The sequence below is a fragment of the Triticum urartu genome, chromosome 5A, assembly GCF_056163025.1.
Source record: "Triticum urartu cultivar PI428250 chromosome 5A, HENAU_Tu73, whole genome shotgun sequence".
Taxonomy (NCBI): Eukaryota; Viridiplantae; Streptophyta; class Magnoliopsida; order Poales; family Poaceae; genus Triticum; species Triticum urartu.
The window spans coordinates 646,950,246-647,021,520 of NC_141877.1; the positions used below are offsets into that span (position 1 = coordinate 646,950,246).

The 71,275-nt window shown below is 48.7% G+C and overlaps 4 protein-coding genes and 1 pseudogene across 4 annotated transcripts; 2 read left to right on the forward strand and 3 right to left on the reverse strand.

Moving 5' to 3' along the window:
- Nucleotides 1-25,950: 25,950 nt before the first annotated feature.
- LOC125511370 (methionine-S-oxide reductase) lies at nucleotides 25,951-26,636 on the forward strand. Its single transcript, XM_048676721.2, has one exon. The coding sequence runs from the start codon at nucleotides 26,059-26,061 to the stop codon at nucleotides 26,479-26,481; it is 423 nt and encodes a 140-aa protein (XP_048532678.1). The 5' UTR covers nucleotides 25,951-26,058; the 3' UTR covers nucleotides 26,482-26,636.
- Nucleotides 26,637-26,694: 58 nt separating this feature from the next.
- On the forward strand, nucleotides 26,695-27,563 carry EMB1793 (LYR family of Fe/S cluster biogenesis protein). Its single transcript, XM_048676720.2, has one exon. It carries the CDS (start codon nucleotides 26,855-26,857, stop codon nucleotides 27,335-27,337), a length of 483 nt encoding a protein of 160 aa, XP_048532677.1. The 5' UTR covers nucleotides 26,695-26,854; the 3' UTR covers nucleotides 27,338-27,563.
- Nucleotides 27,537-30,576, reverse strand: LOC125511368 (Tetratricopeptide repeat (TPR)-like superfamily protein). Its single transcript, XM_048676719.2, has 2 exons — nucleotides 27,903-30,576; nucleotides 27,537-27,817 (listed from the first exon to the last, which is right to left on the reverse strand). Exon 1 carries the CDS (start codon nucleotides 30,369-30,371, stop codon nucleotides 27,999-28,001), a length of 2,373 nt encoding a protein of 790 aa, XP_048532676.1. The 5' UTR covers nucleotides 30,372-30,576; the 3' UTR covers nucleotides 27,537-27,817; nucleotides 27,903-27,998.
- A 16,826-nt stretch (nucleotides 30,577-47,402) lies between these two features.
- LOC125506353 (pre-mRNA-splicing factor cwf23-like) lies at nucleotides 47,403-48,739 on the reverse strand (annotated as a pseudogene).
- A 981-nt stretch (nucleotides 48,740-49,720) lies between these two features.
- On the reverse strand, nucleotides 49,721-51,995 carry LOC125507566 (pre-mRNA-splicing factor cwf23-like). The gene is made up of 3 exons (XM_048672107.2): nucleotides 51,154-51,995; nucleotides 50,471-50,677; nucleotides 49,721-50,130 (listed from the first exon to the last, which is right to left on the reverse strand). The coding sequence occupies exons 1-3, from the start codon at nucleotides 51,634-51,636 to the stop codon at nucleotides 50,038-50,040; spliced, it is 783 nt and encodes a 260-aa protein (XP_048528064.2). The 5' UTR covers nucleotides 51,637-51,995; the 3' UTR covers nucleotides 49,721-50,037.
- Between the last annotated feature and the right edge of the window lie 19,280 nt (nucleotides 51,996-71,275).

Consider the following 71,275-nt stretch of genomic DNA (forward strand, 5'->3'; position numbering starts at 1 on the left):
GTTCGGGAGTATTGCCATAACTTGTATAACGGATGCTTTTCAAAGGTTGAGGTAGACGATTTCGAAGGTTTCTTGGTTATGTGTTGAAGGATGGATACAGCTGGACGTAGGATTTGCTAGTTTTGGGTGAGATATTATGCTTCCCCTGTATCCCCAACACCTGATTGCATAACTGGGAAAATTTCGGGAGTTTATAAGTGGGAATTCAAGTAGTTCTTAGGATATCTTTCCGACAGATGTATGATTAGAAATTGGGGTTCGACGTCTAGTGGTCCGCCCATTCACGGTTGGTTTTACAGTGGTCTCGTTGTGTCTTAAAGAGTCCTTGGCTATGCTGACTCGGGGACACTTCGTATGTTATGTGCACTGCCTTGTACATGATGGTGCTGTACGATCGACCCGTGTAGGCCCCACCACGAAAACTTCGGACGAAATCTCTATCATATGTTTGTTCCGGCTTATCTCGCAAGCCAATCCTTTGTTTTGTTTTGAGTTGTGGTATTCGAGTTGCTTCGAAGTCAAATGTTGATTCCATACCTTCCCCAAGCAGTGTTCTCATACTCCTATGTGGATACTAATTCCTCTTGATCATTGAGGTTGTCATGTTAATTCTTTTTTCAACCAGCGTGTTTCTCTTCAAGTGAATCCAATCATTTCAACATCCGCTTGATTAAGTATCAGTTCTTCTCAACGGTGTTTGTTTCATCCGTCTCTAAGTTGCCTTTGTTTTCCCACCCACCCACCCTGGTTTCTTCAAGGACTCATATGTCTTAATCAAGTATCCTTTTATTCTTGTGAAGTCTCTCCATCCTTTTCCGTCAATGTTCTTATCCGGTGATTCTCATGAAGATTCTAATGGAGCTTCAAGTTCGTCATTCTTCATTCTTTTCTTCTCCGGTGGAACCAAGTCAAGCTTTGTGGATCATATCCTTTGTTCCTTGTTACAATGCCTTCTCATGCCGGTGCACCTCATATTCATTCACTTCTCGCTATTTAATTGTTCCGGAGTGCTCAAGATATCTCGAAGATTCGTGTTTTTCCACTCTGCATTCATTCAAGATTTTTCGAGGTTGTTATCTCATTCAAGTCATTTAATTCAACCGGTGCAATCTCAGTTTCTAGCAATCATTCTGCGGTGTATCTTTTGAGTGGGCCCTAACCCACAGGTCTTTTCCCAGGATCTTACCTGACTCTTCTAATTCTACCGGAGCTATTCTAAAAAATTCTTTTTCAAAGTTTGACGTAAGTATGAATTGTCATCAGTCATATGTATTTCTTCAAGATCGGTCAAATTCTTTTCATCTTTGGCATAACCTCTCATCTTTTAATCATTCCGGAGTATCTCAACAATTCATGGTAGTGTTTCTCGTCGAAATTCTCAGATTTTGAAGACCGAAGAAGAATTTTTCCTCCATATCTTGCTCCATTCTCTTCAAGATTCATGATCCTAGCTTGTTGCCATCCTCTCATAATTATTTGCGATTGTGAGATATTCTTTTCATCCTTCCGGAGCAATTCAAGAGTGTTCTCAATTTGTTTTTCGGAGTCCATCAATTCAGGTTTATTCATTCTCAGCTTTCAGTTATCATTCTCCAATCTTACAGGTGCTTCGTTCAAGTTTTCTCTAATCAATTCACGATCTCTTCGTTCTCATGTATCTAGTTTGTCTCAAGTATCTTCGTTCATTTCATAATTCTTCCCCGTGATTCGTTATCTTTTATTCATTATTTTTCAATCCTTACGGTGGTTCGTTTAAGATTTCTCTTCTTTTTTTATCATACCAATTTATTCGTTGTTTTCAATCCTACCGGTGGTTCGTTGAAGACCTTTTCCAAGTTGACTCTATATCTATCTTAATTTTTTCTACAAGAATAAGTAGTATGCTAAAGCCATTGATTGTCATCAATTTAAATTGGTGAAGGATAAGCATAATGTAATTCTTATTATTGTTTCATCCAAGTGATTTAATTCCTTATTCCGGAGGCTCACCAAATTCTCGGTTTCAATTGTTTCATCTTTTCTTTTCCGGAGTTCCAAGCTATCTCAATTTGTTTCATCGTGAAGATCCATCTAATCATTGCAAGTCTTCACCTTGTGTTTTCAACTTGTCTTTTCTCTCGCTTGATCATTCCTTTACTACCGGAGTTCTTCATGAAGGTTCTACAGGATGGTTCATCAAGGATTCAATTTCTTCTCGAAGTGTTCATCAAGATTCTTTTCAGAGGAGTTCAAGCATTCTTCTTCTTGTAATCCGGAGTGCAATTGTTTTCCCCTCTTATCTTTTAAGGTGGTGTTATGTCATTCTTGATAATTTGAGTTCAGGTTTCATGATTCACATGTTGTTAAGAATAAGATATTTTAAATCCATCAATCTCTTCGTTGGAGTTACCTTGGGTTATATTTCACCTAAAGCCTTCCCTAAGGTTTGTTACTATTATGGTGCTTATAAAGGACCCAAGTTCTTCATTTATCCTCCCGGTGAAATTAGTTTCTTGTCTCCTTGTTGATATCAATCCAATCCATTATTTTTCGTCAGTGGCAGAATTTCACCTCATAATTTGAGATGTACTCCATAAGACCATATTAAGCTTATTCTTTTTCGTTGTTGGTGTTCCAACAACTCCGTTCGACCCTTCTCCTAAGGATGCCTTTTCAAACTCTTTTGTGACAGAAGTTGGCATTTTCTTCTCCATTCTTTTATTTCAATTATCTATATTCTATTCTTTCATTCCGGAGGCTTTGTGATGTTGCTCTTCTCAACCCATCATCTCATTCGTCAAAGATCATGTTCTTTTCATGATTGTCCATTTAACCGGAGTGTCGTGCCCTCTTTTCAAGTTATATCACCTTATCAAGTTCTTATTCAATTCCTTTCTTTTTAATCGAAGTGCTGCCCGAAGTTGTTCTTCTTTGTTCCTCTTTCTTAACGGAGTGCTTTCAACTTCGTTCATCTCCGTTGTATTATTCTCTCGAAGTGGCTTAACCTTTTCAAGGTTCTTTGGTTTCACTTGTTTGTCAAAGGAGCAACTTAGTTTTACCTCTTCTCTTTCTCTTCCGTTGTCCCTCCGGTGCCATTCTAGATCTCGGGACGAGATCCTCTCGTAGTGGTGGAGTGTTGTAACGCCCCGAGACCGATGTGCCAGGTGTCCTCTGCTTATTCGCTGTTGTTGCATTGTCATTGCTTGTGTGTCATGCATTGCATATCATGTCATCATGTGCATTTCATTTGCATACATGTTCATCTCATGCATCCGAACATTTTTCCAGTTGTCCGTTTTGCAATCCGGCGCTCCTATCTCCTCCGGTGTCCCTTTCTACCTCTTTTCGTGTGTGGGTATTAAACATTTCCGGATTGGACTGAGACTTGACAAGCGGCCTTGGTTTACTACCGGTAGACCGCCTGTCAAGTTTCGTGACATTTGGACTTCATTTGATGCTCCAACGGTTAACCGAGGGACCGAAAAGGCCTCGTGCGTGTTGCAGCCCAACACCCCTCCAATTTGGCCCAAAACCCACCTAAACCTCCTCCATCATCTCGGTCGTTCGATCACGATCGCGTGGCCGAAAACCGCACCTCATTTGGACTCTCCTAGCTCCCTCTACCTATATATATGTGCTCCCCTCCCAAAAATCGCGGATGAAACCCTAACTTCTTCCTCCTCCCGCAGTCGGACATGTTCGTCCCGCCGCCGGACATGTCCACCGCCGCCGCCACGTCGCCCGGACCAATCAGGGGCCGACACCTCAGCTCCGTCGCCGCCTCCTACCAATCCGCCGCCGCCACGTGTCACACCGCGCCTCCTCTCTCTCCCCCGCGCCGCCGCGGCCCTGCGGGCCCACGGCCGGCCCGCCCGGCCCGACCGGCCCCGTGCCTGGGCCGTTCCCTCGCCGCCGCCCGCGTGCCTCGCGCCGCCGCCCGAGCATCCGGATCACCAGCGCCGCCGCCTGCAGTGCGCCGCCCCGCCGCCGTGTGCTCCTCGCCGGCGCCCCGCGGGACGCGCCGCCCGCCGCCGACATGCTCCGCCGCCGCCGCGCCCGGTTCTCCTCCGGCCCTGCCGCCGTTCGCCGAGCCGGCCATCTCCTCCGCCGCCCTCAGCGCCGCCCCTCGTCGCTGGACATCGCCGGAATGCGCCACCTCGCTAGCGTCTTCCTCCACTCCGGCGAGATCCTGGAGGTGGACCAGATCCACCACTCCCCCCAACCAAACAGCCTCCTCGCGTCCTGATCCGCTCCGTCCCGGATCCCTCCGTCCTGCGTTGACTTTCGCGGAGGTAAAATTCCACTAAGTCCCCGAGATTTCCAGTTTCAAATGCCCATGTTCATCATGTCATAACTCATAATTCATGGCTCCGTTTTGGGCGTGTAGCATATCAAATTGTTCGTCTCAGAGAGCACATCATTTCATCTCATTGCATCATTTTCATTTGAGCTCATCTTGATGCCCAAAATGCTGTTGGAAGAGAGCTATTTGAGTTAATTGTCAGATCTGCTGCACCAAATAGCTATTTGTCATTTTTGTCATGATTATTGTGTGCATGATATGCTCCTGAGCTCTACATGTGTTTTGTTATATGCCATGCCATCTTTCTAGAGGTGCTATCCATGTATTTTTGTGATGTGTGTGGTGACTAGCACAAGCTTGCAAAGTGGTGCATTCGTTAATGCTGATTTCAGGGACTTAGAATTTCACTAAGTCCTTGATCTGTTTTTATCAATATGCCATATGTTCATGTTGTTTCCTAGTGATCCGTGCCTCTTTTGAGGATGATCAGTAAGGAAGATTTGTTAATATTGTGGTTCTCGATCCATCCATGTCTTTGTTTGCATTATGGAGCACCCTAGCTTGAGTCAATCGAGCTCTACTTTTGCTATTTCGTGAATCTGGGCAGATTGTCTACTTGTTAGCGATTTTGCCGAGGATGTTGTAGTTGATCCATGCATGCTATGTTGTTGTTCTTGCCATGTCTAGCTTGTTTAATGTGTATTCTTGATGGGTGTGTGCTTAGATTGTCATGCCTTGCTCTGTAGTGAGTGCATCGAGCTCGTAAACATGCCTACTTGATATCTGATTTGCATGCTCCAGTTTTTCACAAAGTCCGAGATCTGATTATGTTTTTGCCATGTTCACATGCTTGCAATTGTATTTTCTGATCCCTTTTGGCTCAAGGTCACTAAGGGACTTTTGTTAAGCTCTTTGAGTAGCTCCATGCCATGCCTTTCTTTGCCATGTTAGGTTCCTGTAGCATATAGTTTTCATGCTCCAAAGTGTGCTGCCTGATCTGAAATTCCAGGCTTGTGTTAATTTCACTAAGTCTGAAACCTGTTTATCAATTGCACTTTTGCCATGATTGTTTGAACCTGTTAATGGATAAATTGGCCGTAGCTCAGTGTTCATCTTTTGTCAAGCATCATGAATGGATCCCTGCCATGTATTTTGTTGCCATGTTTGAGTGCTGTAGCATGTTTAACTTGTTGCATTTAGATGGCTACTTGTTGTTTATCACAGACCGGTGCCATATTTGTTTTGCTTGCCATTTCCAAACCGTGTCTCCGATTCCGGTGTTCTTTATATTGATTTCAACCTAAATCACCTCACCTTTCCAGTGGCACTCTTGGATTTCCATGTTGATGTCAGGTTCAACCATTCCTTTGCAAATCATGCATATGCATTGCATACCGCATCCCGCATATCATACCATGTTCATGTGTGGTTTGTTTACTATGTTGTGTGCTTCTTTCCGGTGTTTGCTTCTTCGGGTTGGTTCCGGTAACGTCGCGTTTGTGAGGACCCGTTCGTCTACGTCCGTTTGTCTTCTTCATGGACTCATTCTTCTTCCTTGCGGGATTTCAGGCAAGATGACCATACCCTCGAAATCACTTCTATCTTTGCTTGCTAGTTGCTCGCTCTTTTGTTATGCCTATGTTGCGATACCTACCACTTACTTATCATGCCTCCCATATTGTTGAACCAAGCCTCTAATCCACCTTGTCCTAGCAAACCGTTGTTTGGCTATGTTACCGCTTTGCTCAGCCCCTCTTATAGCGTTGTTAGTTGAAGGTGAAGATTGAAGTTTGTTCCTTGTTGGAACATGGAGATGTTGTTCCTTGTTGGAACATGTTTACTTGTTGGGGTATCACATATATCTTATTTAATTAATGCATCTATACACTTGGTAAAGGGTGGAAGGCTCGGCCTTATGCCTGGTGTTTTGTTCCACTCTTGCCGCCCTAGTTTCCGTCATATCGGTGTTATGTTCCCGGATTTTGCGTTCCTTACACGGTTGGGTTATAATGGGAACCCCTTGACAGTTCGCCTTAAGTAAAACTCCTCCAGCAATGCCCAACATTGGTTTTACCATTCGCCACCTAGCCTTTTCTTTCCCTTGGGTTCTGCAGACTCAAGGGTCATCTTTATTTTAACCCCCCCCCCCCTGGCCAGTGCTCCTCTGAGTGTTGGTCCAACCTGTCAGCTGCCGGTGGCCACCAGGGGCAACTCTGGGCTGGCCTACCCATACCTAAGACAATCTGAGTGTGCCCTGAGAAAGAGATATGTGCAGCTCCTATCGGGATTTGTTGGCACACTCGGGCGGTGTTGCTGGTTTAGTTTTACCTTGTCGAAATGTCTTGTAACCGGGATTCCGAGTCTGATCGGGTCTTCCCGCTAGAAGGAATTTCCTTCGTTGACCATGAGAGCTTGTTATGGGCTAAGTTGGGACACCCCTGCAGGGATTTGAACTTTCGAAAGCCGTGCCCGCGGTTATGGGCAGATGGGAATTTGTTAATGTCCGGTTGTAGAAAACCTGAAGTTGACCTTAATCAAAATACATCAACCGCGTGTGTAACCATGATGGTCTCTTTCCGGCGGAGTCCGGGAAGTGAACAGGGTGTTGGAGTTATGCTTGACGTAGGTTGTTTTAGGATCACTTCTTGATCATAGTTGTTATCGATCGTGCTTTGCCTTCTCTTCTCACTCTCATTTGCGTATGTTTAGCCACCATATATGCTAGTCGCTTGCTGCAGCTCCACCTCATACCTTTACCTTACCCATAAGCTTACATAGTCTTGATCGCGAGGGTGCGAGATTGCTGAGTCCCCGTGACTCACAGATACTTCCAAAACCAGTTTGCAGGTGACGATGTTACCGAGCAGAGGACGCAACCAAGCTCAGGAGGAGCTTGATGAAGATCTTGTCCTTTGTGTCGTTTCGTCCTTGTTGATCAATAGTGGAGCCCAGTTGTGGTCGATCGGGGATCTGTGTAGCATTTGGGGTAGTCTTCTTTCATTTTGGTTCCGTAGTCGGACCTTGATTGTATTTGGATGATGTAATGCTTTATTCATGTAATTGTGTGAAGTGGCGATTGTAAGCCAACTATGTATCTCTTTCCCTTATGTATTACATGGGTTGTGTGAAGATTACCTCACTTGCGACATTGCTTTCAATGCGGTTATGCCTCTAAGTCGTGCTTCGACACGTGGGAGATATAGCCGCATCGAGGGTGTTACAGCACGACACCTCTGAGTTCAGCACACGTTCAGCACGATGACGTCCGTCGAACTCCAATCCAGCCGAGTGTTGAGGGAGAGTTTCGTTGGCACGACGGCGTGGTGATGATGATGATGTTCTACCGACGCGGGGCTTCTCTTAAGCACCGCTACAGTATTATCAAGGTGGGCTATGGTGGAGGGGGGCACCGCACACGGCTAAAAGATCAACTGATCAATTATTGTGTCTCTGGGGTGCCCCCCTGCCCCCGTATATAAAGGAGCAATGGGGGTGCCGCCGGCCTAGCTAGAGAGGGGCGCGCCAGGAGGAGTCCTACTCCTACCAGGAGTAGGACTCCCCCCTTTTCCTTGTTGGACTAGGAGAGAGAGGGGAAAGATGTGGAGGAGAAGAAGGAAAGGGGGGCGCCGCCCCCCTCTCCTTGTCCTATTCGGACTAGGGGGGAGGGGCCGCGACCCTTGCCCTGGCCGCCTCTCCTCTCTTCCACCAAGGCCCACTAAGGCCCATTAAGTTCCTGGGGGGTTCCGGTAACCTCCCGGTACTTCGGTAAAATCCCGATTTCACCCGGAAAACTTCCGATATCCAAACATAGGCTTCCAATATATCAATCTTCATGTCTCGACCATTTCGAGACTCCTCGTCATGTCCGTGATCACATCCGGGACTCCGAACAACCTTCGGTACATCAAAACATATAAACTCATAATATAACTGTCATCGAAACATTAAGCGTGCGGACCCTACGGGTTCGAGAACTATGTAGACATGACCGAGACACGTCTCCGGTCAATAACCAATAGCGGAACTTGGATGCTCATATTGGCTCCCACATATTCTACAAAGATCTTTATCGGTCAAACCACATAACAACATACGTTGTTCCCTTTGTCATCGATATGTTACTTGCCTGAGATTCGATCGTCGGTATCTCAATACCTAGTTCAATCTCGTTACCGGCAAGTCTCTTTACTCGTTCCGTAATACATCATCTCGCAACTAACTCATTAGTTGCAATGCTTGCAAGTGATGTGCATTATCGAGAGGGCCCGGAGATACCTCTCCGACAATCGGAGTGACAAATCCTAATCTCGAAATACGCCAACCCAACAAGTGCCTTTGGAGACACCTGTAGAGCACCTTTATAATCACCGAGTTACGTTGTGACGTTTGGTAGCGCACAAAGTGTTCCTTCGGTAAACGGGAGTTGCATAATTTCATAGTCATAGGAACATGTATAAGTCATGAAGAAAGCAATAGCAACATACTAAACGATCGGGTGCTAAGCTAACGGAATGGGTCATGTCAATAACATCATTCTCCTAATGATGTGATCCCGTTAATCAAATGACAAATCATGTCAATGGCTAGGAAACTTAACCATCTTTGATCAACGAGCTAGTCAAGTAGAGGCATACTAGTGACACTCTGTTTGTCTATGTATTCACACATGTACTCCCTCCATTCCTGAATATAGGGTGTATAGTTTTTGGCACGGAAATTAAAGAACGCATATGGAGGGAAATTTTCACAAGTTTTGGGTGATATAACTCCTGACTAATTGACATGAGTAAATAGAGGAGCTTGCCTGATATAAGGAAATGTAATCAAATCCCTATGAAATATATCCAAACTAGTGGTGCAATGCAATGCACCTTATATTCTAGGATTTTTCTCAAAAATCTATACACCTTATATCAAGGAACGGAGGGAGTATTATGTTTCCGGTTAATACAATTCTAGCATGAATAATAAACATTTATCATGATATAAGGAAATAAATAATAACTTTATTATTGCCTCTAGGGCATATTTCCTTCAGTCGCCCATAGGAAATACCTTCTCGTCGATATGAGATGAGTGGTTGGGCCACAACGACATCATCGCCCAACACACCCAACACAACACTGATATAACCTCCCAACGCTTGGGTCTCAACATCACAAACAAAACACCATCGACTAGCTACAAGTTTAGAAGAACACTTGGCGAAGACAACAAACACAACCGAGCCCACACTTGTAGTCCATAAAATTTCACCACGGAACTACCTGCATCATCCCCTTTATCACCATCCTTCTTGTTCTTGCACTTGCTCGATTTCCCTCTGTGAATGCCGAATCTAGGGAGAGCTTTTTTCCTCATGAGGCATCCGATTGCCTTGCTCATGCTAGGGTTCAGGTTACCAAGGAAATCATTAAGCTTGATGCGAACATGTCCTAGAGGTCAAGCACCGAGCGTCCGGCCACAACAACATTGTCGCCCATAGGAAAGACCTACCCGTCGAGCTCAAATGAGTGGTTAGGCTCTAGGGGTGGTGAAGAGGGCGCCAAATCCATGAGTGGAGGCGCAGGTGAGACTATCCGCAGAGGTGTTTCCGACAGAGTCAAAACCGCATCCTCATTCAATTTATGAAAAGCTCGGGTGTGATCCGTAACACCGGTGTTGGACTCACGCCAGAGGTCTCGCCCACATAGGGTAAGGCAGGTGACGACGACGAGGCGACCAAAGCACGAGGGGAGAAGCATCCATAGAGCTCCACCTCTCCGACATCCACAAAGGCAACATCAAGCTCAGACGAAGGAGGCGGTGTATTAGGGGGTGGCGCCTCAGCCGGTGCAGGAGAGAGCTTGCCCAGAGCAGTCTCCACACGCTCTAGAAGGCTCCTAGCACATAATATCCATTCGTGCAAGGAATCTACCACGTCAAGTAGAAGTTGGATCGCCTCCACCAGTCGTGATGAAACCATGTCTTGCAGCTAAGAGCGCAACAGCTCGGCCTGGTTCGAGGCGATCAGATTGTCTATGGGTTTATGAGTCTGTGCATAACATGTACTCCCTCCATTCCTATAAGTATTTTTAGATATTCCAATGCGGACCACATATGAAGAAAAAATGAGTGGACGTATGTTCTAAAATAGGTCTACATACATCCGTCTGTACTTTCTTCGTCTGGGTTTATTGTGCCTAGAGGTCACTTCTTTTGGACCAAAGCACATAATAATTTTCTCACATTAATCCTTTCATCCCACTTTCAATGTACTCTCTCAAATGCGAGCTCTTAGGTGCAAGCAATGAAAAAGCATGCACGCAACATAATTACTTATTCAGCCATGAAACTAGCAACGATGCCTCTTGCTACAACCAATGAAATGGTTGCATGCATGTAGGTTTTCAACGCAAGGCCTAATAAACCCAGATGAAGGGAGTAGATCTTATTTAAATCTCTAGAAAGGAACGAAGAGAGTAGTAGTAGTAGTAGTAGCAGCAGTAGCAGCAGGAGTAGCAGTAGTAGCAGCAGGAGTAGCAGGAGTAGCAGCAACAGGAGGAGCAGCAGCAGTAGTAGCAGTAGTAGTAGCAGTAGTAGCAGCAGTAGTAGCAGCAGTAGTAGAAGCAGTAGTAGCAGCAGTAGTAGCAGCAGTAGTAGCAGGAGTAGTAGTAGGAGTAGTAGTAGCAGTAGTAGTAGCAGTAGTAGTAGTAGTAGTAGTAGTAGTAGTAGTAGCAGCAGCAGTAGTAGCAGCAGCAGTAGGAGCAGCAGTAGGAGTAGCAGTAGGAGTAGCAGTAGCAGTAGTAGTAGCAGTAGTAGTAGCAGTAGCAGTAGCAGTAGCAGCAGCAGCAGTAGTAGTAGTAGTAGTAGTAGTAGTAGTAGTAGTAGTAGTAGTAGTAGCAGTAGTAGTAGTAGTAGCAGTAGTAGTAGTAGCAGTAGTAGCAGTAGTAGTAGCAGTAGTAGTAGTAGCAGTAGCAGTAGTAGTAGTAGTATGAAAGTTTATTTGAGACTGCTGACCAGATAAACACGATCAGGTGGAACATGAATCTTCTCCGACAATACTTCTCACCCCTAGATGTCCAAGCAATCATCCAGATCAAGGCATCCCCATGTCGGCTCGTCGACGACGTCCTGGCATGGGCCCCGGACGCCAAGGGCAACTTCTCCGTGCGCAATGCCTATCGGTTAGCCCATGATGACAAGCATCGCATATCTTCATGCACCACGAGCAGGGCACCGAACGGCACCCGTGCTGTCTGGGAAGCATTGTGGGGCTGCCCTGCTCCCCCTAAGGTACGAGTCTTTGCTTGGCGGTTGGCTACAAACTCACTTGCCACCATGGTTAATTTGAAACGGCGTAATATTGAGGTCATTGACACCTGTGTCATTTGTGGGATGGAACGTGAGGACACATTCCACGCCATGTGTAGATGCCCGCTTGCGCAAGGCCTGTGGAGAGCCATGCGGAAACAATGGAGCATGCCGAGACTAGAAGATATCCAGAATATGGGAACAGAATGGCAGCTCCAACTACTGCACCAATGTTCGCCAGAAGAAAGGCTGCAAATCTTGATGACATTCTGGAGATCTTGGCATGTCCGAAATGAGCTAAAACATGACAAACCGGCGCCCCCAATTGTTGCTTCTACGAGGTATTTGTCGAGCTACATTCATACTCTTCTCTCACTACCGGAAAACGGGCAATACGCTGACGGCCAAACCTATGCCTACGGCTGCCGTCGGCCTAGTTTGAGATATGCCGACAGCCTAGTCTTGGCCATTGGCTTACACTGGCTGTCGGGTTACATGGATCTATACCGACGGCTGCCGTCGGCATAGAACGGCCGTCGACCTAGGCGCAGACATGCCGACAGCAGCCGTTGGCATAAATCAGCTGTCGGTATAACGGCGGGCCCGGCGACCCCGCCCGTGACGAGCGGCTAACGCCGTCAAACCTATGTCGATGGTCGGGATGGGCGGCCGTCGGCATATCTTCGCATGCCACGTCACCGATCCGCGGCGTAGGTATGCCGACGGCAGCCGTCGGCATAGTTGCCACGTCACCGATCCGCGACACGGCGCCCACCAGAACCCTGCCGTATCTATGCCGACGACTTTGCCGTCGGCATAGCTATTTTTTTTACATAATTTTTTTGCATATGTTTTAATGCTTTTTTTACATACGTTTTTTTGCATATGTTTTTATGCTTTTAAAAAAATATGTTTTCATGCTTTTTTATGTATTATATGAATATATATGTAGTTTGTAATTTTTTCCATAGATTATGAATATATATATATATAGTTTGTATTTTTTTGAGCACATTAATAATATGATGTCATGTTCTTTTGAATATAGGTCCTTAAATTTTATTAAAATAAAAAATAGCTATGCGACAGAAGTTGAGTGGCGGTTGCAAACGCCCGGCACCCGTCTCCGAAGTGTGACCCCCTCACGTCCGCGGTGTGCCTCCCTCACGGACGGCGCCGCCGCCAGCATCTGGAGGGCGGAAACAGCCGCATTGGGTCTATACGGAGGGGACGTTGCCCTCAAGTGTTTCTATGGGATGACCTACCACAACCGGGTGGTGTTGTGGCATGTTCGAAGAGGCGGTACGCATCTCCGGGGCGTGGCCCCCCTAACGGACGGCGCCGCCGCCGGCACCTGGAGGGGGAAAACAGACGCATCGGGTCTACACGGAGGGGATGTAGCTGTCGGTTTGGCCCGGATGTTGCTCCCAGGTGTCCCTCTGAGCTGACCTGACACAACCGGGTGGAGAGGTCCACTGTTCAAAGCCCGTCCGTGAAAAGTCAAAGGGCTAGATCTCGTGGTCAACCGCTCCAGGGTTAGGCGGGACGGGGCCCTGAGGGGGTAGCAATGCCACCGGAGCATCGCACTGGCCCCTCATACATGCGGGGTGGTGTGGTGGCATGTTCGAAGAGGCGGCACGCGTCTCCGGGGTTTGGCCCCCCTCACGGACGGCACCACCGCCGGCACCTGGAGTGGGGAAACGGACGCGTCGGGTCTACACGGAGGGGATCTTGCTGTGGGTCTGGCCCGGGTGTTGCTCCAAAGTGTTCCTATGGGCTGACCTAACACAACCGGGTGGGGAGGTCTACTGGTCAAAGCCCGTCCGTGCAAAGTCAAAGGGCTAGATCCCGTGGTCAAACGCTACAGGGTTAGGCGGGACGGGGGCCCTGGGGGTAGCAATTCCACCGAAGCATCGCACCGGGCCCTCATACATGTGGGGTGGTGTGGTGGCATGTCCGAAGAGGCGGCACGCATCTCCGGGGCATGGCCCCCCTCACGGACGGTGATGACACGGTAGTAGACGTTCTGCGATAACGATGCGGCGTGAATATTATTAAATACTCAGAGCGCGATAAAATCATGACTTTTTTTGAAAGACGTGGGCACATGTGCTATAGGAACGATGGTATTTTTTCATAATTTTTGGTGATGGAGAAGTATCCGAAAAATTCCCTCTACGCGGATTGCCCTTCACGCATCTACGGCTGTGGCCGGCGGCCTCCGGGGGCTAGCATATCGCCAAATCTTGCGTAGGCGGCATCTCACAAGTCTGGAAGTGTTGTGGCGGTTGCAAACGCCCGGCACGCGTGTCCGGGGTATGCCCCCCTCACGGACGGCGCCGCCGCCGGCACCTGGAGGGGGGAAACGGACGCGTCGGGTCTACACGGAGGGGATCTTGCTATGGGTCTGGCCCGATTGTTGCTCCAAAGTGTTCCTATGGGCTGACCTAGCACAATCGGGCGGGGAGGTCCGCTGGTCAAAGCCCGTCCGTGCAAAGTCAAAGGGCTAGATCCCGTGGTCAAACGCTACAGGGTTAGGCGGGACGGGGGCCCTGGGGGGTAGCAATGCCACCAAAGCGTCGCACCGGGCCCTCATACATGCGGGGTGGTGTGGTGGCATGTCCGAAGAGGCGGCACGCGTCTCCGGGGCGTGGCCCCCCCTCGCGGACGGCGATGACACGGTAGTAGACGTTCTGCGATAACGATGCGGCATGAATATTATTAAATACTCGGAGCATGATAAAATCATGAGTTTTTTTGAACGACGTGGGAACATGTGCTATAGGAACGATGGTATTTTTCATAATTTTTGGTGATGGAGAAGTATCCGAAAAATTCCCTCTACACGGATTGCCCTTCGCGCGTCTACGGTTGTGGCCGGCGGCCTCTGGGGGCTGGCATGCCGCCAAATCTTGCGTAGGCGGCCTCTCACAAGTCTGGAAGTGTTGTGGCGGTTGCAAACGCCCGGCACGCGTGTCCGGGGTGTGCCCCCCTCATGGACGGCGCTGCCGCCGGCACCTGGTGGGGGGAAACGGACGCGTCGAGTCTACACGGAGGGGATCTTGCTGTGGGTCTGGCCCGGATGTTGCTCCAAAGTGTTCCTATGGGATGACCTAACACAACCGGGTGGGAGGTCCGCTGGTCAAAGCCCGTCCGTGCAAAGTCAAAGGGCTAGATCCCGTGGTCAAACGCTATAGGGTTAGGTGGGACGGGGGCCCTGGGGGGTAGCAATGCCACCGGAGCGTCGCACCGGGCCCTCATACATGCGGGGTGGTGTGGTGGCATGTCCGAAGAGGCGGCACGCGTCTCCGGGGCGTGGCCCCCCTCACGGACGGCGATGACACGGTAGTAGACGTTCTGCGGTAACGATGCGGCGTGAATATTATTAAATACTCGGAGCGCGATAAAATCATGAGTTTTTTTGCACGACATGGGCACATGTGCTATAGGAACGATGGTGTTTTTTCATAATTTTTGGTGATGGAGAAGTATCTGAAAAATTCCCTCTGCGCGGATTGCCCTTCGCGCGTCTATGGCTGTGGCCGGCGGCCTCCGGGGGCTAGCAGGCCGCCAAGTCTTGCGTAGGCGGCCTCTCACAAGTCTGGAAGTGTTATGGCGGTTGCAAACGCCCGACACGCGTGTCCGGGGTGTGCCCCCCTCACGGACGGCGCAGCCGCCGGCACCTGGAGGGGGGAAACGGACGCGTCAGGTCTACACGGAGGGGATCTTGCTGTGGGTCTGGCCCGGATGTTGCTCCAAAGTGTTCCTATGGGCTGACCTAACACAACCGGGGGGGAGGTCCGCTGGTCAAAGCCCGTCCGTGCATAGTCAAAGGGCTAGATCCCGTGGTCAAACGCTACAGGGTTAGGCGGGACGGGGGCCCTGGGGGGGTAGCAATGCCACCGGAGCATCGCACCGGGCCCTCATACATGCGGGGTGGTGTGGTGGCATGTCCGAAGAGGCGGCACGCGTCTCTGGGGTGTGGCTCCCCCTCACGGACGGCGATGACATGGTACCTAGAAGGGGGAAACGGACGCGTCGGGTCTACACGGAGGGGATGTAGCTGCAGGTTTGGCCCGGATGTTGCTCCCAGGTGTCCCTCTGTCGACGACCCCCTCCCCCTTCACTCACCTGATGAACTAAGCTACCCCCGCCCCACCCCCACCCCCACCATCGACGACCCCCTCCCCCTTCACTCACCTGACAAACTAAGCTCCACATCGAGCACGCGAGGCGGCAACCATGGCGCTCCCATACCCACGACCAGGCCACGGCCTTGGCGAACGAAGCTGCTCGAGTTCGGCGCCTCCCCTCCCCTCCCCTGTGTGTGGTTTCGGGAGAGGAGAGGGCCGAGCGGTTAAAAAAATAAAAAATCTATATGTAATTATAATACATAAAAATATAAAAAAGGAAAAATATAACTTTAAAAAATAAAAACTCTATATGAAATTAAAAAGGATAGATATAAGTATAAGAAGACATTAAAAAATTTATATAAAATAAGAAAAGTAAAAATAAAAATATGCCGACGGCAAAGCCGTCGGCATAGCTGCGGCCATACGAAAGCTTCTACGCAGATCGGTGACGTGGATAATAAAAAAGAAAAAAAAATGCCTACGGCTAAGCCGTCGGCATAGGTGCCACGTGGCGCCCTCACCTATGCCGACGGCTTAGCCATCGGCATAGTTCACCTTATCCATTCGCTTGGCGACCCCGATCCACTCATTCTCTCCCCCACACCCCGACCTGCGCCGCCGCCGCACCCCGACCCCGACCTGCGCCGCCGCCGCACCCCCCACCCTGACCTGCCGCCGCCGCCGCACACCCCTCCCCTGCCACCGCACCTCCCACTCCACCACGCGCCCTGCCGCCGCCGCACACCCCACCCCTGCCGCCGCCCTTCCCCGCCTCCACACCCGCGTCGCCGCCCCCGCCTCCACACCCGCCGGCGCCGCCGTCTCCACCCGCCGTCGCCCTGGCCTCCCCCGACTGCGCGCTGTCCCGGCCTCCCCTGACTGCGCGCTGCCCCGGGCTCCCCCGACCCCGCCGCTGCCCCGTCCTCTCCCGACCCCGCCGGTGCTCCTGCAGCCGGCCGCGGCTCCTTGAGCCGGTCGCGGCTCCGTCCGGCCCCGTCCCTCCCGTCCCCGACCGCCCCTGCCTCACCATCCCCTCCACCGCCGCGCCCCCTGCCACGCCCCTCTCGGTGAGCTACATTTTTTTTCATTTTTTTGCATTTTTTTCTACTGTTGGATGGATGAATGAATGCATGGATGAATGTTGGATGTTAGATTGTTAGGTTAGATGTTAGATGTTAGGTTGTTAGGTTGATATATATATAGGTGAATGTTGGATTTTAGGATGTTAGATTGTTAGGTTGCATTATTTTTATCATGATGATCTTGTCATTTGAGATGTGCTCTAAAATTGGTATAAGACGAGTGATTATTTTTATCATGATGATCTTGTCAAAAAAATTGAACCGGACAAAATTTGACACTTGACAAAATATGATTTTTTTTTTCATAGTTTTAAGTGTCAGTGCTTAATGTTAAGTAGCTATGTGAGATGTGCTGCAAAATTATGATATGATGAGTGGTTATTTAATCATGATGATCTTTCTAAAAAAATTGAAGGACAAAATTTGACACTTGACGAAACATGATTTTTTTCATAGTTAAAAGTATCAATGCTTAATGTGAGGTGATGACCTAATTTTTTTTCACTCGGTGTAATTAACAGGATTTGTGGTGTTCCATCTTCGTGGAGTGATTGTCGACGTTGGAGGTGTTGGTCCACGATCTCCCTCTCCTTTGATCGACTACATCGGAGGGTGAGCAACAATTCCATGACCTCGTCCACTTTTTTTACATGTCACTAGATTAAATTTTCACATCAAGTCACGTAACCTAGGTCTCCCGTCCGAAAGGGTTGCATCAATAAATATGCATTCAATTGCATATTTATCACCGCAGCTCTTTCGGATTGTCCAGCGCTTTCCACGGACAGCCCGAGGATGTGTAGATTGGGTACGTTGTCCATGCTCTACCCCGTTCCGAGACAGGATTTCGGCGGCGCCTCCCTGTTGTTCTCCGGATGCACATTCTCTCGGCATTTTGCTGAGACGTGTATTTGGAGAACAGCGGGGAGGTGCTGCCGAAATTTTGTCTCGGAATGGGGTAGAGCATGGACAACGTACTCAATCTACACATTCTCGGGTGGGATTAGGACCCATCTTTACCTATTAGAGATGTAGGTGGATTAAATGTCGTTTCTCGTCAACCTTGTAAAAAATAAAATATTGATGTGAGTAATTTAAATGAATCCTTAATTTTGTTGTGTGGCTTCCAATAAAGCAAAGATGGCAGATAATCAGTGGATGTATAGTGGGTTTTTCCGTCGGAATCAAGTAACAACAGAGTGGGTCGAGAAAACTGATGTGTTTTTGAAAGAGATATTCCGTAGTCCAATGAGGATGGTGCCAGAATGCCCGTGTGCCAGATGTAAGAGACGTATCCGCAGAGATAAGAGTGAGATGACTAAGCACCTTCACACGCATGGATTTATGCCCAACTTTAATATGCCGATAAACTTTGCCCAGCGGGACCGTGGTAGAGAGGATGTGATACGACAACACGTCGCTGGTTATGAGGACGATGGGGTTAGAGACATGCTAGATGATGTCTTTGCTGCACAGCCGACACATCCGTCACATTCAGCGAATGAACCGGAGGAACCGGAGGAAACCGCAAAGGCCTTCCTGGAAATCTTGGCCTCGTCAAAGAAACCTCTCTATGAGGGTGCCAAGCTGTCTGTGCTGGATGCCATCTCGCAACTGATGGCAGTCAAGGCTGAGTACGGCTGTAGCCGAGGTTGCTTCGAAGCATTTCTAAGAGTATGGGCTAACAGCCTGCCTGAGGGCCATGATCTGCCGAAAACCATGTACGCTACGAAGAAAATCATGAAGGCGCTCTCCATGGACTATGAGAAAATACATGTTTGTCCAAAGAATTGCCTTTTGTTTAGGCATGAGTATGCGGATGACAAGTACTGTAGGAAGTGCGGTTCCTCTCGGTATATTGAGGTGGTCGATAAGCATGGTCAGAAGCAGCAGCTAAAAATCCCTGTGAAGGTTCTTCAGTATCTTGATTTTATAAAAAGACTGCAGCGCCTTTTCATCACCGAGGAGTCTGCCAAAATGATGAAGTGGCACAAGGAAGGGAAAAGGTACAATCCAAAAAAAATTGTACATCCATCAGGAGGTGAAGCATGGAAGTCATTCGATATAGAGTACCCGGAGGAAGCAGCCGAGGCTGGGAATGTCAGAATTGCTATAACAGGTGATGGGTTCAATCCATATGGTATGTCGTCTAATCCATACAGCTGTTGGCCTGTATTTGTTATTCCGCTCAATCTCCCTCCCAGCGCCATAATGCAACGCAAGACCATGTTCCTGTCGCTTATAATTTTGGGGCCTGAATATCCGGGGAAGAATTTGAGTGTGTTTATGCAGCCGTTGGTGGATGATTTGCACCATTCTTGGTACTTCCCGAGGTTGACATACGACCGACATCTGCAGAAAATTTTCTTGATGGAAGTTTGGCTACAATATTGCATGCATGACTTTCCCGGTTATGCCCTGTTCTGCGGATGGTGTACAAGTGGAAAGATGCCTTGCCCAGTGTGCATGCAGGCCTTGATTTTCATTTGGCTGAAGAAGGGTGGCAAGTATGTTGCATTTGACCTGCATCGACAGTTCCTCCCTCCAGACCATCCTGATAGGGAAGACAAGAAGAACTTCACAAAAGGCAAAGTTGTCCATGAAGTAAACGAGATTCCAACGTTTTCTGGTGCGGATGTGCTTGCTCAGCTGAAAGCTCTTAAGCCTGCCGGTGAAGGGAAAGGCAAAGGCAAAGGCAAAGGCAAAGGCAAAGCCACGGGCGAAGACGAGGGCGAGGGCAAAGGAAAAGGTAAATGGAAATTTTTTTGAAGGATATGGTGAGACGCACAACTGGACTCACATTACCCCCTTCACGCAGCTTTCCTATTTTAAGGACCTCAAACTTCCATACAACATAGACGTGATGCACACCGAAAAGAATGTCGCAGAGTCCCTTTTTCGCATGATCCTCAACATTCCTGATAAGACAAAGGATAATGTTAATGCTAGAGTTGATCAACAGAATATTTCTGATAGACCACGTCTACACATGCAACCTCCCACAGGCAGTCGAAAATCTTGGTTCAAGCCAGATGCTGACTTCGTACTTACAAAGGATCATAAGATGGAGGCATTCAAGTGGCTGAAACACGTCGTGAAGTTCACTGATGGTTATGCGTCGAATATAAGTAAGGGGGTCAATCTTTCAACGGGCAGAGTGACCGGGCTCAAGAGTCATGACTATCATGCATGGATTGAGCGGATTATGCCGGTGATGGTTCGGGGCTATGTTCCCGAGCGTGTCTGGCGTGTGCTTGCGGAGTTAAGCCATTTCTTCCGCACGCTTTGTGCTAAAGAAGTATGTCCTGAGAAGATAAAAGAAATGCATAAGAAGGCGCCGGAGTTGATATGCAAGCTAGAGAAGATCTTCCCGCCAGGCTTCTTTACTCCGATGACACATCTCATTTTGCACCTCCCGAACGAGGTATTGTTGGGGGGCCCTGTGCAGAATCATTGGCAGTACGGCCCTGAGAGACAGAACAAGCATCTGAGACAGAAATGTGGAAACAAAGCTAAGATTGAAGCTTCCATAGCTGAGGCAGTTATCCTAGAGGAGGTGGCAGACCTCAGGACAGCCTACTATCCGGACCATGTTCCCACGTTGCACAATAAGATGTCTCGATACAATACAGAAGAACCCAAGTATAAACCCAAGTTGCCTCTATTCATCGGGCAAGGTGGTAGGGCTGGATGCTCGAAACCTTATCTCATGCCACGAGATGAGTGGGAGGATGTCATGTTCTATATCTTGCACAACATCAAGGAAGTTGAGGATGAGTGGATAAGGTAATACCTTTGCACCATTCTTTTAGTCAATTCGTTATGTTCACTTTGCCTAGTTCTTATACCGCTTTTCTTATTGTAGTCGATTCGTTGAAGAAGAATGGACGGGAATGCTGCCTCCTACTGAAGCGGAGGCACTTGCTCTTCTCCGAAAGGGTGCTGATGGAAGGAAAAATTTCGTTGTGTGGTTCATGGAGAAAGTAATTTTTCACACTTCCCTATTACCTATTTCAATTAAACTCATGCACCCTATAATTTCAATTAAACTCATGCACCCTATAATTTCAATTAAACTTGTAGGGAAATGATCCGAACACATCAATGGATGAAGAATTGAGATGGGTTTCCATGGGTTTTGACCCTGTCGTCATGACATGCCAAAAGTATGATGTGAATGGGTATCGCTTCCATACAGAGGAGCACCAGAACAGTCGGCCTGATCCCAAAACCATAAATACCGGAGTCTTCACTGAAGGAGATAATAAAGTAGATTACTACGGAAGGGTAGGAAAAATATACGAGCTTACATTCAAATGTGGCCGCGAACACCTAAGTCTCACTGTGTTCAAATGCCGATGGTTCGACCCCAAAAAGGGTCTGAGACATACGCCTTCTGTTGGTTTAGTTGAAGTTAAACCATCAACCGTCTATGCCGGAGCTGATCTCTTTATCGCCGCTACACAGGCCACACAAGTATATTATCTGCCTTACCCAAGCCAGAAAGAGTACCTAAAGGGTTGGGAAGTTGTGTTCAAGGTGTCGCCGCATGGTAAGCTACCGGACCCGAACGATGATGATTACTACAACATAAACCCCATGACATACGAGGGAGTGTTCTATCAATAGGAACATGATGACGTGGTCCGAAACAACGAGGATGATGACTTGGGTTACGTTGACCTGGACCCAAACGACGACGACGCACGGATTGATGGTGAGGCAGTTGTGAATCAAAGAGACATAATTATGCTTGAAAAGTTAAATGAAGACGCTGATGATGAGGAAGAGCCTCCACCTCCGTCAGACAACGAAGAAGATATGCGTGATAGTGATGATGAGACCGGTCCACAAATAGATTACAATAGTGATGATTCATATGGGTTCTAGAAAATGTAAGTTCTTTTAATGATCATTACAATAGTATGCTTAATGTGCTCTTCTGGTATTAATGTTTTTCCTGTATGCTTATTTAATTGGTATCCTTACTAATTGTTTATTCACTTCTCTCAATGCAGGTTTGCTAATCATGGGCAAGTCCAGCGGCGCCAGTTTCCTCAGTAAATTCAAAGGACTTACTCGGAGTGGACGAGCCCACAAGGTTCCCGCCCGACTACGCGAGGATGACACCTCACAGGGAGGTGGAGGGGTCGGGGAGGAGACCCTAGAGGAGGAGGCGGTGGGGGGAGAGCCCCTAGAGGAGGAGGAGGTGGGGGAGAGGCAGCCGGGGCAAAAAACTCCGGGCCGTGTCTGAAATAGGAGGGTCTTCTTCGATGCCCTCCTATACAGAGGCACCTTCTGAGTCTGAGGAGGAGGAGTATGTTCCTGATGGCGAGGAGGAGGAGGGTGAGGAGGAGGAGGGCGAGGAGGAGGAGGTCGAGGAGGAGGGTGAGGAGGAGGGCGAGGAGGGTGGAGGGGAGGTTGATCCCGAGTTGTGGGGTGACTTGCCACCGGGTGCTTCGCAGGGGTGGCTGCATGGTAATGCCGGACTACCTACACCACCTTCTATCGAGGAGCACAAGTGGCTCATTGAACCTGTGGGGACAGAGTAAGTGCCTCTCAATCATATTTTCAACACATCACAACATTTTCTTATTGTACACATGGCAATCATTTGATTCTTTTGCAGAAACTGGATCCTTCGCAGAAAGGGCCGTAAACTGAACAGCCTTATCACTGTCCTGTTGAAGGAGTTTTGGCCTGGCCTATTCTGCCCGCGGCTAGACAGGGACCCGCAGCTGCGGGTTTTGGCCACGAGCTGGGCCCACTACGAGGCTTGCAGCAACGCGGAGTACGGGACGGCCGCTAAGGCCGTGATCACCAAATTTTGGGTAAGTTCTCTTCTGAATCACTTGTCTTCAGTTTCGTTCATAGTTTATCATTGAATCACTCAACTCATGCCTTGTTTGCTTCTGGTTTATGCATGATTGCAGCAACTCTATAGAGTTCTTGACGAGCACAAGGCCAGAGCCGACGTGGTCTTGCTTGCGGCTGCGAAGAAGAAAGCTCGTCAGTTGCAGTACGAGGTGCGCTGGGTTGCCGTCTCGCAGTACTACCACATCTACCTGCAACAAAAGATGACCAAAACTCAAGCGCAGAGGCAACGACTTACCTTGAACAGGGAGCAGTTCTTGATGGTAACTATTACTAACTTATCATTGTTTCAAGCAGTCAACTATATGTTTCGTGCTCACATGTCATGCTTCCAAAATTTGCATAGGTTGTTCCCCGTTGGTGCTATGGAAGGCATGATGGATGGGCGCGTTTGGTGGATAGGTGGCTCGGCGACGATGCAGAGTTTGCTGCCAAGAGCATCAAGGCCCGGGCTAACCGTGGAAAAGACGGGACACGCGGCTAAGGAAACAGGAACCACTAGGGCTTCAAGGCCATGAAGGTATATCTATATACATGATGCATTTTTGTTCTTCTTTACCGTCATGTTCTTATGTATGGCTAACTTCTGTTTGACGTTGCAGGAGGACAAGCTGAAGAGGCCGCTCTCAGACATTGAGTCATGGAAGCTGGCCCGCGAGCGGAGTCATCCCAAGGAGGGCGAGAGCCAGTACTACGGCAAGACCGAGGAGCACCTGGAGTCTTACACTTAGCACTATCAGAAGTTGCATCTGGATGTTCCTGTTCCTGAGGTCACCCAGTCTCAGATCGACGACACGGCGGTGGTGGCCATCCAGGGGAAGTCACATGGCCGGTATCCGTGTTTCGATGGCTTGATAACTCCTTCGATCTTGTACACACGGCTTCGGTCTACCAACCCGAGCCAGTTAGAGAGTACGGGGCGTTCACAGACTCCCTTAGCCCGCCAGCATGCTGTAAGTACTTCCCCTTTATCTTTTTCTCTCTAGCATTCTCAGTTCATTTTCAGCATTGCTCACTTAGAAACAACCTAAATTATGTAGGCATATAAGGCCTTTGTCGAGCATAGGAATCTCGAGGTGCGAGAGTACTTGCAACGAGTGAAGGCAAATGATGATTACAACCGTCAGATGATGGCGGTTAGTTTTGCCCTCTTAAAACCAAGCTAAATTTTTGCACTTTCATTCCTTCTGACCTTCTAGTTTGCTTGTTTAACTAACATCCAGGCTATGTTGGCGTCTTGGAGTAACCGCACGGATCCACCACAAATGGGACCCCCACCACCACCTGTGGGAGAACCCCCACACGTGCCCACGTTTGATGAATGGGTGGCACTAGGCAGTGATGGTCCGGTTAGTACATTTGCCTACCTACTGGCAAACTAGTTCTCGTTCATTCAACACTATCATATCATATTTACCGTTAGAATCTTTTCTGAAACATGTAGGGGACCGGTGGCTCGACTACTGCTCCGTCGACCCCAGTCACTCCGATCTGGCAGAGTGATGGTGGTCGCGGTGGCGGTTTTGGCGGAGGTGGTCTTGGTGGTGGTGGTTTTGGCGGAGGTGGTCTTGGTGGTGGTGGTTTTGGCGGAGGTGGTCTTGCTTGATGTCGATGATGATTCCATGCATGTGGCCGTCGTGCCATGCCTTTCATGTTGCTACTTTTATGATGTTCCATGTCTTGCACTACTTTTATGTTCATGAACTTCCGCCGGTGATGATCTTTAGATGATGATGATGAACTTGACTATGTTTAGATGATGATGATGAACTTGACTATGTTTAGATGATGAACTGTCATATTTCTGCATAATTCCATATTATTCTGCTTTGAAATGCTGTCAAATGAATTGAAAAAGAGAAAACAGGGAAAATAAAAAAAAACTATGCCTACGGCAAAGCCGTCGGCATATATAAGCCCAGGAGTTACCAGGGCTTGCCACGTGGCAGATCTATGCCTACGGCAATGCCGTCGGCATATATTTTCATCTATACCGACGGCTTTGCCGTAGGCATAGCCCTGCTGCCAGGAGAAACCAGGGAAAGACACGTGGCAGTGCTATGCCTACGGCAAAGCCGTCGGCATAGATTCCATCTATGCCTCCGTAGGCATAGCACTGCCACCAGGAGCACCACGGGACGCCACGTGGCGGAGGTACGCCGACGGCTAGGCCGTCGGCATAGATTTTTACCTATGCCGACGGCCAAGCCGTCGGCGTACCACTGCCACGTGGCGTCCCATGACTCGTCAGCGCTTTTGACGGCGCCGTCCGTTGCCGTCAGACGGAAAAACACTGCCGACGGCTAAACTATGCCGACGGCTGACCCCAGCCGTCGGCATAGGGCCCTATGCCGACGGCTATACTACGCCGACGGTCTGACAAGACTACGCTGACGATATCTACGCCGACGGGTCTATGCCGACGGCAAAGGACCTATGCCGACGGCCCCTGGCCGTAGGCATAGACCGCGAGTCCGGTAGTGTCTCCATCAAGCAACATCCAGAGGCGGACATAGTCAAAGGGAAAATGTCTATCTCATATGACAGTAAGAATACTGTTGGTCGGGGCAAAGAAAGTCAGGAGGTGGCCGGCTGGCCGAATGCTCGCTGGTGCAAACCTCCTCAGGGGTGGCATAAGTTGAATGTGGATGGAGCCTTCGATGAGGAGCTTGGTGTTGGTGGAGCAGGGATGGTCCTACGCGATGATACGGGTGGTGTCATATACTCTTCTTGCCGCTACCTTAGAGCCTGCTCATCGGCTTTGGAGGCAGAGCTGGCAGCCTGCTTGGAGGGTATCAACATCGCAAGCGCATGGACTACAGCCCCAATGATCCTTGAGACTGGCAGTCTGGTTTTTGCCAACATGCTTAGAGAAAGAGAGATAAATAGATCGCCATGTGCGTCCTTTGTAGGGCAAATAAAGAATCTTCTTGCGGAGATGAGTGAGAATGGTATATCTCATGTAGGTAGGAAGGGGAACATTGTAGCATATGAGCTAGCCAGGATGGGGAGAATAGAGCAGCGCACTGCGGTTTGGTTGAGCGGGGGGCCGGATAATATTGGCAACTTATGCCAAGCAGACTGTAATGATCCTTCTTAATTAATGAAAACCTTTCATTCGCAAAAAAAAAAGATAAACACGATCAGGTTGTCTGTGGTTTTATGGGTTCGTGATGTGACGTCTGAATCTGTGTTTGCGCGTCCACGTTGACTTTAACCAGTCGCCGAACACAAGCTTCTCAACGCCCGGTCCAACGCGGCGGCCGCAGCAGCAAAACCGTCCTTCAGCCGCAAGGAACCACCCCCTCCAAATCCCCCGCAGGCCCACACCACCCCTCCAAAAAACAAAACCCACACCAACGCATCCAAACCACACGGCCACGACCGACCGATGGCCCAGCCACCGGCGGCGACGACTCCGGCAGCGGCGTACGGGTGCGCGGCGTGCGGCGCGGACCTGAACCTGTCGGCCTCCCACCTGTACCCGGCGGGGACCTACTTCGAGGCCGGGAACAAGGGCACGCTGTCCTTCAGCTGGGTGGACGAGTCGCGGCTGCGGTTCGCGGCGGAGGACCGGATCCGCCCCTTCTTCGAGACGCTCGACTACTGGGGCATCCAGCGGAAGCGCACCCGCGTCAGCTGCGACGCCTGCGGCAAGCTCCTCGGCCACGTCTACGATGACGGGCCCCCGCTCATGGACGGCACCGGCCAACTCGGAATGGGCCCTAGCCAGGTCGTCCCCCGCCGGCCCAGGTACCGGTTCAAGGTCAAGGCCGTCACCGCCGCCGGTTCCTCCGCCGCCGCCGCGCGCTGACCGCTGAGTTGAGAAGCTTGATTCGTCCCGTGGCGATGCTTGCTTACAGTTACAGATGTGTTTCCTTCCTGCTGTAAATCAGTACTACTACTACTAGATGTAAAAAATGTGGAATTTACTGTGGATTGTGTGTGAAATCGAAGATGTTGTGATCATCAAGCTCCTGATCCGATTTGCTGTGAAAATCGAAGTAGGAGTAGTTCTGAATCATCGTGCTCCCGATCTGAAATTCTGAACAGTTCGCTGCTCTTTGGTGGCTTGGTGCCTTCGCCGCGAGTCGCAACCCAACCAGGTCAAGTCGCCACTCAGCCCGACCCGACCCCGACCCACAAAAGGAACCCAACCGACGACCCGACCCACACGACGCACCACCATGGCCGTGGCCGCACGCGCACGGGGCTCGCCGCTCCTCCGCGCCCTCGCCGGCACGAGGGCGCGGCCGCCGCTGGCCCGATCCATCCACGAGGGGCCCGACACCATCGACGAGCTCCTCGACCGCCACCTCTCCAAGAAGGGGCCCACCCCCTCCGCCATCCTCGACGACGACGCGGCGGAGGCCCTGGCGCGGCGGAGGCTGACGAGCTCGCGGCGGGAGGCGCTGGGGCTGTACCGGGACATCCTGCGCGCGACGCGCCTGTTCGAGTGGCCCGACGAGCGCGGCGTGCCGTGGCGCGACACGCTGCGCGCCAACGCGCGCCGCGAGTTCGAGGAGGCCCGCGGCGAGCGCGACCCGGAGGTGGTCGCGCGGCTCCTCATCGGCGGCCGCGATGCCGTCGACCAGGCCCTCGAGCGCGTCGCCGACGCCTCCCGCCGCATGGTCCAGGCCGAGGAGGCCAAGCGCCGCGGCGGGCCGTAGATCCCCCCACCCCCACCCCGACTCGATGCGCCCCATGCTTCCTCTTCTTCTTCAGCTGCTGCTGCTGCTTATATTTGTTAATTTGGTTGTAAAATTCCCTATGTGCGAATATTTATGTGATGTGACACAAAATGAATTGCTTATGAAGCATTTCATCCTTGTCAATTGTCATGCCCTGTTCTATCTTTGCCAAGAAATGTGACAGGAAATCAACTTCCATTTTGCATTTGATCCATGTATGATGTATGTGTGTTATACAACTATACACTGAGTTACCAGTAATTTCAAAATTTTCAGTTGAGAAAAATTGACTTTGTACATCACATCATCGTCAGTTACAAAAGTCAAAAGGCGATGCTTCTTCCAATCCGTGAGTAATCTCCATTGCCAGCAGCAAGACAAACCCTTGCTCTTCGAGCCGATGCGACGAGTACATGAGAGTTGATCCCTTATGTATGTTCCCTGAAGATTGTACTGGTGCTGGCACCAGAATTCAGAAGCTTTTTTTTAGAGCAAAGGAGGATCAGAATTCAGAAGCTGTGTGATGTCTGAATCTGTGACATACCAGCTGCAGCTTGTCATGAAACCATATCTGCGTCCTGGCGCTCTCTTGCTTTTGCTGAAATGCATTCAGGCTTGCCATCAACGATAACCATTCTGTTCACCAGTAGTCACCGCAGCAGCAAGACCCATCCGAGAATTGGTGATAGATATTTGTGTCGCCGACAACAATCCTCCGTCCCGAATATTTCGATATCAACTTCAGCGCATGATGGCAGTCGTTGCATATGCGCACGTTCTTCTTGACAAGAATTGGGGTTCTGGCCTCGGATGATATCAGACCAAAGACGACAGCCAGCCTCACACTATGCTTGTTGGGCTCTGTTGTTCTCCTCGACTCCAGAGAGGTTGGATCAGATTGATTTGTTGGGTCAACCATTTCTCCAATCTTTCCTGACAGAAAGTTGGACACTTCCTGAATCATCTTGCTCTGAGGGTGCGTCGTGTCCCCGTTGACAAAACTGCAGGAGATGCCATGAAGCTCAACTATGCTTGTTGGTTCTGTCCTTCGCAGCCCCTTCTCCTCCATCAGTGATCTTATTCTCTCGACATCGTTCCATCTCCCTGCATCGGCATACATGGAAGAAATAAGAACATAGCAACCTGTGTTGTCATGTTCCAGTTGGTCATGTTCGAGTTGAAATATCCTCTCTGCTGCGTATTCTGCTATATCCATGTCATTCCTATTCCTGCTTGCAGTCAGTAGGGAGCCCCAAACCCTGAATGTTGGATCTATTGGCATTTTTTCAATAAATTGCATAGCCTCTCTAAGATCACCTGCCCGACCAAGCAGATCTGTCATGCATCCGTAGTGCTCAATCTGTGGGATCATACCATAGTCACGTTGCATTGAGTTGAACTGCGTCCAGCCTTCATCTGTCAAGCCAGAAACACTGCAAGCAGTCAACACGGAGACAAAGGTACTCTCATTTGGTTGCAGACCATTACATCTCATCTCGGAGAACATCTCCAGTGCAGTTCTCCCCTGACCATGAATCGCATAGCCCATTATCATTGTGTTCCAAGAGATGACATCCTTACCTGCCATTTTGTCAAATATCTCTCTCGAGGACAAAACATCACCACACCTCGCATACATATGCATAACTGCGTTCATGATGAGAGTGCTCTCCCCGTAACCTAGCCTGACAATGTAGCCGTGCATTTGCCTGCATTGTCTCAGCAATCCCAGCAAAACAAACGCCGGTACTACTGCCGACATGGTGAAATAATCAGGGTAAAGCGGCTGATTCAGTAATTCAAGGAACAATGTGATCGCTTCAATATACATCTCCTTGTACATGTAGGCGGCGATCATATTGTTCCATGATACCAGAGTTTTGGTCGTCATCTGACCAAATACCTTCTCCGATGATTTCACTTTGCCAACTTTGCTGTACATCTCGAGAAGCGCGGTCTCGAGCACCACATGAGGAAGAAACTGTCTTCTGGTTATGTAACTGTGAACACTCCTTCCATACAGCGAGCTCTCAGTTTGAGCACAGGCAGCCAGCAAATTGATAGCGGTAACCACTTCCACCTGGTGGCCCTCTTCCTTCATTTGCACGAAGCAATCAAATGCCTCCTCGGGCCGTTCGTTCAGGGCATACCCACCTATCATACAATTCCATGTCACCACGGTCCTCAGTGGCATCGTCGCAAACACGCCCTCGGCAGAAGCAATGTCGCCACACTTGCAGTACATGTCAAGGATAGAAGTGCCAACCTTGACGTCATGCTCCATCCCGTGCCTGATCACATAGGCGTGCACCTCCCGCCCTTGCATCAGCGCAGATTCCAAGCAGCACGCGGCGAGCGCGGCTATGATCCCGACGCAGTCATGCTGCACCTCCAGCGCCTCGTGCATCTCCCTGAAGCAGCCCAGGGCCAGCGCCCCGAGGCCGTTGGACACGTAGCCGTCGACCATGGAGTTCCAGGTGACGATGTCCCTGGCCGGCATTCCGTCGAACACTCTCTCGGCGTCGCCCACCATGCCGAGCCTGGCGTAGAAGGCGAGGAGCGAGTTGCCCGTGTACACGTCGGCGGCCACCACGCCGAGCCTGATCGCCGCCGAGTGCGCCGCGCGGCCGTCCTCGAGCGCCCCGAGCCGCGCGCAGCACTTGAGGACGACGGGGAAGGTGAAGCGGTCGGGGCGCGCGCCGGCCGCCAGCATGGCGCGGTAGGCGGCCAGCGCGGCGCCCGGGAGGCCCGCGTCGGCGAGGCCCCGGATGACGACGTTGTGGAGGAACGCGTCGCGGCTGCCGGCGGCCGCCAGGGCCTCCAGGGCGGCGTCCATGCGGCCGGCGGCGGCGTGGGAGAGGACGAGCGACTTGGTGGCGCCGCGCTTGGGCCGCACGCGCGGCGGGGGCTCCTTGGAGGTGGCCGCGGCGAGGTGCTGGGAGGCGCAGGTGGAGGTGGTGGTGGCGGCGGCGGCGTGGGCGCCGCGGGAGGCGAGGACCAGCGGCGTGGCCATGGGTGGAGCACGGGGCCTATCCGGGAGGAGCCGAGCCAACCAAGCGAAGCAACGGGACAAGAAAGAGGGTGGTGACGTGTCGCCTGGATTGCACTGTCGTAACGGCGCTGTGAAGTGAAAATTACCTTCTCCAACTTCACCCAAGCTTCGGTTTGCATTCACATCATTTCTTTGGCTTCTTTGTCCGCGGCAAAGTCGAAGTCGCTTGCTCAAGAAAATGAGAAAGATGACTACAAATGTGATGTCTCGACGTGACTTCTCGTAAAGGTGTGAGTGGGATATCTTGTTTACCGCTCGGTTAATTATGACATTTTTTACATGATTTTCTCCTAATTAACCAACAACTCTTTTCTGTCTAATTAGTCGATGAGGCAAATTTCTTTTTTTGGCTTAGTTTAAAACTAAATAAAATTCTTGGGCCTCTTCTGAATCACAACTAAGCTTATGAGTTATCCAGTGTATTTTATCCTCAACAATGTGGATATGGTTGGTTTTAGCCTACGGTTGCCTTACCAAAATAGTTGGCTATTCAAAACTTTAGTGGAGCTTTTATTTGCCCATGAATTGGCTCCAAGCACACCTGCTCCCTCCTTTTTCGGCTTATAGGGTCCACCTATTTTGATTTAAAGTCAAAACCTTTTATGTTTGATTTAGCATTTTGTCCATGTGTCACGCCATGAGCTCGTGGCATGGCAAAGCCTACCGAAATAGGTTTTGATTGTCCAGCATCAGCTAGGAATGACAAGTGCGTGAAAAATACAACTGCACCGGAGGTTTGGAGGGGTTTTGTTTGCTTTAAACTTCCTATAAAATATTGCCTCTAATATCTGAAGTAGTACAAGCTACTCCAGAAAATACTTGTGAGAAAACAGAGTTACGAGAACAAGCATGCATCACTGTAGCTGGATACAGATTGGGAAAAATGTATCAGCAGCAGATACTACAAAAATGTTTTGAATTTGCGACGAATTGTTCTGATGATCATCAGGTGTGATGATAGCAGATGTCCTCCGTAAGTTGCTAGCCCATGTTTCAAGACGCATGAATTATACACATTGCTTCCTTTTCAGGATCTGCAAAAAACACGTTTATTAGTTCATCGCTTTGACACGTCGTACAATGCACATTCCTCGAGTATATCTATATATCACACAGCTAAAAGGATAGATATGGTTGACTAGATGGGGGGTGAATAGGCAACTACCAAATTTTAGCTTTTCTTTACCAAATTAAACTCTGCATCAAAGTAGGTTGTCTAGATGTGCAACTAGGTGAGCAACCTATATGATGCAATAACAACAAGCATACAAGCAAGCAAGGGTAGAAACAATAAAGAGTTTGCACAAGTAAAGGTAAGAGATAACCAAGAGTGGATCCGGTGGAGACGAGGATGTGTTACCGAAGTTCCTTCTTTTGAGGGGAAGTACGTCTCCGTTGGAGCGGTGTGGAGGCACAATGCTCCCCAAGAAGCCACTAGGGCCACCGTATTCTCCTCACGCCCTCACACAATGCGAGATGCCGTGATTCCACTATTGGTGCCCTTGAAGGCGGCGACCGAACCTTTACAAACAAGGTTGGGGCAATCTCCACAACTTAATCGAAGGCTCCCAACAAGACCACGAAGCTTCACCACAATGGAATATGGCTCCGAGGTGACCTCAACCGTCTAGGGTGCTCAAACACCCAAAAGTAACAAGATCCGGGATGAGTGGGGGAATCGAAAATCCCTTGATGGAAGTGTAGATCGGGGCCTTCTCAACCACTCCCGAGCAAATCAACAAATTTGATTGGCTAGAGAGATAGTTCGGGCGGAAATGAAGCTTGGAGTATTTAATGGAGCTTGAGCAATAAATGGAGCTTGGGGGAGGAAGAGGTGGGTGAGAAGGAGGAAGGGGACTCCCTTTTATAGTGGGGGCAACAATCCCGTTGCCCCCCACCAACCAGCCCCGCACAGGGCGGTACTACCGCTGAGAGGGGGCGGTACTACCGCCAGGCGACGGTACTGCCGCGCCAACCAGCGGTACTGCCGCGCCGAGGAGACTTAGTAGGGAACGGACCCAAATGCGGTACTACCGCGGTGGTAGGGCGGTACTACCGCTCCTGGAACGGTACTACCGCCACTACAACCGTGACTAGTGTCGCAAAACCCGACACGAGAAAAAGACCTCTCGAATCGAGGTGGTAGGAGCCAAACTACCCAGCGGTACTACGGTAGTGGGGTCAAGGGCGGTAGTACCGCTGTGGAGCGGTACTGCCGCTTGTGACCCTTCGGCCATAGTACCGCAGGCAGTGCGGTACTACCGCTGGGGCGAGAGAGAGAGAAGGGATCTCTCAAATAAGCTGAGGACCAGCGGAGGAGCCAGGCCCCCAGCGGTACTACTGCTGTGGAGCCACGGCGGTACTACCGCTGCGAAGCGGTACTGCCGCTTGTGGCTTCTCAGCGGTACTACCGCTGGGTGAGCGGTACTGCCGCTTAGACCTAGACAGAATAAGGAAGAGAGGAGAGATCTCTTCAATGGACAGGAAAAGCTCGGAGGGTGAGAAGATGATGTGTACGTGATGATTCCACCCAAGCAAAACCCCAGCGGACCCCCTCTTGATAGTACGGTGCCCTCTACGCAACTAGTCCACCTAGAAAGAAACGAAAGAGCTACACCGTCTTGAAATACACTCCGAGGGGAAGAAAGCGTCTCGTGCTAGGGGAGAATCTGAGAATAATTCAACGCACAAGATTAGTCCGCAAACATGTTGTCATCAATCACCAAAACTACCTTGAGAGAGATATGCCGTAACAATCTCCCCCTTTTTGGTGGATTGATGACAACAAGGGATTTGCGCAAGGAAAAGAATTAAAACGAATAAAACTAAGAACTACAAAATATAGACGGGCTCCCCCAAAATGTGTGCACCAAGATAAGGCACGACACACACATTCGGATCAACACTCCCCCTATATTTTATAGTCCAACAACACTAAGCACAAGATATATGAGAGAAGAGAATAAACAGGACAAGCATGCATCTCAAATATAAACTACAGTACTCTGAAGAGACATAAGTAATAAGGTAGCGATAGGGAACATATGTCTTACACCATATGACTAGGACTAAGGTCTCACACCAAACCAAACCAAAGAAGGAACACACAAGAAAACACAAGACGACTCAAAGCACGACACAAGAAGCAAATCCCTACACACTCTTCCCCTTTGGCAGCGAGACACCAAAAAGGGCATAGAGTGACACTACGAATCCAGGTGATGGGAGGGGAAGGTCTCAAACATCACATCTCTGCATCTTCATCGTGGGTCGAAAACTGCTCGGCATCGGAGTCGGTCCAGTGGCAATTCTGATGAATCCAGTCCTCCTCTTCAGTGATATGACCCTCAGACCCACTGACAACAGTTGCTCCCATCTGACGCATGAGCTCCTTGTGGTGCGTCCTGGCATGCTTCTCCGCCACATGAGTCATGTACTGACCATGAGACTCCATGCAGAAAAGCTTCTTCATCTTGCGCTTAAGCTTCTGTGCCCACGACGGTTCTGCACTAGAGGGGCCAAAGTTCTCCTCATGATCATCAGTAGCAGCCTCACCCTCGGTCCCCATGGCAGCAGCAGCAACAGCAGCAGACGGACCCCCTATGGCAGCAGTAGCAGATGGACCCCCTGTGTGAGGCGCTGTCCAGTTGTCCTTCTTCCTCAGACGCTTGATCTCATGAGACACCAAGTCTCCAGTCTCTAGCAGCACTCTGGGATAAGTCTGTGCCCAGGCCCTCTCAATGAGCCTCATGATGAATGGACCATAGATAGGACACTTGCGCTCAGACACGGCAGATAGAAGTTCAGACCACATGACATGAGAGATATCCAGGCTCTCTCCAGTGCTTGCTTCCTTCTCATGCTGACAGAAAAGGAGCATGTCCACGAGGTAAGAGTGGACCATATCCAGATTCCCGATCCGAGGGAAGAGAGTCTCACGGAATATGCGATGAAGAATGTCCAGATACGGAGACAGCTCATAGGTCTTCTTCTGAGTGACTGGGTGAACCTTCACAGTGCAGTAGGGCCAAAGGGCTTGCTTGTGGGTGGATGTAGCATTGCGGTGAGGACGGAAACCGACAAGAGTCTCAAGCCCGGTATCCACCACATCAAATAACTCCATGAAAGCCTTCCACTTGATAGAAAGCAGCTTGCCATTGGTCATCCATGTCAGAGTCCTGTCGACATCCGTCCCAAGGTGGACGGTGGCATATAATTGAGCCACCAAATCCGCATCGAAATCCTTATTGAATTGCATGATCCTGAGAATGTTTAGCTGAGTGCACATCTGAAGAGCTTCGCCAAAGTACTCCGGATCCTTCTCCATGGCATCAGTGTCAATGGAGTGAACATCAACAAAAAGATTCTTCTTGGCCTTGATCACATCAAAGTAGATGGCAAACTGAAAACGGTTCCAGAACGGGCGGTTGACCAAAGTGGGTTCTTGGTCCACCGCATAGGGGTTGCGGCGACGCTTCTCCCAAAACTCTTTGTTGGTCATCTCAGTCACAGTCTTCCCTTTTGGCTTGTTGGCGGCTCGCTTCGATTGCTGAGGAGGTGGAGGAACACTTGCAGAAGCACTTACTGGAGGCGGTTGGGTGCTCGAGGAACCACCGGCAGGCTCTGAGGTGCGGTAGCGTTTTGATGTGGCACGCCCGGGGTTGATACGGCGACCTTGCTGCTTGGAACGGTCATCACCTGGAGCCAAACACAAGAACAACGCGAAACAACCAGAAGGAACGAGCATAAGCCAACAAACACAACAAAAAGATCAAGGTAAGGCAGGAGAATGATGGAAATTGGCATGCAGCGGTAGTACCATGACCTGCCCGCGGTAGTACCGCCCCAAGCGGTAGTACCGCTCCAAAGGGAGCGGTAGTACCGCTCTAGGTCAAGCGGTAGTACCGCTCCAAAGGGAGCGGTAGTACGGCTTGAGGCGGACAAACAGCAGTTTCATAGCACGAGGCGGTGAAACAGTGGTTTCCTACTACCATGGTCAGATCCAGCACTACCGGCCTACCAAATTCAAAAATAATCCTACCAAACTCTAATCTAGAAAGTCTAGTTGCCTTCTCCAACCAACTCATGCCTAGATTTCGCCAAAAATCTAGAGATACAACCACCATTGCCCCTAAGAAACAAGAACTAAAAGGAGACAAAACGAAAGAAGGAACGGGGGCAATACCGACATCCATGACAAGAGGACGAGGTGGGGATCGACACCACCAAAGGAAATGGAGAGGGACGCCCCGGAAACGGAGATCCGCCGGAGCCCTCCCGCGGCAAGAGGAGGCTGGAGAGAGGAAGAGACAAGAGGGGCGAAGTGAATGGGTATGGGGGAGAAGAAACCTCCCCCTGCCTCGACTTAACCCTCAGGTCCCGTCCCTCAGCGGTAGTACCGCGCTGGGGGGCGGTAGTACCGCTTATAAGTGGTAGTACCACGCACCACCAGCGGTAGTACCGCCCAACACGCCACGGCAACTAAACAGACACGGCTTTAGCTCGACGAAACGACAAAAACGGCAAGAGAGAAACAACAAAGCACAACAGCAAACGACCAAGACACACCTCTTCAAAAGAGGGTGGTGGCCGAGGCCACCTATGTTTGAGTCAAAAGGTATGGCACCGCGAAGATTTTAACCTTGGGCCCATGACCAAAACTCGTCTTTGAAGCACAAGTGCCATCAACAATGGCTAAGGTGAAAGACTTGATCAATTTATGCATAATGGGGGGAGGGAGAGTTCATTGAGCGAACAACACTCCCCCTATGTCCATGCCTACACCTAAACTAGACAACAAGTTGAGCGTGATAGGGTGTGCGCGAGTTCAAGCAACATTGCTCGAATCAATGATATTTAGCTCATGCCTTAACTCGCGAAATCTTGCTTCATCCAAGGGCTTCGTGAAGATATCTGCAAGGTTATCATGAGTGTTGACGTAGTTGAGCTTGATCTCTCCTTGCCTAATGTGACCCCGGATGAAGTGATACCGGATCTCAATATGCTTCGTCTTGAAGTGTTGCACCGGGTTGAGAGAGATCTTGATGGCACTTTCATTGTCACACCAAAGAGGCACTTTGTCACAAGTGACACAGTAATCCTTTAAAGTTTGCCTCATCCATAAGAGTTGTGCACAACAACTACCGGCCGCCACATACTCCGCTTCGGTGGACGAGAGAGACACACAACTTTGCTTTTTGGAAGACCAACTTACCAAAGAGCAACCAAGGAATTGGCACCCTCCGGAAGTGGACTTCCTATCCACTTTGTCTCCCGCCCAATCGGAATCCGAGTACCCTACAAGCTTGAAGTTTGATCCTCTTGGGTACCATAAGCCAAAGTTTGGGGTATGAGCCAAATATCGAAAGATTCGTTTGACCGCCACAAAGTGACTTTCCTTAGGTGCGGCTTGAAACCGTGCACAAATTCCCACACTCAACATGATGTCCGGTCTAGATGCACAAAGGTAAAGCAAGGATCCAATCATGGAACGATATACCTTTTGATCCACCACTTTACCATTGGGATCTAAGTCAAGTTGGCACTTGGTGGGCATTGGAGTGGAAGCCGGCTTGATGTCACTTAGCTTGAATCTCCTGAGCATGTCTTGAGTGTATTTGGATTGATTGATGAAAGTTCCTTCTCTTCTTTGCTTCACTTCGAACCCTAGAAAGAACTTCAACTCTCCCATGAAGGACATCTCGAACTTTGAGGTCATGAGAGCGGCAAATTCCTCATTGAAAGCTTTGTTAGGAGAACCAAAGATAATATCATCAACATATAATTGGCACACAAACAACTCCCCTTTGACCTTCTTAGTAAAAAGAGTGGGGTCGATTAGCCCAACTTCAAAACCACGGTCTTGTAACAACTCGGTAAGGTGGTCATACCACGCACGTGGGGCTTGTTTAAGGCCATAGAGTGCCTTATCGAGTTGATACACATGATCGGGAAAGTAGGGATCCTCGAACCCGGGGGGTTGCTTGACGTAAACCAATTCATTAATGGGACCATTAAGAAAAGCACCCTTCACATCCATTTGTTGTAACTTAAAGTTATGATGAGAAGCGTATGCAATCAACATGCGAATGGATTCAAGACGAGCAACGGGAGCAAAGGTTTCACCGTAGTCGATACCCTCGACTTGGGAGTAGCCTTGTGCTACCAAACGAGCCTTGTTGCGAATGATAATCCCATGGGCATCTTGCTTGTTCTTGAATATCCACTTGGTTCCAATGACATTATGGTTCCCCGTTGGCCTAGGCACCAATCTCCACACTTTGTTGCGCTCGAAGTTGTTGAGTTCTTCGTGCATGGCATTGAGCCAATCCGGATCTTCTAGCGCCTCATAGACCTTGTGGGGCTCCACACAAGAGACAAATGCGTGATGCTCACAATAATTTGCTAATTGTCCACGAGTGCTTACCCCCTTTCTTAAGCTTCCAAGCACATTCGTCATGAGATGATCCTTGGTGGAGAGCTTGGAAGCAACCTTGGCGGCACGATGCTCTAATTCCTCCTCGGTGGTGAGTTGAGGAGCGGTTACTTGATCATCTTGAGCGCCGTCATGAACTTGTTCTTGCTCTTGAACTTGCTCGGGGGAGAGAACTTGACCTTGGGCATCACTTGGTGTGTCAACACTATCTTGAGTATGATCTTGCCCTTGGTCTTGTTCATGAGGTTGAGGGCCTTCACTTTGTTCTTTGGAAGTGTGTGGGCCTTGGGTTGGTGATGGCTCCACTTGAGTGGAGCATTGTCCTTCTCCTTCGGCCACAAGGGGTTCCTCAATGGGTAGGATGAAACCAACACCCATTCTTCTTATGGCTTGAGGAGGAATTTCATCACCTACATCACAAGTGCCACTTTGCTCCACTTGGGAGCCGTTATTCTCATCAAACTCCATGTTACACGTCTCCTCAATAAGTTCCGTGGATTTATTGAGGACACGGTAAGCATGAGAGTTTGTAGCATAACCAACAAATATGCCCTCATAAGCTCTAGCCTCAAATTTAGACAACCGAACACCTTTCTTGAGAATGAAACACTTACACCCGAATACCCGGAAGTACTTGAGGTTGGGCTTGTTACCTGTGAGTATCTCATATGGGGTCTTGTTCAAGCCCTTGCGGAGGTAGAGCCGATTGGATGCATGACACGCGGTGTTGATGGCTTCGGCCCAAAAGTTGTATGGAGACTTGAACTCCGCCATCATGGTCCTTGCCGCATCCATCAACGTCCGGTTCTTCCTCTCCGCAACACCGTTTTGTTGAGGGGTGTATGGTGCGGAATATTGATGCTTGATTCTCTCATCACTAAGAAATTCATCCAAGGTGTAGTTCTTGAACTCGGTGCCGTTGTCACTTTTTATTGTCAAGATCTTTGCATTGTGTTGACGTTGTGCTTCATTTGCAAAGTCAATGACGGTTTGTTGGGTCTCGCTCTTCCTCTTGAAGAAATACACCCATGTGTACCTTGAGTAGTCATCCACAATCACCAAGCAATACTTCCTACCTCCAAGACTATTGAAGGATGGGGGCCCAAAAAGATCCATGTGAAGGAGCTCCAAGGGCCTCATTGAATAAATGATAGTCGTGGGAGGGTGAGCCTTCTCATGTAGCTTTCCTTCGATACAGGCACTGCAAGCACGATCTTTAACAAAGCTAACATTCGTTAGTCCACGGACATGGTCCCCCTTGAGAAGACTTTGCAAAGATCTCATATTGACATGGGCTAAACGGCGATGCCAAAGCCATCCCACAACAACTTTAGCCATTAGGCATGTCGCGGTCTTAGTGGGTCGCTCCGAAAAGTTAATCACATATAGAACATTCTCGACATGCCCAACAAAAGCTACTTTAAGAGTCTTGCTCCACAAGAGGGCCACGGTATCGATATCAAAGAAAGTGGCAAAGCCCATGATTGCAAGTTGACGAACGAAAAGTAAATTGTATGCAAGGGACTCAACAAGCATGACCTTCTCGATCGTGAGATCATGAGAGATGACCACCTTGCCAAGTCCCAATACCTTAGAGGATGAGGTGTCACCCCACTCGACATTGGTGGGTATAGATGGAACTTTGTGCACGTCCACCACCAAGTCCTTGCTTCCGGTCATATGATTTGTAGCTCCGCTATCGAGCAACCATGATCCACCACCGGAAGCAAACACCTACAAGAGATCAATGCTTGGTTTTAGGTACCCATTTTGTAATGGGTCCTTTGATGTTAGTAACAAGGGTCTTAGGAACCCAAATATACCATTCAATGTACTCATGAAGAGAACCAACAAATTTGGCATAAACATGCCCATCACTAGCACGGCATAACACATAAGAAGGATTAAAATCGCCGGCTTTGTTGGGAGGGATGACATTGCCCTTCTTGACATTGTTCTTCTTCTTCTCCTCGGGGGCACTCTCTCCCTCCCTCACAAAGGTTTGCATGAGGGGAGGAGGTCGTTTGGTCTTGCCATTCTTCTTCTTGTTCTTGGAGTCGGGCACGTACCCAACCCCTTCCTTGGCCACACCTCCCTTTTGGTTGATCAAGAGATCGTTGAGGTTCTTCTTGCCTTGTATGCAAGTCGCAAGACCTCTCTCAAGTTGCTCCTTCAACTTAGCATTTTCCTCAACAAGATGTATATGCTCACAACACGGGTTAGTAGCATTTGCATTATCAATTAAAACCATATGAGGAAAAGTTGCTTTCTCCTTAGTTAGCTTCACTTGGAGTTGATCATGAGACTCCTTGAGACTAGCGTGAATACCCTTCAAGGCCTTGTGGGCCTTGTCAAGTATATCAAACTCCTCTTTGAGTCTAGCAAGATCAACCCCGAGTTTGGCCTTCTCGGAATTTAGCACATGAGAAACAATGAGGGCATGATCATAATCTTTCTTTAACTTAGCATGATCAACGTTGTGTGACTCCTCAAGAGCCAAACGAAGACCACGCTCTTCCTCAAGAGCATTGGAAAGATTCGAAAACTCATCGGCATAGTCACGACTATGCCCTTCCATCTTAGAGATGGTGTCTTCGTGAGCCTCGATCATGTCATTGGCCTCACCAAGTTGTTCCAAGAGAGCAACAAAGTGCTTCTTGGATTTTCCCTTGAGTTTGCCCATAAAAGCCTCAAACTCGTTAGCCTCCACATTAGCTCCCTCAAGTTCATTAATGCTATCCGTTTGGGAAGGATGATTAATGATGGTAGTTTTGATGTTGGAGGTTACCTTGTTGGTGGCTTTAGCCATGAGGCACTTGGCGGTGATGCTCTCGTTGGGTGAGTCGAAGAGAGACACCCGTAACGTTGTTGCAATGGCAACGGAGGCCATGGCAACCGACTCATCATCTTCATCATCGTCATCATCCTCATTGTACTCTTCTTGCACAACCAAAGCCTTGGGAGGAGTCTTCTTGGTGAAGTTGTTCTTGTTGGGGAACGACTTGGCCTTGTCCTTTCGGATGAGTTTGCCACCATTGTCTTCCCTCTTCTCATACGGGCATTCCGCAACGAAATGACTCACGTTGCCGCAATTGTAGCAAGTTCTTACGTTGCTTGCCCCTTGTGCCACTCGAGTTGTTTTTGCTAAAGTTGGGCCTCGAGTTTTTCTTGCTCCAAAATTGCCTTGAAGCAAGTGCCATGTGTTCATGATATGCATACTTCGTATCTTTGGGGTTGCTCTCCTCTTCTTCCTCTTCTTCTTCTTCTTCTTCCACGGTGAGCTTGGCCTTCAATGCAAGGTTAGGCTTCTTTGCCCGTTGAGAATGGAGCACCGCATTGTCGGCGGTCTTGTCCAAAATGTTCATGGCCACAAACTCATCCAACACTTCGCTTGAGGTCAAAGTGTGGAAGTCCGGTCTTTGACGAATGACGGAGGACATGGCCTTGTGGTAGGGAATCATTGCCTTGAGGAATTTGCGCTTGATCCAATTGTCATCCGTGTCCTTGCTCCCGTGATCTCGTAGTGAGACCGCGAGTTTGGTTACTCTCCGATAAAGCTCACGAGGTTCTTCATCTTCCTTCATTGCACTGATCGGCCTCATCTTGTACCACTTCATAGTTGGAGCGTTGAATGCTTGCGCTTCCTCGGTAGAGAGACACGACACAATGCCATGCATCTTTGGCCAAGGCGAAGGGACGAAGATGAGGTAGGTCTTCGGGTGGAATTGCATCTTGAATGATGAAGAGAGCATTCTCATTGAATTGATTGTCCGCGGCTTCTCGAGGAGTGAAGTTGCTTGGATCATGTGGATAGAAACCTTCTTCAATGATTCTCCAAAGGTTAGTGTTCACATGGTTTAAATGACGTTTAAAGCGGTAAACCCAAGAATCAAAATCCTCATTTTTCACAATCTTAGAGGGAGGACCGGCATGATTCAAATGAGTGGAAGGAACCGGTCCACCATAAACAAGTGGTGGTTCCACATGGGCAAAGATGCCGGTGCCATTCTTACCACTAGAAGAAGGATCCTTTTCACTACTAGCTTCCCCCTTGTCGGGGATAGCATCCGACACCTTGTTGGCAGAATCACCCACTTTCAACGGTGCGGTGGATAGTTTAAGCCCCTCAAGAAATTTAGTAAACATGCTTTCAACTTCGGTCATCATGGAGGTTTTCAATGTCTCCAAGGCCACATTGAACTCCTCACAAGAGACCGAAGTTCCCCCATCTCCCGTAGACGAGATCGGATTCACACCGGAGTGTTCCTCCACACCGTCTACAGTATCAACCATACTCTTTGGACGGTAAAGTCCTTAATAAAGAGACGAGGCTCTGATACCAATTGAAAGGATCGATATGGTTGACTAGAGGGGGGGTGAATAGGCAACTACCAATTTTTAGCTTTTCTTTACCAAATTAAACTTTGCATCAAAGTAGGTTGTCTAGATGTGCAACTAGGTGAGCAACCTATATGATGCAATAACAACAAGCATACAAGCAAGCAAGGGTAGAAACAATAAAGAGCTTGCACAAGTAAAGGTAAGAGATAACCAAGAGTGGATCCGGTGGAGACGAGGATGTGTTACCGAAGTTCCTTCCTTTGAGGGGAAGTACGTCTCCGTTGGAGCGGTGTGGAGGCACAATGCTCCCCAAGAAGCCACTAGGGCCACCGTATTCTCCTCACGCCCTCACACAATGCGAGATGCCGTGATTCCACTATTGGTGCCCTTGAAGGCGGCGACCGAACCTTTACAAACAAGGTTGGGGCAATCTCCACAACTTAATCGGAGGCTCCCAACAAGACCACGAAGCTTCATCACAATGGAATATGGCTCCGAGGTGACCTCAACCGTCTAGGGTGCTCAAACACCCAAGAGTAACAAGATCAGCTAGGGATGAGTGGGGGAATCGAAAATCCCTTGGTGGAAGTGTAGATCGGGGCCTTCTCAACCACTCCCGAGCAAATCAACAAATTTGATTGGCTAGAGAGATAGATCGGGCGGAAATGAAGCTTGGAGTATTTAATGGAGCTTGAGCAATAAATGGAGCTTGGGGGAGGAAGAGGTGGGTGAGAAGGAGGAAGGGGACTCCCTTTTATAGTGGGGGCAACAATCCCGTTGCCCCCCATCAACCAGCCCCGCACAGGGCGGTACTACCGCTGAGAGGGGGTGGTACTACCGCCAGGCGACGGTACTGCCGCGCCAACTAGTGGTACTGCCGCGCTGAGGAGACTTGGTAGGGAACAGACCCAAATGCGGTACTACCACGGTGGTAGGGCGGTACTACCGCTCCTGGAACGGTACTACCGCCACTACAACCGTAACTAGTGCCGCAAAACCCGACATGAGAAAAAGACCTCTCGAATCGAGGCGGTAGGAGCCAAACTACCCAGCGGTACTATGGCAGTGGGGTCAAGGGCGGTAGTACCGCTGTGGAGCGGTACTGCCGCTTGTGACCCTTCGGCCGTAGTACCACAGGCAGTGCGGTACTACCGCTGGGGGCGCGCGCGAGAGAGAAGGGATCTCTCAAATAAGCTGAGGACCAGCGGAGGAGCCAGGCCCCCAGCGGTACTACTGCTGTGGAGCCACGGCAGTATTACCGCTGCGAAGCGGTACTGCCACTTGTGGCTTCTCAGCGGTACTACCGCTGGGTGCGCGGTACTGCCGCTTAGACCTAGACAGAACAAGGAAGAGAGGAGAGATCTCTTCAATGGACAGGAAAAGCTCGGAGGGTGAGAAGCTGATGTGTACGTGATGATTCCACCCAAGCAAAACCCCAGCGGACCCCCTCTTGATAGTACGGTGCCCTCTACGCAACTAGTCCACCTAGAAAGAAACGAAAGAGCTACACCGTCTTGAAATACACTCCGAGGGGAAGAAAGCGTCTCGTGCCATGGGAGAATCTGAGAATAATTCAACGCATAAGATTAGTCCGCAAACATGTTGTCATCAATCACCAAAACTACCTTGAGAGAGATATGTTGTAACAACAGCAACATATGCAAACTACCTCGTGAAGGAAACTAAACAGGATTCTAAGATGGATTTTCTTTGTTCACTAGCCACGATACACATTAATATGTATTCAACAATACGGTGAAAACTAAAAAAAGGAAACAAATCGGCTGCAACAAAAACCATGTTCATTTAAGTACCTCTTGAAGATTTCGGAGCAGCCTTTCTTCCAAATCTATAGATCCAGTTCCAACAACGTTGCATCTTCTCGGTTCAGGTGCTTGAGTTGACTCTGCTGGCAACACGTCCGATTCTTCAACAAGAGAAACACTTAATGGGACCAGGAAAACATTGTAGACTGAATGGTTTTCCAGTGCCATTTTCTGTTAAAAGAACAAGTATTTGTTAGCCACATAATAATAATAGAAACATATAATCGATTCCCACATAAAATAAAGCTTGGAAAAGATCCACAAGATGATATGCAAATGAAACCAATGACATAAATATTGAACCACAAATAGAGACAGCAAGAAGCCATGCATGATCAAACATGGGCATGCTGCCGACATTGTAAGAATTGCTTATGAACTTCTATCTTGCAGTGGATTAAAAACAAACTCAATTTTCTATGCTAGTTCAAGATCTATATGACTTTTGCAGTGGAAAAACTCTCCAAGACAAAAATATTAATATAGAGAAATGAGACTTACTGTTGCCAATTTGGAAGCCATGACAACAAGTGCTGAACCCTTGCTCCTTGATTTCTTAGTCATGATCACAATGTCTTCAACCGTGCCGGATTGCTTAAAAATCTCGTCCAACATTGCTGCCGAGTAGTAATCTATACCCTCTTCCCATGAAACCTTCAAGATATTACCCTCGTCTGTTTTTGGCCCGTTCCCTGAAGTTCCACCCTTCTTATCTACATGGGCCTAAAGAGAAAAATAACCAAGTTGTGGTCAGTACCAACATTTTAAATACAAATTGGCTTGGCAAATATCTTGCAGCGTACAAATAGACAATATCTTGCACAGTTTTGAAATCTACATTGACGGAAAGGAAAAGAGAGAAATCTTCCCCCCCAAAAAAACTTTCTTCAATGTTAGAAAAACGAAAACACTAACGCCCACACGCATGGATCCTCATCCAACCAATTCTGCACGTATCTTGGCGCATTCTAGCAGTTTTTGTGTGCTACATAGGACTAAGCTGGTGTGTGGGCATTCATCCGGTCGCCCACATGTCCTTTTTCACCACATGGAGGGCTAGTGTGTGGGCGTTTAACAATTCGCCCACACATCAGTTTTCACACATGCAGAGGGGGCTGGTGTGTTTATCACTTCGCCCACACGCCCGTCTCCTCGCCCACACCCAAAGCTGGCGGTTGCCATGTGTTTCGGCAGGGTACATGGCAACTGCCCTAGCTTTACTTGTAAGCAGGTGGCAACTCTCTTTTACCTGAGTTGTCATGTGTTTTTGCATGGTACATGGCAACTGCCCTAGCGTGCACGTAAGCAGATGGCAACTCTTTGCCTTTACATGGCAACTGCCCTGGCGTGCTTGTGAGCACACGGCAACTCTCTCTTTTACCCGAACATGTTTTTTTGCCATGCCTTTTGGTAGTGCTACACGGCAATTGCCTAGTGTTAGTGGGTGGCAACTCCTAAAGTTTTGAAATCATGACAACTGCAGTAGACCAGACCATACATGGCAACTGCAGTTGAGCAACCATGGCAACTGTAGTTGTCTGACATGGCAACCGAAGTTCAGCGACATGGCTATGAGGCCTGACGTACGGGGCGTGTGAGCGTTATCTATTTCGCCCACACACACGCGTGTGAGAGGGATCGGGGGAGAAAAAAAGAGGTGTGTGAGCATTACTTGTTTTGCCCACACGTAGGTGTGTGGGCTGTTCCTCTTATACACCACACAAAATGTGTGGGCAGACCCTCTAACGCCCACACGTGTGGCACTTATCGACGTCCTAGAAAAAACAATGATGTCAAGGAAGATGTTTGATGCTGGAATAATCTACTCCCTCCGTCCCATAATGTAAGACGTTTTTTGACACTAGTGTAGTGTTAAAAAACGTCTTACATTATGGGACGGAGGGAGTAGATATGGTCACATACTCACATGGCTACTTTGGATGATAAAAATAATTTTGCTGATCCGGTTGACGATAAAGATTTTCTCCCGTTTTATATTATAAGAGCATTACTAGTAGAACCCTCAAACCCTCACTGACATTTTAAGGGTCCAAAAATGATCTTTTTGTGCACTTTTATGGGTTGAAAAACAGGGGCAAAGATTAGAACCCTCAAACCCAACCCTTATAACGGAATATTCTCCATGAACGACGTTGTCGTTGCGCGCGGGAGGTCGACGGGGCGGCCGCCGGCGACTAGCAGCGGCGGTCGCGGGCGTGGGCGCGGGAGTTGGGATGATTTTTCCCTCCCGCGTGAGGGTAACCACCAAATGAGGGTTGGGGTAGGTTTTGCTTCCCAACCCTTACTTTTGAGGATTAGGAGAGGGTTTGAGGGTTGGACCTTTAAATTTTTTTGAGGGTTTGAGGGTTAAGGGGTTCTAGTCTACGGCTTTTTTCGACAAAAACTATAAAAAAAATCAGTTATTTTTAAGAGTTTGAGGGTTTGAGGGCTCTACTAGTAATGCTTTAAAGCAATGCTAATCCAGTTTTAGAGTGTTAACCTACAAATGTGTTGTATGCTCATCTGTAAGGCTACAACTGTAGTTGCAAACGCTATCCCCTCTGATCAACTGCATCCTTCAGGAATACTGATTTAGAAGTAAGCTAGTTTTAATGTGCATCATTTTACTTTTTAAATCTAGGGTCCCGATAACTGTCACACGTGTGGTGTATCGGATAGTTGTACCACACGCCTCGTGTGGCATGGACAGCAACCAGCCCACACACTTACATGTGGGCAAAACAACTAATGCCCACACACATCTTTTTTCCCTCCTGAACCCTCTCACATGCGTGCGTGTGGGCGAAGTTGATAACGCCCACACGCCCGTATGTCAGGCCTCGTACCCTTCTGGTCCCGCACGCGACGCGTGACGTCCATCGCGCGCCCGCAGTTGCCATGGTCCAGACCCTCGTCCATGTTTGTTTATCTGCAGTTGTCATGTCGCTGAACTACGGTTGCCATGTCGGACAACTGCAGTTGCCATGGTTGCTCAATTGCAGTTGCCATGTATGGTCTGATCTAATGTAGTTGCCATGATTTCATAACTTTAGAAGTTGCCACATACTAACACTAGGCAGTTGAGAGAGTTGCCATGTGCTCACAAGCATGCTAGGGCAGTTGCCATGTAATAAAAAAGAGTTGTCATATGCTTACGTGCACGTTAGGGCAGTTGTCATGTACGTGCACGTTGGGGCAGTTGCCCTGTACCATGCAAAAACACATGACAACTCGGTAAAAGACAGTTGCCATCTGCTTACGTGCACATTAGGCAGTTGCCGTGTACCCTGCAAAAACACATGGCAACTCGGGTAAAAAAAGAGAGTTGCCACCTGCTTACAAAGCACACTAGAGGCAGTTGCCATGTGCGCTGCAAAAACACATGGCAATTAGCAGCTTACGTGTGGGAGAGGAGACGGGCGTGTGGGCGAGATGGCAAATGCCCACACACCAGCCCTTGTGCGTGACTGAAAACTGATGTGTGGGTGAACTGCTAAACGCCCATACACCGACCCCTCCGTGTGGTAAAACGGATGTGTGGGCGAACTATGTCACACACCACACACACGCCTTGTCCTACGTGGCACAGAAAAATCAGCCAAATTGTGTCAAGATTCGTGCATATAATACTGAACGGTGATGGATGCGTGTGGTCGAGATGATCAACGCCTACACGTGTAAAACGAATAAATAGAATAGATTCAAACGACAGCGAGACATTACCGAAGTCGAAGCAGAGCCACAGACATGAGCGTTAACATTTCCGTAAATCTAAAGTTTAAAGATGTTCCTAACATCATTCATAATCCCAAAAGGCAAGCAGCGATTGTAACTGCAGCAAGAGTACTACATCGCTATCAATCCTGCACAGTAAAACGAATAAATAGAATAGATTCAAACGACAGCGAGACATTACCGAAGTCGAAGCAGAGCCACAGACATGGGACGTCCTGGCAGCGAAGTCATTCAGTACGCGCTCGATATCGGCAATGTTCCGCTTCTCCTCTCGCTTGGCGAGCTCAGCAGGATCGACGCCTCGGCCGGCGGCAAAGGCGCGCTCGCGCTCCTCTAGGTCTGAGACGGCCTTCCGCCGCTTGAGCCCTCTCGCCTTGGCGCGGGCGGCGGCCTCGCGGCGGCTGCGGAGGCGGGCGTCGAACTGGCGGCGGAGGGACTCGTCGCGGAGGAACTTGTACGAGCTGGTGAGGCTCTGGAAGTCGGCCGTGGCGTTGGGGTCGTCGGGGCGCTTGTCGGGGTGCCGGAGCCGCGACTGCGTCCGGTAGGCCTTGTCGATCCGCTCGACGCTCAGCGCCGCGCCCTCTCGCCCCATCCGGGAGGCGGAGCACCTCGTAGTGGTCGACGTCGTCAACCTCTCGCCCCATCTCGGATCAGATGCCGACGACGCGTGTGGATTGATAGCAGGCTCTGTGCCCTGCGTGTGGTTCACCGAGGAGGCGGGAGGCGGCGGGCGACGGGAACGAGAGGCTGTTGGGTCTGGTTCAGCCAAAAACACGTAGGGGCAGTGTGGGGTCGAACTGTAGATCGTGCCCGATTTTGAGATGGACTCTCTCTGCTCCGCGTCCGTGACCGATCGGGCTTCCGTTCCGTCACCTTCCCGGCCGTCCGATTACACCCGCGCGGTGGCTAAAGCATCTCCAGCGGGTGATGTAAGTATCTTGTGCACCTAACATGTAGTTTTACATTATCAAAAAGTGAATTTTGAATCACCTCAAAGCTTGTTTGCACCAACAAATATGTAAAATAGGGCATCATTTTGCTACACCCGGTGATGTATGTTGGACACGAAAACATGGAAACATTCTAAATTTAGATAAAACATGCAAATTTCAAACATAGTTTTGATACAAACTAAAATTGTAGTTCCGATACAAACTAAAATCGTAGTTCCGATACAAAGATTCTTCGACTACAAACTACTACAGACTGCTCATTGGGGAGGTAATCCTAGTCGATCTCGAAGGCCAACGAGTTGGCCTCCTTTTTCATCGAGTTTGAACTATTGAGTACGACTACCGTCGAGGGGCCAGCCTCGTCCCCCTTCCTCTTATTCTACTCCTTCACGTTCTTTGCCTTGTTCCGCACACATAGAAATCATACTTTGTCTGCACAAGGTGCGGATGTTCCGCTGCAAACCTTGCCATCATGGCCTCATCCTGCAAACGAGCGCCGCACTAATCAAGAATGAGTTGTGTCTCATTCTTCTACGCGACAGTCGTCATCTCGATGTCGAGACCGACGAATCCCGCATTGACCTAGTTGTCAATCTCCGGGAAGTTCAAGTGGGACTTCGGCCGCCCGAGGCGCAAACAAGCCTTGTCGAATGCGCGGGCGGCGATGTCGGGCTCGTCCACGTGCTGAGCCAGTAGCGCACTCCTTCCTACATGATCTCGACCGAGTAACAGGCGGATTCACGTCGATGCATGCCGTGGAAGCCGATGGAGCTCCTCGAGTGGAGGCGTGGCGGCATCACGGCGGCGGTCGAAACGGGCAGAGAGAGGCCGGTGGAGACGGGGTATCTGCGGCGAAGAGTCGTGGCGGCGACGACTTCAACAGACAAATTTGGTGGCGGTGGCAAATTCGGTGGAGGCGGTAGCTCGGATGGTGGAGAAGGGCGGGGGAGGCGGGGGCGAGGCCGAATCTGCAGCGGATTCAAGATGCATGAATTATACACATTGATTCCTTCTCTGAAACTGTAAGGTCAAAAACACCGTCATTAGATGATCGGTTTGACACAACATACAATGCGCATTCCACGAGTATATCTATATCACACAACATCATATGCAACTACCTTGTGAGGGAAATTAAACATAATTCTAGGATGAATCTTCTTTGTTCACTAGCCGCGGAACACATGAATATATACTTAACAAATATAGTGGAAACTAAAGAGGAACCAAAGCGACTGCAACAAAAATCGTCCTCATTTAAGTACCTCTTTAAGCTTTCGGCATGTCCATGGTTCGAAATTGCAGAATCCAGTAACATCAGTGTTGCTTGTTCTCGGTTAGCGTCTTTGATTTGACTTTCCTGGGACCAGAGCAACACTTAATGGGACCGGGAAAACATTGTAGGCAGAACGGTTCTTCAGTGCCGATCGCTGTTAAAAGATCAACAAGTATTGGTTAGCCACAGAATATTAACATATAATCAATTCCAAAAGATAATAAAGCTTGCAAAAGATCCAATCCACAAGATTTTATGCAAATGAAACAATGACACCAATATTGAAAAATCAACAGAGAGAGCAACACACCATATGGACAAAAAACATAGGCATGTAGACAATGTTTAGAATTGCTTATGAATTATGAATTTGTATCTTGCAGTGGATTAAAAACGAACTCGATTTTCTGTGCTAGTTCAAGATCTACTAGACTTTTGGTCAAGGTGGAAAAATTCTCTGAGGCAATAAAGAAATATAGAGAAATGAGACTTACAGCTGCCTCTTTGGAAACCATGACAACAAGTGCTGAACCCTTGCTCTTTGATTCGCTAAACTTGATCACAATGTCTTCAACCGTGCCAAATTGCTTGAAAATCTCGTCCAACCTTGCTGCAGTGTAGTAATCTGCACCCCCTTCCCATGAAACCTTCAAGATCGTACCATTGTCTGTTTTTGGTTCGCTCTCTGGAGCTCCATGTCCCTAAAGAGAAGAAAGAAAAGTTAGAAAATTCAATTAGGCAAATCTCTTGCAGCTTAGAAATAGACAATATCTTGCATATTTTTGAAATCTACGTTGACGCTAATTAAGGAAGAGAGATGAGAAATCTACACACAGAGAAAAAAAATCTACAATGTTCGGATGAAGCGATGAGCCGATGATGTGTCAAAGGAAGATGTTTGATGCTGAATAATCTAGATATGTTCACATGGCTACTTTGGATGATGAAATACATTTGCTATCCTGTTTTAGAGTGTTGTAAGTTATAACCTACAAATGTGTTGTATGTTCATTGTACTTTTTACATGTAAAGTTTAGAGAAATTCCCCAAAATCATTCATCGTCCCAAAAGGCAAGCACCAAATGTAACTGCAGCAAGAATACATCGCTATTTATCAATCCTGCACAATATATAAGACGAACAAATTGAATAGACTCAAAGAAGCGTGAGACATTACCGAAGTGGAAGCAACGCCAGAGATGCAGGACTTCTTGGGAGCGAAGTGCTCATCCAGCGTGCGCTGGATATCGGCAGCCATCGGCTTCTCCTCCCGCTTCGCCAGCTCGGCAGCGTGGACAGCGAGGCCTCCGCGGGCGGCAAAGGCGCGCTCGCGCTCCTCTAGGTCTGAGACGGCCTTCCGCCGCTTGAGCCCTGTGGCCGCGGCGCGGGCGGCGGCCTTACGGCGGCCGCGGAGGCGGGCGTCGAACTGGCGGCGGAGAGGCTCGTCCCGGAGGATCTTGTACGAGCTGGCGAGGCTCTGGAAGTCGGCGGTGGCGTCGGGGTCGTCGGGGCGCTTGTCGGGGTGCCGGAGCCGCGACTGCGTCCGGTAGGCCTTGTCGATCCGCTCGACGCTCAGCGCCGCGCCTTCCTCGCCGGACGGGAGGCGGAGCACCTCGTAGTGGTCGACGTCGTCGTCGCCCTCTCGCTCCATAACCGCCATCGGGGAACCGGCCGCAGTTCGGCGAAACCTAGCCCCTCGGCATAGTGCGTGTGGTTCGGCGTGGAGGTTGTACGCGCCAGCCGAGCTAGCCGGCAGAGGGCGGCCGCGCTGGAGACCCTCGGCGGCTGGAGGCAGCAGGCGACGGGAACGAGAGGCGGTGGGGAGCGCGATTAGGGCTGATCCAGCCAAAAAGACATATGGGCCATGTCGTGCCCGATTTTGAGATGGACTCTCTCTGCTCCGCGTCGGTGACCGATCCGTCACCTTCCTGGCCGTCCGATTACACACGCGCGGTCGATAGGGGCATCTCCCAGACCTGATATATCTTCGTGTAAAGAAAGAAAAACACCTGATGTATCTTGGACACCCAAAAAGTAGTTCTACATCACAAAGCAGTGAATTTTGCATCACCTCAAACATGTTTGCTCCGACAGATGATGTAAAATTCAAGTAGGACATCATTGTGCTGCAACAAGTGATGCATATCGGGCACGAAAACATCAAAACATTGCAAACACATTAGCCAAAAATCACACGCCACACACCTCCTCAAGCAAATAGGAGTATCTTAGAAGTATATATCGTCATCGTCCACGGATAGGCTGGGCTTCCTGGTGTGATGCGCATGTGCTTGAGCGAGGAGCAACAAAAATCTTGGAAGTGACATGATTCGCAAACAAAAAAATCTAGAAAGTGGCATGGACAATCTTGTGGTTATGCATGTTTTCGTGGACCTTTTTACAAAGTTGACTGGCACACCGTTCTCTACGTGCCAGTGCTAAATAAACAAGGTGAGAAACTAAGCTAAGTATTTGTTTATACCTAGCTAATCTGATATGAAAAAATTGTAGACATATCACAAGCGATAGATTTCAGCTGGTACATGTTTCTACTTGTACTGGATGTTGAGTGCGCCAACACTGCGTGCGATGTGCGATTTTAACTTGATAATGCGAGAGAATGTCTGCATCCGAAGATATACACAACCTAATCATCCATGGTTCAAATCATAAAGAAACACACAATAATAAGCTTAAAAACACGCTGAAAACTCGGTACCATGCAACTGAACACAAGCATTTTTTAATACTTTTTTAATATATGCTACTTATGCTTATCTATTCTGAAACTGCATCTGCAAGGCACTGTTTGTCCTGCGTTCCAGATCGATGCCGCTTTATTCGTGGGTTGGGTTGTGTAACACCTCGGGAGTAATGCAATAGTAACTCCACGCTGATGATGCCAAGTCATCATCTTTAACATGCTATTAGCCATTAAGATTCAAAATCCTTTTTAATTCAAAATTCAAATAGTGGTAAAATAAAACTTCTTAAAATAAATAATGAAAAGTGTTCATGTTATTGCAAATAATCCCAAAGCAATTATAGAAACAAAGCCAACATTTTATAAAATATCTAAATGCCCTAAAACAATTTAAACAGTACACATTCAACCCCTTTTAATACACTTTTCCTATTATGGAAAATTCAAATTTACTCCTATGCCTGCCAAACTTTTTGTGCCAGTACGAAATGTTGTAGTATATTTAAATACCCAAGCTCCATAATTTTTCAAAGTCATTTGGTGGCTTATTCAATTGCAAACAATGGTTGTTTTAAATTTCAGAAAAAGAAAGCCCCTGACACCTATTGTGCCACTGGGCCTAATGCCATAGTGCACCACAACCCAGCGTGCACCTTACACGGAACAGCCCACCTCCCGGTCATCCCTAACCTCTTGTTCACCCTCGTCACCATGGAGCACTCGTGCCCGCACACGCCTCCGATTGCCACACGTCATCCATCCGGTGACTTCGCGCGAGGATAAGAACACCCCGAGTCCCTCCTCTCTCTCCTGGACGAACCCTAGGTCACTTAGCCCTCTCCTCTTCGTCGCCCCCATTGATTTGGTGCGCACCGAACGGAGCCATCGCCGCCGCGTTGACGTTCTCGTGCCCCGAGGCCTCCCCGTGCCACGGGAGGTTGTCCGGGAGCTCCGCCGCGTCGACACACGCCGTCCGCGCCGTACCGCGCGAGCCTGGATCAACGCCATCACCGGATCGGGCGCGTCCCTCTGCTTCGGCCGCCGTCGTCCCGTCGCGTCGCCTCACCTCTTCGGTCCTCCTCGACCCGTCCCGAGCTCGCCACCGACCTCACCGGCGAGCCCTCCTCCAATTCCCCCTTCCTCAACCTTGATCCATCGCCGTGTTCGCCTGCACCCGACGAGGCCGCCATGGACGGAGCTCTGCTCCCGTCCGCGCAAACACCGGCAGCCCGTGTGGCTTGCTCGCATGGACGCGGGCGCGCTGCAGCTGCTGCTCTCTCGCCGCTGCGCTGCTGCTCAAGCCGCCGCGTTCCTACTTCCGCTGCCGCTTCTTTGCTGCTCCGCTGCGGCTCTTCACTGCTGGCCGCCGCAACTACCCTCTCGCCCTGCTCGCGTGCCGCTCCTACTACCTCCCTTTCCTGCCGTTGCTCCCGAAGGCCCTCGGCGAGCCACCCCGCGCGCGCCCTGAACCCCTGACCGCTTCCTGGACGTGCGCCCGTGTGCGCCGCGCCACAGCCTGGCTTCTGCCGCTGGCTCTCTACCAGGGCAGCCGCGCTCGCTCGCGTACGTGCCCGGCCGGCTGGGCTCTGCCTAGTAAGGCCGGCCCCTTTTGGTATTAGATTAGCATTAGTTTAGTTTCTAATTAACTTAATAGCAAATGACAGGTAGGACCACTGCTAATTTTAAGAGATAATTAAAACCTGTTAAAAAATAGTGTATGACAAGGGGTCCCACTAGACCGTTGACTAGTCAAACGTGGACCAGTCAACTGCTGACTGGGCAGTTGACTGGCCCCACCTGTCAACCTCATGTACACTTTGGCCTTCGGCAAATTTGACAATTTTGACCTTGGGATGAAATCAATTCACGGAATGAACTGTCCGTGAAACTATTTCACAGCACTGACCCTTTTGTGTAGCGCCCGCCACGCAGGCGCCACACCCTATGGTGCAACGCCCAACTCTGGGGCGTTGCACGGCTGTCCACCGTGGCAGCCCTTGGGCCCGCACCCAGTAGTGCAGCGCCTTCGAGCTAGGCGCCACACATGTAATGTGCAGCGCCCGGCCCGTAGGCGCTGCACTGTGACTTATCCAGCGGCTTGGCCCCCCTCCCCCACTCCCCCCACCCCCCACACCCCAACCCGAGCTTTGCCCCCTCTCCCACTCTCTCTCCCTCTCAAATCCTCTCCCAAATCTTGCAAATTTGAAGAATTTGTCCGTGGATTTCGAAGTCATACCCTCCCTCAAGGTAATCTTCTCCGATCCCCTTGTTTTGATCCAAGTAATGCTAGTTTGGGGAAACCCTAGTTTTGTTTGGATCTAGAGATTTGCATGGAGATGTGAGATCTTTGTTTGCCAATTTCCTATGATTAGGCTTTGTTAGTATGTTAGGGTTATTCTTATGGGTGTTCTTATGTTGGTGCTAGGGTTATGGTTAGGGTTAGGATTAGGGTTATTGTTAGGGTTATGGTTATGGTTAGGGTTAGGGTTAGGGTTAGGGTTGTTGTTTGATATATATATATATATTAGGGTTTGTATTCCGTGTTAATCCTTAAATTAGCACTCATGGAAGCAATGTTACGTTGTGTTGTTTGAATGCTTATAGGGATGGGAAGAACATGTGTGTTTGTTCATCATGGGGACAAAGACACCTTCTTGAAAGGCAATATTGAACCAGATCCGGATGAGCTTGATATGGTGTTTGATAGTAGTCCTAGCTATGCGGAGCTCTTGCAACAAGTGAGGAAAGATTTGAATTGGATGGACCCTAGTGATATCGTTGAGTTGGAGGGAAGGCATAATGTAGGTTTTGGAATGCACATCCATTGGAAGACAATGCATATCAACTCGGAGCAACGTTGGGTTGCATACAAGGAAACGGTGGCCGATTCACTTGACAAGGCTCTTGAGTTATTTGCAACGAAGAAGGTTGATTCAAATTTGCATTTGGACTTGAACCGGAAACCCTCCCCTTTGGTTGCTAGTAGCCCCCCACCCTTGAAGCGAGATGAAATTGTTGAACCTCTTTTGACCCAAGAAGTGAGGCCAACATTGAGCCCGTTTACAAACAACGAAGATGAAGCTTTGCAAGAGGACAATGATGAGTATGCGGACGATGACAATGAAGTTGATCTCCATGACAACAATGTGGGTGATCTTGACAAATATCATTTGCAAGAGACAATGGACCATTCCATCCCTTTTTCCCGTGCATATGCATCAGATTCGGATGACGAAGGTCCCGATGAACAAGTTGATGAGGAGGGGTTCACGGTGAAGGAGGCCGAAGCTTTCGAGAAGGTATTTGGTCGGGATCACAAGACACCATTGTTCAAGGATGTTAGTCTCGCGGATGAAGCCGTTGTGGATGGTGGCAAATCTATATCTCTTGGGGTTAGGCCAAGCTCTCACCGTGATTTGGGAGACGACAAGAACCGGATTGCTAAAGGGTGTAAGTTAGAAACCTTGTTGGAATTGAAGATGTGGCTCGACAATTACTCGGTTACGCATTATCGTCCACACAAGGTGGTGCACTCGAACGTCAATGTGCGCTACACGGTTGCATGTGCATGTGAAGATGAAATATGTCCGTGGATTGTGCGTGCAAGACCATGGAAAGGAGTTCCCGCTTGGCACGTAGTGAGTTGTGTGCCAACTCACATGTGCCCAGGCAAAAGGGTGGATGGCAAGATTGTATCCCAAGACCACAGACAACTCACGTCCGAGTTCATCGCTTACAGGCTCTCCAACTCAATATCCACACTTCCAACAATGAGCGTCCAACATGTCATTGACTTTGTGAAAGCCATCTTTCATTGCAAGGTGAAGTACGGCAAGGCATGGAAGGCGAAGCAAGCCGCATTTAAGATGTTGTATGGTACTTGGGAGGAAGCATACAACCGAATCCCTAGGTTGTTGTTAGCCATGGCCGCCACAAACCCGGGCATGGTTCATGTTGTCGAGCCTCATGGGCACCAAACAACGGTTTATGAAGGAAAGAAAGTTCGAGTATTTGGCCGTGCATTTTGGACGTTTGAGCAATGCGTTAGGGCTTTCGAACACTGTAGGCCGGTCATCGCCATTGATGGCACGTTCTTGACCGGACAATACAAGGGGACCTTGTTGGTTGCGATAGCAAGTGATGCCAATAACCGGGTGTTGCCATTGGCATTTGCTTTGGTTGAGGCGGAGAACAATGACAAATGGGAGTGGTTTTTGCGTCTTTTGAGGACGAAGGTGTTACCCGCTCAAAGGGAAATTTGTGTCATATCGGATCGGCATGCAGGAATTCTTAACGCGGTGGAGATTGACATTCCCGGGCATGCTCCGTTGCACCATCGATGGTGCATGAGGCACTTTTGTTCGAACTTCTATAGGGCATGTGGCCTTAAGGAGTTGGCCGATTATCTTCAAGATTGTTGTCTTGCTTTCTCCGAGAAGCGGTTCGCCACTTTGTTGAACAAATTGCTCGCTAACAAAAAACTTGATCACGGGGGTCAAGACTTTATGAATAGGCACATTCAACACTGGAACAAGTGGGCACGTGCTTTTGATGAAGATGGCCGGAGATACGGTCAAATGACAAGCAATATGGCTGAATGCTTCAATAGGGTGCTCCAAGGTGCACGTGGATTACCCGTGACGGCAATAGTTCAATACACATTTGACAAGATGAATGCGTACTTTCTAAAGTACTCGATGGAAACTGATGCACAGATAGCGGGTGAGAACCCGCGCAAGTACAAGTACAAGTTCCCACCCAAGGTTGATGAATGGTTAGAATTTCAATCACGAAAGGCGGACTCAGAAGAAGCTATATTATATGACAATGAAGAGTGGAAGTATTAAGTGAAAGAGCCAGGAGGAACCAAAAATGATGGCCGACAACATGGAGGTCGGGCTTTCAAGGTGTCTTTAACACAATGTGATTGCTCTTGCGGGAGGCCATTGTTGCTTCATATCCCATGCTCACATGTATACCGCCGGTCGTGTTAGAAATGTGGACATCAATCACCCACGCACCGTGAGGGAGTTGGAGTTCTCAATCATGACGGTCAAGAAAACATGGGCTCCCCGCTTTCACCCATACTTTGACCAATCACAATGGCCGGAGTACCATGGAGTTCAACTATGGCCGGATCCGGAGTTGAAGGTTGTTACACGGGGTAGACATAAAACAAAGCGTTTTAGAGGCGACATGGACGGATGGGGCCATGGTGGCCGCCGCGAAGCGGGAAACGATCAATTCCAAGAGCCTCGTGAGAGCTCCCGTTGTGGGGATTGCAAAGGTCATGGCCACAACAAAAGAAAATGTACGAAACCAAGGAAAAGGTCCAAGAAAAATGATGCAAGCACTAGCCAACAAGAAGCTACACAAGGGAGCCAACCAAGTGGTAGCCAACAAGTGCCAAGCCAACCAAGAGGTAGCCAACAAGTGCGAAGGCAACAACGTGGTAGCCAACAAGTGCCAAGGCAACCAAGTGGGAGCCAACAACGTGGTAGCCAACAAGTGCCAAGGCAACCAAGTGGGAGCCAACCTAGTGGTAGCCAACAAGTGCCAAGCCAACCAAGTGGGAGCCAACCTAGTGGTAGCCAACAAGTGCCAAGCCAACCAAGTGGGAGCCAACCTAGTGGTAGCCAACAAGTGCCAAGCCAACCAAGTGGTAGCCAACAAGTGCCAAGCCAACCAAGTGTTAGTAAAAGAGGATCTAGGCAACAAAGAGGTCGGCAACTAGGACTTACAAGAGGCCGTGGTGGTGGTAGTCTAGGCCGTGGTGGTGGTAGAGCTCGTGGTGGTGGTGTTGGCCGTGGTGATGGTCTTGGCCGTGGTGATGGTCTTGGCCTTGGTGATGGACTTGGCCGTGGTGATGGACAAGGGCAATGTCGTTATAGAGGAATGTTTGGATACCTCGATGGACCATTTCCGTATGTTGCTCACTAACTATAATGTTTCAAATGTTCTTGTTTTTCATATGTTCTTATTTTTCATATGTTCTTCTTTTACATGTGCTTCCATTTGTTTTTATTGTCTTTACTAACCATTATGTTTCACTCATTGTAGGTATGGCGGCTTCCCAACCCAACAAACCAATAATGAAGGAGGATGGCGAAGATGAGATGGCGGGATGGTGGGAGAAGGCTGCGAAGAAGCTTAGAGAGGAGGATGCAGCCAAGCTAAAGAAGAAGAAGGAAGAGGAGCTTGAGGAGAAGAGGAGGGCAGAAGAGAGAGCGTCAAATGCGATGCGCGCTAGGGAGCAAGAATTGGTGAGGAAATGTGAGGAGGCACAGAAGAAGAGTCAAAAGGATTTTGAAGAAGGAACCATGAAGCTTTGGGCAATTGTAGCTGAAAAAAAAGAGAGGCTCCGGAGGCTCCGGAGGAACCATACCGATAAGGGCATGCATCTGCACGCGCCACCCATCGGAATCGGTGCTCATACATAGAGGATTCCCATCGATAGGAAGATCGGTGATCATAGCAATATCCTGGAGCGTCACTGTCATCTCCCCGGTCCGTAGATGGAAACTATGTGTCTCTGGCCGCCAATGATCAATAAGCGTGGTGAGTGCTGGAGCATTGTTGGGTGGCGTCGACCGTCTGACCATATGAATGAAAGGGAGAAGTCCTGTCTCCCTTACATACGGTGTGTATCGCTCATCATAGAGCATCCACCCAAGGGTGACCCCGTGAGAACGAAGCTTCAAAGGTGCAAGCTCCTACAAACAAACAATTCATAACATTACATATGGGGCATTTGTGTTTGAAATAAATACGAAATTCATAAAACATGCCACTTTCATTATTACCCGCTGCTCCACCGCCATAGCGTACGACCGGTGTTGTTTGTCCCAGTGATCATCGAGAAGCCAAACCATCCTAACAATTTTGAAAGAAAGCTTTCTTGTCAACACAATTATCTTTTGAATACAAATAAACTAAAGTACGCCTACTAGATGCAACCGTACCAATCTATGTATCCAAGCATATCAAATCAAACAAAACTAATAAACTAGGATTTCACAAATAACTAGGCCTACTTCATACAAATAACTTTTCCATAAACTATGCCTACTTCATACAAATAACTCTTCCATAAACTAAACTAGGGTTCCACAAATCAAACAAACAAGGGTTGTAATACATGCAAAGTTCTAATACATGCAAGATTCAAATCTAATATAATCAAACAAGGATTCCCCAAATCTTCTAAATATCATATTTTCTATGGATAGAAAGAAGGGGATCGGAGGAGAGTACCTTCTAGGATGGATTGGTGAAGAAATGCACGGACCAAATCATCGGATCTGAAGGATTTGGGAGAGGGGATTGAGAGGGGGAGAGGAGGAAGCCGCCGGCGCGCCTGTTCTGTAACTGCTGGAACGAATGGGTGGGGTGGGGGGAGGGGGAGGGGGAGGGGGCGGCTGGCATCTAAGTCACAGTGCAGCGCCTATGGTCCGGGCGCTGCACATTACATGTGTGGCGCCTAGCTCGGAGGCGCTGCACTACAGGGTGCGGGCCCAAGGGCTGCCACGGTGTACAGGCGTGCAACGCCCCAGAGCTGGGCGTTGCACCGTAGGGTGTGGCGCCTGCGTGGCGGGCGCTACACAAAAGGGTCAGTGCTGTGAAATAGTTTCACGGGCAGTTCATTCCGTGAATTCATTTCGTCCTAAGGTCAAAATTGTCAAATTTGCCCTTTGGCTGGGTACACTTTTGGGTACCCTTATCCATTTAGCTATTTATTCGAATTATTAAATGAATCCAGGAAATCCTAGGAAATAAACAAAAACTTTGAAAAATAATATAAAATAAACCGTATCTCGGATGAAAATACTTTGTACATGAAAGTTGCTCAGAATTTCGAGACGAATCCGAATACGCAGTCCGTTCGTCCACCACACATCCCTAGCATAGAGAACATGCAACTTTCCCCCTCCGGTTCATTTGTCCGAAAACGCAAAACACTGGGGATACTTTCCCGAATGTTTCCCCTCTTCACCGGTATCACTTGTCCCTACGTTAGGTCACCCCTAGCACAACGTATTGCCGCATCTTGCTTTGTGTTACATTTGATTGCTCTGTTATTTATTGTGTTCCCCTTCCGTTACTTATTTCCGATAGACCCCGAGACCGCTGCCGATGTCCGTGTGTTCGACTACATCAAAGATGACCCCTCCTTCTTGCCAGAGCAACCAGGCAAGCCCCCCCTTATCACCAGATATCGCCTATTCTTCTCTCTACTGCTTGCATTAGAGTAGTGTAACATGTTACTCTTCCCGTTAATCCTATCCTGATGCATAGCCTGTCATTGTTGCTACAGTTATTGATACCTTACCTGCATTCCTAAATGCTTAGTATAGGATGCTAGCTTATCATCAGTGGCCCTACGTCCTTGTTCGTCTGCCATGCTATACTATCAGGTCGTGATCACTCGGCAGATGATCACGGGTATATACTTATGCATATTATATGATACCTGTGGTGACTAAAGTCGGGTCGGCTCGTAGAGTACCCGCGAGTGATTCACGGATTGGGTCCGAAAGGACATTTGTCCCGACGGCCCTCTGAGTGGATCTTTGTGGCGGAGCGACAGGGTAGGTTGAGACCATCTAGGAGAGAGGTGGGCCTAGTCCTGGTCGGCGTTCGCGGTTACTTCAAAATAACATGCTTAACGAGATCTGGGTATTTGATCTGAGTCTGACCATTGGCTTATACGCACTAACCAACTATGCGGGAGCAGTTATGGACACTCGACGTCGTGGTATCAGCCGAAGCCTTCGTGACGTCAGCGACTGAGCAACGCGCGTCGGGTTGGATTGGAACGCCTGCTCTTGTATAACGGAGGCTAGGTCTTCTCGCCGGCCGCGTACGCAACGTGCAGGTGTGCAATGGGCGATGGGCCCAGACCCTTGCGCCATAGGATTTAGACCGGCGTGTTTACCTCTCTGTTGTGCCTAGGTAGGGCTGTGATAACCCGCAAGTATAGGGGATCGCAACAGTTTTCGATAAGTAAGAGTATAAAACCCAACGAGGAGCTAAAGGCAGAACAAATATCCCCTCAAGTTCTATCGACCACCTTTACAACTCTACGCACACTTGACGTTTGCTTTACCTAGAACAAGTATGAAACTAGAAGTACTTTGTAGGTGTTGTTGGATAGGTTTGCAAGATAATAAAGATTACGTAAATAAAAAGTAGGGGCTGTTTAGATAAAGAAACAATAAAGTAAATATAGCGAGAGTGGAAAAGTGGTGGTAGGAGTTGTGAAATTGCACCTAAGCAATTGACTACTTTACTAGACCGATAGCAAGTATTATGTGGGAGAGGCCAGTGCTAGCATGTCATCCCTGACTTGGAATTCTATGCACTTATGATTAGAACTATTAGCAAGCATCCGCAACTACTAACGTTCATTAAGGTAAAACCCAACCATAGCATTAAGAAATATTGGTCCCCCTTCAATCCCGTATGCATCAATTTCTATGCTAGGTTGAAGCTTCTGTCACTCTTGCCCTCCAATACATAGTCCTATCAACATACAACTAACCCTAGGGTGTGATCCACGCGCGCACTCATATGATGGGCACCAAAGGACAGCAACATAACCACAAGAAAATTAAATCAATCATAGCGATTCATCAACCACCGATAGGACAACGAAAATCTACTCAGACATCATAGGATGGCAACACATCATTGGATAATAATATGAAGCATAAAGCACCATGTTCAAGTAGAGGGTACAGCGGGTTGCGGGAGAGTGGACTGCTGTAGATAGAGGGGGGAAGGTGATGGAGATGTTGGTGAATATGGCGGAGGTGTTGGTGTAGATCGCGGTGATGATGATGATGGCCACGGCAGCGTTTCGACACCACCGAAAGATAAGGGGAGAGGGGGCCCCTTCATCTTCCTCTTCCTTGACCTCCTCCCTAGATGGGAGAAGGGTTTCCCCTCTGGTCCTTGGCCTCCATGGCATGGGAGGGGCGAGAGCCCCTCCGAGATTGGATCTGTCTCTCTGTCTCTCTCTATTTCTGCGTTCTCAGATTCTACCCTTTCACCGTTTCTTATATTCCCGGAGATCCGTAACTCCGATTGGGCTGAATTTTAACACGATCTCTATCTGTATATTAGATTTCTTGCGGTGAAAGAAGGGCATCAACCGCCTTACAGGGTGGCCACGAGGGTTAGGGGCGCGCCCAGGGGGCAGGCGCGCCCCCTGCCTCGTGGCCACCTCGGGGACCGTCTCGCATGGATTTTTCTTCCCAAAAATCATATGTATTCCAAAAAAAATCTTCATCAGTTTTTATCCCGTTTGGACTCCGTTTGATATGGATATTCTGTGAAACAAAAAACATGCAACAAACAGGAACTGGCACTGGGCACTGGATCACTATGTAATCCCAAAAATAGTATAAAAAGTTGCCAAAAGTATATGAAAGTTGTAGAATATTGGCATGGAACAATCAAAAATTATAGATACGACGGAGACGTATCAGCATCCCCAAGCTTAATTCCTGCTTGTCCTCGAGTAGGTAAATGATAAAAAGATAATTTTTGATGTGGAATGCTACCTAGCATAATCTTGATCACATATCTAATCATGGCATGAATATTAAGACATGAGTGATTGATATGTCTCCGTCGTATCTATAATTTTTGATTGTTCCATGCCAATATTCTACAACTTTCATATACTTTTGGCAACTTTTTATACTATTTCTGGGACTAACATATTGATGCAGTGCCCAGTGCCAGTTCCTGTTTGTTGCATGTTTTTTGTTTCGCAGAATATCCATATCATACGGAGTCCAAACAGGATAAAATTGACGGAGATTTTTTTTGGAATATATATGATTTTTGGGAAGAAGAATCCATGCGAGACGATGCTCGAGGGGCCCACGAGGTAGGGGCGCGTGCCCTGGGGAGGCAGGCGCGCCCCTGACCCTCGTGGCCACCCCGTAAGGTGGTTGATGCCCTTCTTTCGCGCAACAAAGCTAATTTCCGAATAGAGATCGTGTCAAAATTTCAGCCCAACCGGAGTTACGGATCTCCGGGAATATAAGAAACGGTGAAAGGGAAGAATCTGAGAACGCAGAAACAGAGAGAGACAGAGAGACAGATCCAATCTCGGAGGGGCTCTCGCCCCTCCCATACCATGGAGACCATGGACCAGAGGGGAAACCCTTCTCCCATCTAGGGAGAAGGTCAAGGAAGAAGAAGAAGAAGGAGGGGGGCTCTCCCTCTCGCTTCCGGTGGCACCGGAGTGCCACCGGGGGCCATCATCATCACCGCGATCTACACCAACACCTCCGCCATCTTCACCAACATCTCCATCACCTTCCCCCCTCTATCTACAGCGCTCCACTCTCCCGCAACCCGCTGTACCCTCTACTTGAACATGGTGCTTTATGCTTCATATTATTATCCAATGATGTGTTGCCATCCTATGATGTCTGAGTAGATTTTCGTTGTCCTATCGGTGGTTGATGAATTGCTATGATTGATTTAATTTTCTTGTGGTTATGTTGCTGTCCTTTGGTACCCATCATATGATTGCACGCGTGGATCACACCCTAGGGTTAGTTGTATGTTGATAGGACTATGTATTGGAGGGCAAGAGTGATAGAAGCTTCAACCTAACATAGAAATTGATGCATACAGGATTGAAGGGGGACCAATATATCTTAATGCTGTGGTTGGGTTTTACCTTAATGAACATTAGTAGTTGCGGATGCTTGCTAATAGTTCCAATCATAAGTGCATAGAATTCCAAGTCAGGGATGACATGCTAGCAGTGGCCTCTCCCACATAATACTTGTTATCGGTCTAGTAAAGTAGTCAATTGCTTAGGGACAATTTCGCAACTCCTACCACCACTTTTCCACACTCGCTATATTTACTTTATTGTTTCTTTATCTAAACAGCTCCTACTTTTTATTTACGTACTCTTTATTATCTTGCAAACCTATCCAATAACACCTACAAAGTACTTCTAGTTTCATACTTGTTCTAGGTAAAGCGAACGTCAAGCGTGCGTAGAGTTGTATCGGTGGTCGATTGAACTTGAGGGAATATTTGTTCTACCTTTAGCTCCTCGTTGGGTTCGACACTCTTACTTATCGAAAACTGTTGCGATCCCCTAAACTTGTGGGTTATCAAGACCTTTTTCTGGCGCCGTTGCCGGGGAGCAATAGCGTGGGGTGAATATTCTCGTGTGTGCTTGTTTGCTTTATCACTAAGTAATTTTTATTTGTTGTTCTTAGTTGTTTTCTATCTTTAGTTATGGATATCACTACAGGAATCCAGTACTTTGCCGTCTACCACGGCGGACGGCAAAGGCACAGACGGCTGACGGCAAAGAGCTTTGCCGTCAGCGGCGGACGGCAAACAGTGACGGCAAAGACAGGGTCGGCAAACAGGTCCTTTGCCGTCTGCTTCTTATGGCGGATGGCAAAGAGCCCTTTGCCTACAGCAGCGGACGACAAAGAGGAGGGACGGCAAAATACTGCATGTTAGTCTGTTAGGCGGCTAACAGCGGCCTTTGCCGTCCGCCAGCGGACGGCAAATTTGAGCGCCTCTTTGCCGTCCGCCAGTTGACGTCAGCAATATGTCAGCGCCCGCTGTGTTTTGCCGTCTGCCCGGCGGACGGCAAAGGCAAAGTCTTTGCCATCAGCTTAGCTTTGCCGTCCGCCACGGTAGGCAAATTTGCCAAATGGCCCATCCCTCAAGAAGCACAGGTGGGTGCCACGTGCCCCCTTTGCCGTCTGCCACCGACGGCAAAGGGGTCTTTGCTGTCTGCCGCGGACGGCAAAGAGCCTGCACTGCCTCTTTTTTATTCTGTTTTTCTTATATCCAACAATTACCACAACAAATATATCACAGCACATATATATCCATCACACAAATATCCAGCACATATATATCCAACATAATAAATATCCATCCATACATACATAGTAGGTTGCACATAGTTCCATCGATCCATACATATTACAATATGCAAAGTTTCATCATAGCAATCTAGTTTCATCATAGCAAGCGAGCAGAATACAAGAAGTGCATCAAAGGAAAAAACAAGCAATCCATCATAGGAAGCTGGCTTCCGTGAAGTGAATGAAACCTGCAAAATGACAAATAAGAAAGTTAGAAAAAGAAGACTAGAAGAAGAATTAGACTAGAAGAAAAAGAATAGAAGAAGAAGAATAGAAGAAGAAGTATATGCCATTTATTAGCTAACTTAGGTGAAATGTATCGTTTATGAGCTAACCTAGGTGAAATGGGTAGTTTATGAGCTATCCTAGGTGAAATGGATCATTTTGGAGCTAAGTTAGGTGAAATGGGTCGTTTATGAGCTAACCTAGGTGAAATTGATCATTTTGGAGCTAACTTAGTTGAAATGGGTCGTTTATGAGCTAACTAAGGTGAAATGCCACGTTTTTGAGCTAACTAAGGTAAAATGGATCGTTTTTGAGCTAAATTAGGTGAAATGGGTCATTTTGGAGCTAACCTAGGTGAAATGGGTCATTTTGGAGCTAACCTAGGTTAAATGGGTCACTTTAAAGCTAACGTAGGTAAAATGGATCATTTAGGAGCTAATCTACGTAAAATGGGTCATTTTAGAGCTAACTTGGATAAATTGGATCACTTGTAAGCTAACTAAGGTAAAATGAGTCATTTTAGAGCTAACTTAGGTAAAATGGATTGTTTATGAGCTAACTAAGCTAATTATGCAATTTTTGACATAAGTAAGCTAAGTACATATCGTTTTAGAGCTAACTTAGGTAAAATGGATGGTTTATGAGGTCAGTAAGCTTATTAAGTCATTTTGGAGGAAAAGAAGCTAACTCTAGGTCATTATGGTAAGCATATTGGAGGAAATAAAGCTAAGTCTAGGTCTTTATGCATTTGTTAAGCAAAACACTAGAGAAACTTACCGTGATCACGGAGGTGTAGGAGCGGGCTGGCTCGCGCCGGTAGCTGGAGAAGGATCGTGCAATGCGTTTCTGGAGTTAAGCTGCACCAAAGATCATTTCCAATGTCTCGTTAGCATTATGACACTCAAATGTTAAGACTAGCAAGTAATGTCCATTCAAATTAAACTCACCGTGCTCCCAGGAGCAATCACTGGCATCGGCGGAGCGGTCTGACCGGACTTCTCGCACACAGACTGCACATTTGGTTTTCACAACAGAGTCATACTAGTTAGTAATGAGACTCAAATGTTAAGACTAGCAAGTAATCTACAGAAGAAACTTACCGCAAGGAGCTCGTACATGGCCCTTTCCTGCATGTCATTCCGTGCCCTCTCCTCCTCCAACATCTTTGTCGTCCTCTCCTCCAACTCCCGCTGCCTCTCCGCCGCCTCCGCCAGAAGTTTCTCCGTTCTATCTCTCTCACTCTGTATAGCAGCCTGCAACACCACTCACATGACCATTTGTAATCATTGATGGAAGCGCACACAATGTAATGGAGAAAGATAGCTGAGTACGTATAACTAACCTTGAAGGCGAGTTGGACTGGCCGTTCACGAGGCCTTATCTCAGGAGCGGAGCTCGACTGGCGTGCCTTGATCTCCAGGAGAGTGCTAGGACAACGGATAAGTCCATCTCCCATGGCTATGGAGCCATGGGACCTCCCGCCACCAGATATCATCAGTAGCTCTGTATCAATGGGACCCTGGCTCGGGTTAAAGTCCTCCCCTTTCCTTGCCTTCCCCTGATATTTATATTGCACGAGCTTGTCGTGGGCGGAGATGTTGGTGAAGTTCTTTGGATCATCAAGGTCAGACGCAGAGAATGCCTTGACTTTCTTGTAAGGGCCAGTGTGGGCCATGGCATACAGGTCGTACACCTCTGGCACCTTATCCGCCTTATTGTAGCGTGCCTGAAAGAGAGAAACAAAGTAAATTAGTAATTAAAGGGCTAAAGCTAGCATGATGAATGAATTGCATGAATCATGAAGCAAACCACATACCCAGTTCCGCCCGTACTGAAATAAGTTGGAGCTGCCTTGGTGGTGTGGCACACCTTCCATTTGGGCACGTTTTTCCTTGGCCTCTTTGTGGGTGGCCAGCCATTCTTTTGAGCACCACGCATTGACCAACACCTCCCAGCAATCCATCCAATCCGCACACCATCTCGGAGGGGCCTAAGTTAGCAAATAGAAACTTGAGCGCTACGGCTATGAATTACTAAATGAAGGAAGTAAGTACAAGGCCTTAAGAATTACCTTCATGTACTGCTCCTTACTCAAGAACTTATCACGGCACTCCTGCTTGGGCTTCTTGATACCACGCCCGACATAGTAGTCTCGAACAGCCTGCACTCGAACCTCATGCCGTAAGTTCTGAAGTAGGCGCTTGCACTCCTTGTGGATAACATCTGTCGCCTCCTCCTTGTATCCCTCCTCACACCTGTAGAATGCCTGCAATCAAATGAGACAATATTGATTAGTACAATTAATAACTAGCTAGTTGAAGATTTTTAATTGTGTAAAGGAGCAATTACCCAGAACTTTCTGATCACCACGTCTGCCCTCGTCTCGCACAAGACACCATCGATAATCTCACCCGGCGGGGCCGGGGCAGCCAAGTAGTGCTCCCAAGTCAATCCAACCTATGGAAGCCGACCCTCACCAGGCAACGTGACAAACCCCGGGAAGTTTTGCCGAATCAGAACTCCAAGGACGGAGTTGGGCCGGCGGACATTTTCATGGTGGTCCCAACCCCTGCAGCATGACAAGGCCAACACATCAGTTATTTGAAGAAACGTGAATGCAGAAGGTACAAAAAGATTAAATGCACTTACCTCTCCCCATTAGGGAAAATCAACCACCTCTGCTCGCAGGTCGCCGGCACGGACGGGAGCCGTGTAGCACCACGCTGGTAGACGTTGCCCCCCTCCTCCCCTGCTCCTCAAAATCAGTCGGCTCCCCGCCATCATCAGCATGGCCACTCAGCTCCTCAGGCTGACCCGACCAGTTACCCCATCCAGACATGTGCTCCTCCGGGGTCTCGTGGGCCGAAGGCCCGTCGACCCGAGGCTCGTGGGCCGAAGACCTGTGGACCGGAGTCCATGCAGCCTCCTCCTCAGACGAGTCCACCCTAGTAGTCACGTGCTCGGGTGAAACAGCTAGGGGCGGCAGCGAGGAAGGCGCCGTAAGAGTCACCCTACCTCCTCTCCCGCGACCACGTGCTCCACCTCCTCTCTTCTTCTTACCTCGTCCCCTGCTGGGCACCGCGGTCGATGAAGAAGGGCCCGGCGGTGTCGCCATACTGTCCAGCAACGCTCCGCAGAGAGGTGCGTGTGGAATGGAAGACCTCGCACCACGCGCCGACGAAGAAGGGGCCTCGGTGCGCTCCCGACTAGCACCCACCATCTTTCAACACCTGCCATGACAAAGAATAAACGAAATTAGTACAACATAAAAAAAGTACCGACATGAATAATAATATGTATATCACTTAAGTGTATCATCATCAAGTACAACATAAAAAAATTGAATACCTGACACTACTAATAATCTTGATCAGTATCATCAATAAATGCATAATCATCATCATCACTATAATCAATGATGGGCTCATAGGGTTCATTGGCATCAACATGTGCAAGGCCACCTTGACGTAATCGGTCAAGCATTGACAGGTCATCCGCAGCAGTAACCTCTTCTTGTTCCGGCTCTTCTTGTTCCTCCTCTGGGGTGATGTCGGATTCATTATCGCTGTCTACTTCAATGTTTTGGGGTGAGGTATAGCGGTTCTTGAAACGCTTTTTGGAAAGACGTGTCTCTTGGAAGAATTCTCCTTCATATGTGTCTGGGTTAATGTGAGGTTCATAATCCTATTCCTTTGGGGGAGAAAGTCTAGCACGTGGCGACACTTCATAAACGACATCCCAACCTTTCAGATTTGGATTAGTTTGGCAGGCCCACGGTAGATAGAATACTTGGGTCGCCTGTTGAGCCGTAATATAGACATCAGGAACATCTAAATGGGTGCTTTGGTTGATTTCAACTAGCCCTATATGTTCATGAGTCCTTCTAGTCTCCTTCGGTTGAAACCAATAACATTTGATGACTACGACATTCGGTGGGTTTTCACCATAGAACAGAAGTTCATAAATTGCTTCAACTCTCCCATAATACTCAGTACCTCCTTCGCCGATAGCAGATACACAACAATTTGTAGACTTTCGGTCGGCCATAGATAGCTCTTTGCCATAGGTACGAAAGCGATACCCATTGATGTCGTACTTGTCAAATGAATGGACCTTATAGTCAAAACCATTAGCGACTTGTCTCAATTCGGCGTCCATAGACTCTGAATTAGCCTACAAGTTTAATATGAAAGGATTGTTGCATTACGCACAAATTAGCGAATGAAATGAAATTGTCTAATAAAAATTACCGTTTGTTTGAACCAAGAGATGAAACCGGGATAGCCGCCTCCTTGCTTTGCGAGAAGCTCATACTCTTCGACGGAATCCTTTTGGATCTCCGCTCCATACGAGAATATGGCGACGTATTGACTGTATGACATATCCAGGAATAAGAGCAGTTCAAAGGAAATAGAAGTTGCGAAACAATGTACCGAGAACTTACTCGATGTACGGCCGCACTTCTATCAGGTTGTTGAAGATATACAACGAAATGGTCCGCCATTCTTCGTTATCCAAAGATACTGGATGTGAAACACTAGCTGGTGCGAGATTCCCTTTGAATAGGCTGAGGTTGGATCCACCCTTTTTAGGGTCGTCAGCATTGTACCGAGCCTTCGGATTATGCAAATGACGATTTTTGGCTTCGTAGTGTGCTGTTACGAAGTTTGCCGCCTCCTCTGTGATGAATGCCTCAGCCATCGATGCTTCAATTCTACGTTTATTTTTACATTTTTCTCTAAGCGTCTTCTGCATCTTCTCAGTTGGGTAGCACCAATGATTTTGCACACCCCCCCAATCTTGCCTCGGTCGGGAGATGCAAAATCAAATGCTGCATTGGATTAAAGAAGCCCGGTGGAAAGATCTTCTCTAACTTGCAGATCAACTCCGGCGCCAACTCTTCCATTTCTTCTAGCACGCCAGGCGATAGTTCTTTCGCACAAAGAACATGGAAGAAATAGCTGAGTTCTGCCAGTACTAGCCATTCATCCTCAGGGATGAAGCCACGCAACATCACCGGCATTACCCGCTCAATCCATATGTGCCGATCATGACTCTTGAGACCAAATATCTTCGCTTTATCAAGATTCGCTCCCCTCTTTAGATTCGCTGCATACTCATCGGGGAACGTCAACTGATGTTGCACCCACAAGATAATTTCCCTCATAGATGGCCTTCCAAGATTGAACCATGCCTTTGGCTTCGTCCAGTTCTGCTTTCCTTTCGGTTCTTTCAAGTTTTGTAACAGCCTATCACATAGCGCCTCCAGATTGACTCTAGCCTTAGTATTATCCTTTGACTTCCCATCTATGCCGAACAATGTACCAAAAAGTGCCTCGGCGATATTCTTCTCAGTGTGCATCATGTCGATGTTGTGTGGGCAAAGGAGGTCTTTGAAGTAAGGCAGATCCCATAAGCATGTTTTGTGAGTCCATGTGTGCTCA

What these genes read in the sequence shown, in the direction of transcription:
- LOC125511370 (XM_048676721.2), top strand. Translation starts at nt 26,059, where the DNA reads ATGGCCCAGCCACCGGCGGCGACGACTCCGGCAGCGGCGTACGGGTGC.
- EMB1793 (XM_048676720.2), top strand. Translation starts at nt 26,855, where the DNA reads ATGGCCGTGGCCGCACGCGCACGGGGCTCGCCGCTCCTCCGCGCCCTC.
- LOC125511368 (XM_048676719.2), bottom strand. Translation starts at nt 30,371, where the DNA reads ATGGCCACGCCGCTGGTCCTCGCCTCCCGCGGCGCCCACGCCGCCGCC.
- LOC125507566 (XM_048672107.2), bottom strand. Translation starts at nt 51,636, where the DNA reads ATGGCGGTTATGGAGCGAGAGGGCGACGACGACGTCGACCACTACGAG. An exon ending in CTGGCGTTGCTTCCACTTCG is followed by an intron (nt 50,678 to 51,153) that starts GTAATGTCTCAC and finishes TCTTCTCTTTAG; the next exon opens with GGACATGGAGCTCCAGAGAG. An exon ending in TGGTTTCCAAAGAGGCAGCT is followed by an intron (nt 50,131 to 50,470) that starts GTAAGTCTCATT and finishes ATCTTTTAACAG; the next exon opens with CGATCGGCACTGAAGAACCG.